Source organism: Phaseolus vulgaris, chromosome 10, assembly GCF_051622355.1.
Source record: "Phaseolus vulgaris cultivar YP4 chromosome 10, ASM5162235v1, whole genome shotgun sequence".
NCBI classification, from domain to species: Eukaryota; Viridiplantae; Streptophyta; class Magnoliopsida; order Fabales; family Fabaceae; genus Phaseolus; species Phaseolus vulgaris.
Window position 1 is genome coordinate 17,566,714 of NC_143507.1, and position 71,686 is coordinate 17,638,399.

At 45.6% G+C, this 71,686-nt stretch overlaps 1 protein-coding gene and 1 long non-coding RNA gene across 2 annotated transcripts; one reads left to right on the plus strand and one right to left on the minus strand.

The window, feature by feature from the left end:
* Positions 1-18,870: 18,870 nt before the first annotated feature.
* Positions 18,871-20,557, minus strand: LOC137819237 (PEBP (phosphatidylethanolamine-binding protein) family protein). Its single transcript, XM_068623024.2, has 2 exons — positions 19,870-20,557; positions 18,871-19,031 (listed from the first exon to the last, which is right to left on the minus strand). The coding sequence occupies exons 1-2, from the start codon at positions 20,296-20,298 to the stop codon at positions 18,954-18,956; spliced, it is 507 nt and encodes a 168-aa protein (XP_068479125.1). The 5' UTR covers positions 20,299-20,557; the 3' UTR covers positions 18,871-18,953.
* On the plus strand, positions 20,436-20,696 carry LOC150024669 (uncharacterized). Its single transcript, XR_016516439.1, has 2 exons — positions 20,436-20,573; positions 20,655-20,696. It is a non-coding gene; the product is annotated as an uncharacterized LOC150024669 (long non-coding RNA).
* The last annotated feature ends 50,990 nt before the right edge of the window (positions 20,697-71,686 follow it).

The window sequence follows — 71,686 nt, forward strand, 5'->3', positions numbered from 1 at the left end:
GTGAACATGACGCAGGTGTGTGCTATTCATGAGCCAGACACCTGGATAACACAGTACAAGCGACGCCTGGCAGATGGCCTTCTCCCACTGGATCCGACAGAGGCTAGGAAGGTAAAGAAAAATTCTAGCAAGTACACGTTGATTGATGGCGATCTGTACAGGTTTGGGTTCACTCACCCACTCCTGGAATGTGTACATGGCGAGAAGTGCACGAGAATCATGGCAGAGCTCCACGAAGGTATATGCGGAAGCCACGTCGAGGGTCGAGCTCTGGCCGCGAGGACTCTCCGTGCAGGTTACTACTGGCCATTGATGAGAGAAGACTGCAAGAAGTATGCCCAATGTTGCAAACAATGCCAACAGCACGCCGATTGGCACAAGGTGCCTCCCGAGGAGTTGAAGTCGATCTACAGCCCTTGGTCGTCTCATACCTGGGGAATCGACATCCTGGGGCCTTTCCCGCTGGCGATCAAGCAGATGAAGTACTTGGTGGTGGCGATTGAGTATTTCACCAAGTGGATCGAAGCAGAACCAGTGGCTCAGATCACCGCACACAAGATCGAAGGTTTCGTGTGGAAGAACATTGTGTGCCGGTTTGGTGTGCCTAAGCGCCTGGTGTCGGACAATGGGACTCAGTTTGCAAGCCACCTGTTGAAGAAGCTTTGCGAAGGGGTGGGAATTCAACAAGTGTTTGCATCCGTCGAGCACCCTCAGACAAATGGCCAGGTGGAGTCAGCTAATCGGGTGCTGCTAAGAGGTTTGAAGAGAAGGCTAGAAAAAGCCAAGGGAAGCTGGGCTGAGGAGGTGCCCCGTATAGTCTGGGCATACCACACCACCGAGCAGTCAGGAACCCATGAGACCCCGTTCAGCTTGGTCTATGGGTGTGATGCGATGATTCCAGTAGAGATCCAGGAGAGCTCGCCGAGATTCCAGAACTTTGTAGAGGAAGACTCGAATGAAGAGAGAAGGCTGAACCTGGATCTACTGGATAAGGTCAGGGAAGAGGCGAGATTGAAGGCTGAAGCGGTGAAGAGAAGGATTGAACGAAGATATAACTCGAAGGTGATGCCGAGACAGTTTGGAGAAGGCGACCTGGTGATGAGGAAAGCCCACCAATACGAGATGGAGAATAAACTGTCGCCCAAGTGGACTGGACCGTTCAGAATAACCGAGGCGCTCGGGAACGGCGCCTACCGCTTAGAGACATTGGAAGGAGGGGCGATTCCTCTCACCTGGAACGCCACGCACCTGAAGTTGTATTACAGTTGAGAACTTTGTAAGTAAGGATAAACACAAAGTTACATTACGATGTCTCTGTTAAAATAGTTTGAAGGGGGCACTCTTTTTTCCCTAAGGAGGGTTTTTAACGAGGCCACCCAATAAAATAAGAGTTTTCAAAGTACAAGTTGTTTTAGATTGCGTGCTTGTTGTTTTCAGAAGTTTTGAAGAAAGACCTTGTCACTTATATGTGACTTAAGGCAAGTTAAAGATATACTGCATGCTTTCTAAAAAGTTTTAAGTCCTCATCGTTTTTCGGCGATCGGAGGCATCAGTTAAAAGTTTTAAGTCCTCATCGTTTTTCGGCGGTCGGAGGCATCAGTTAAGAGTTTTAAGTCCTCATCGTTTTTCGGCGATTGGAGGCATCAGTTAAGAGTTTTAAGTCCTCATCGTTTTTCGGCGATCGGAGGCACCAGTTAAAAAACCTCAGCGCCCTCGCGCGTTCTGAGGCAAGATAAATACCTCCTCGCCGTCGAGCGAGCGCAGGCGAGGAAGAGTGAAAAGTCCTCAGTGTTTCTGGGGGCGAGAAGATGTAACCCCTGGGACAATGTGGAGGCAAGTAAAAGACCTTCTCGCCTATGAGCGAGTTCAGGCGAGTTAAAGACCTTCTCGCCTATGAGCGAGTTCAGGCAAGATAAAACCCTTCTCGTCTCGAACGAGTTCAGGTATGGTGTAAAGGGTGGAAGAAGTTTGGAAGGTGGCTAAGGTAGGTTCGAAGAGAGCGCCTAGCCACCCGGTCTCTTGTTCTGAAGTTCAGGAAGGTAAAGAAGGATCCGAAAGACGCCTCTACCCCCAGATAAAAAGAACAATGGCCAAGGCATGAAGCCAGAAAGAAGCTGATATCGCCAAGAGTCTTTGGCGACCAGGAAAAGGTAAGGTCAAACAGTGGCGAGAAAGCTAAAGACCCGTTTTGATGAAGCAGATCGGGTGAATCAATGTTTTAAGCCAAAAGTTGAGTTGAAGTTTGTTGCCTGAAGAGTAATTTTACGCTAAGGTTAATTGCCCTAAGATTACGAGTTGTTAAAGTGATTGATTGAAGTTAAAGTGGTTCGAAACAGTTAAGTGCAAGATCGTGCCTACGATTTCGCTAAGTCATTTCTTCGAAGTAAATCACGCAAGGAAAGTTAAAGCAGTTGAAGAAGTCATAAGAAGAAATACACAGACTTTGTCATTAACGGTAAATATCAGTTCAAAACATATGTACGAAAAGACATGAAGTTTGTTACAAGTTATACACAAAGGGAAAGTATAAAAGCAGTGGATGGAGTAAATTGGTTAGTCTTCGGCGGGCACCACTTTTCCATCCACCACCTCGTTGTTCAGAGACACCATGCTGAGATCCAGATCGGGGAACAAGCAGGCGAACTGTTCCCGCGCAGCCTCGAATCCAGCAGCCAGAATTTGGGCGGAACTCAGATTAAGATCTTCAATTTGCTTCTTAAGCTCTTCAATCTGTTTCTCGAGTTCTTCAGCTTGTTCTTTCAGCCCCTTATTCTGCTGCTCCAGCTCTTCAACTTGCTTCTTGAGTTGTTCGTTGGTTTCTTGAGCCTGGAGAAGGTCTTCAGCAACCTTCTTGGATTCTACTTGCACTTGGCCCAATTCAGCAGCGATCTTCCCCTTCTCTTTGTTGGCCTCGACAAGCTCAGCCATGGTCCCTCGCCTTTTCCACCTTTCCAAGGAGGGTCTCCCGGTCGGCTGACCTTTGCTCCAATTTCTTCACCTTGGCGGCGTCAGTTTTTATGAGAGCCTCCAGGTCAGCCACCTTGACGCGATAAGGCACAATCTTGCTCTCCAGTTCGATCTTTTCTTGAGCCAGTTGCTGTACCTTATGGCGGAGATCAGTGGCCTCCTTGCGCGCCAACCTGAGCTCGGTGCTCATCGCATCCTCTACTCGGGAGTGTTCAATCTCCGCGAGTGTCAGATTGGCAGACAACTTCTCCACCTCAACCCTGATGGTGCTGTTCTCAGTTCTAAGGTTGAAGAGGTCGTCTTGGAGCCTCCTGGTGGAGCTCTCCACAGCTCTGGTTATGATGGTGGGAATATCTTCTGCTATCGTCTTCAGCTTGGCAGATAGAGGCTCCCACATCCTCGTGACCTCGAGAGGGAGGTTTGCTGCTTGTAGAGGCACTGTGGGGGCCTGTTCTTGGTTTTCGTCGCCACCTTCTTTAGCAGGTTCTTCAGTAGGCGCTTCTGGGCGTGGTGACGACATCGGGGATTCGGTGATCAGAATTGGAGAGGTATGGGCAACCTCATCCCCGATTGGAGCAACATCTGTAGCTGAGGCATTTGAAGGAGGACCCCCTCCAGCTGATACATATGGCGTGGAGGCGCTCGGGGGGTCCTCCATGAAGTTTGGCTCAGGGGCCTCAACCGCAGGTGGCGCCGTTGCCAGTGGGATGGCTTGGACTGGTGAAACAGGGGCTTGGGGGGGTGGCGATGATGGAGGAGGAGCGGGCGTAGATGGCGGCGTTGATGTGGGAAGAGGGGGTGGTGCAGGTGGTGAAGAAGGTGCCACCCTCTTCCTCTTCGTGACAAGGCCATCTTCAGTGGCCTCGTCGTCCTCCTCTTCCTCCTCGTGGATCACCTGGGGAGCTTTCCTCTTGGGTCTTTTGAGGACAAGTTTTTTGCGATGGGCGGCGGGTTGGACATCGGTGGGAGCTGGGCCCTTAGGTGGCGATCGGCCCTGTGCGGCGGCGATCTCCACCACAGAGTTGGGCACTGTTTGAGAGCCCGTCGCCAACCCATGGGTTCGGGCGAGCGCCCTCAGTTCGGCGAGCTTGCCTTTGCCCAACATGTTATCTGCATAGAGCAAAAATGCATGGGTTAGTTCAGAGAGAAAATCAATGCATAAGGCAATGTGCAGCAAAGCAGATAAAGAGTGCAGAAAAATAAAACCAAAGTCTTGTGCACAACGCACAAGACGCCCAGAAACAGTTAACAGAAGCAGTATTAAAACAAGAACTTAGGCGTTCTAACCTATACGAATCTCGAGTTGGTCCTCGAAGAATTCGAAGCTGATGAGCGTGGTGGTGAGGAAGGTGATGTTGGCCTCCGCCACACTTTTCCAAAAGAGGCAGAGATCTCTGTCCAATGCACCCATGCTATCAGGACTTCTGGGTCTCCTGAAGCAGCTCTTGGACTCTTTCTTCCCCTTGTCCACCCAGTACAAGGGGAAACCGTCGAGTAGGGAAGTGTCCTTGTCGTTGGGGCGCACTTGGACGAACTTTCCCTTCCAGTCTTTATAGGATTGCTGGAAGATGGAGAAGATCGACCTCCCAGCGATCCCATTTAAGCTAACCCACAGGCGGTCTCCTGGGTGCTTGGCTTCAAAGAGAAACAAAAATACATCTACGGATGCGGGCAGCCCCAGATGGTCGCACATCACTTGGAATGCTCGCACAAACGCCCAGCTGTTGGGATGAAGCTGGGCGGCGGCGATGTTGAGCTCGATGAGGAGTTCCCTCTCGAAACGGGTAAAGGGAAACTTCAGTTTCACCTTCTTGAATAGCGTTGTGTAGACGAAGCAGAAGGGCCCGTCAGCGCTCGCCTTATCGTCGGCACAAACGGGCAGATCGGGGGGGCAAGGTAGCACTATCATCTTCTCATCGTGCTCCATATGAAATGTTTGGTGAGGCTCATCCCCCTTAGTCAATCGCAAAACTGCCCCAGCAGTGTTCACGGAAGATGTTTCTCTCAACAGGGTCGAGTTGGCCCAGGGGTAGAGTTTTTTGAAGTCTGGTGGGGGGACGGGGGCTCCTCCGGTGGTAGGTGGAGTTGCCTGGGCCAGGTTGGGGCGGGAAGGTGCAGGCCTCTCAGCCTGGGAAGATGAAGCACCGCGTGCTCGCGGTGGGATGAGTGCTTGAGAAGAGGGGTTTCGCGATGAAGGAGGAGGATTCGGGGTGATCTTTGAGCGAGTCATTCTCGAAGCTGCAAAGGAAGAAGAAAAGGAAAAATGATCAGGGATCGCAGAGGCTGACTCGATCATGGGAGAAGGGTGAAAAACGAACGAACGAAGGTTCGTTGCAACGATTGACGAAGCCCTAAGTTACGAGAAAGGAGAAATGGAAAAACAACCCACAACGTATGCACCAGACAGTTACAGGATGATGCGAATCGGTTAAAATGCAAGAAAAACCAGCAGAAGAAGGAAAGGAGGTACCTTTTGATGATCAGGAAGACGATGAAGAATGATGGTGATTCAGAATGTTGAAGAGCGCTGAGAGTTTTTTGCAGGAGGAAGTTAGAGCGTTTGAGAATACGAAGAAAAGTGATGGAACAGTGGAGTGAAAATGGGTTTAAGAGTTTTTTCGAAATGGGTTTGGGAAGCGCAAACGGTAATTGAAGGTAACCGTTGATGAAGCCACGTGTCGAGTGATGGGCGAGGGGTTTGGTGGAGCGTCAGAGAAGCAGAAGGTACAACCGCTTGGAATTCTGCATCAGTGCCACGTAGACCGGTGTTGACGTGACTCTTTCAGTCTTTTCGCTGGACAAGTCTTCGCTTAAGACTGGGGGGCTTGTGTACCGCCCTGGTAGTCGGAAGTGATGACGTGGCACCAAGCCACAGAGTAGGCGTGTGGACAAGGCGCTAGAGTTGCAGAAGGGAAGGAAGTCGGGCGGTTCGTGTAATCGCCAGTTATTAAGTTGGCGTGCTCCGATCTTCAGCATGCCAAGCGATCGCCCAGTTGAAGATGAAGTCGCCAGAGGGTAAACTCAGGCGACCAAGTGATTGGAGATCGCCAGAACAAAGCACATCGCCGAAGATGAAGGTGGTGCAGATTATGAAGGCGGCCGGCGAGGCCACAGGGAAGGTGTACGAGAGCACCCTAACTCGCCCGTTCCAGTAGAGATCGCACTCTCAAGTTAGCTATGCACTGGGCAGTACCATGCATAAGTAACTTAGCCAAAAAGAGAGTCAGAAGCAGCGCCCAAGTCAAGGAGGCTCCAGATGATGGCACGTGTACGACTGGATACGAGCCACGTGTCCAGGTCTGTAACTGCCAGGAGAGAGAAAGTGACCAGGTATATAAGAGTTCTCAACGAACTTTCTGAGGTACGCACGTTCAGATTATACACTTTACGCTTGCGAGTTCTAGAGCACACTGTGAGAGAGAACATTGCACGGTTCCTTGAGATTTCTTGAGTGTTCTTGCTCTTAGTATTTGGTGGTTCGGTCACTGACTTGGGTGTTGGAGTGCGATCGGCCGCCGCGGCGCCGCTCTGTTCTTTTGCAGGTTCTTGAGGTGGATCTTGAAGAAGGACGGACGTTTGAAGCGGTGCGCAAGTCGATCCTTTGACAAGGCAGTTTCCAACGTTCTGGTCAACAGGCAGGATCAATTACCAAATCAAAAGTGGTACATTATTATAAAAATAAGTGCAGAAAAGAGATCAATTTTCATAAACTCGAAACTCTACCTAAAAATATGCTTTATTCCAATTTGGTAAAAACGGGATGCTATATCATTATAAAAATATAAAAATTTGTTGTGGTACATCGTTACAAAAATGTATTGTCAATCAGTACATCCACACATATCACATAAACTCCATCACAATTTTTTTTATCTTTTAAAGACTTCTCGAACAATATATTTGCTAAAATGACAATTTAACCTTTTTTCAGGCTTAATCTCTTATTTTATTTATTAATAACTATTGAGGTATTTAAAGAAGTATATAATATAAATATTTATTTTGTTACTAGCAATATTAAACATTGTTCTTGTCGGTCGACTCGTTCCGTCGGTTGACTCTAACAACTGCTACGGTCCTTCGATTTTGCTTGAGAATCGTGCTTTCTTGTTCTAGAAACCTCTCACCTGCAAGAGACAAAGGGGCGTCCTAGCAGCCGTTTGCACTCCGACGCTCAAGCCAGTATTTGGGCAAAGAAACACCAAGTGTGTATATTAGCTTCAGTCTTAAAAACTGCATACAAGTGTGTATGATAGTGTTGTAATGAAAATTAAAAGACACTCAAATCACTCCAAGAAAGAATACTTCCCTCAACCAATCTGCTCTTGAGGTTTTGGTAACTCTCAAATGAAATATGTCAAAGCAAACCACTCTTTCTTAAAGCCAAGACACCACAAAACTCAAAGAACAATAAAAGACAATCAAGAAAAGGTGTAAACAAGAAAAGGCTATAGCAAAAGGAATACAAGATATATGACAAACTCAAAGAATAATGAAGAAACGACAATCAAGAAAAATAAGGTACTCAATTAAAGGATGACACACAAAAGAAACCTAAAAAAAGCACTACAATAGATGAAGAAAACAAAAACAGAACTACTGGAATTGTAAAAACTGGAATCTGTGCATAACTTCAAACATTTATCTGGAACGTTATAATGCAAACTGGAATCTCAAATTTAAACCACTAAAACTTCAAGATGTTATCTTACTTTGGGCACTAGAAACACACAAAAACAGTATACCAATTAATTGTGATAAATTTCTGAAAATCACTGCCGCATCACCGTTTTTCCAGAGTCAGAATTTTACACTCTGTTTGTATTTCATTTATCATTTTTTTTATTTGGAATTTTGATACACTTCTTTTTTCACTCTTTTCTAACACTTCAAACTACATAAATCCAGAGTTTCAGAATTTTTCTCCAACAATTGTAATTCGCATAAACGAAAACAGTCAGCACAGTTTCAGAAAAAACAGAGAAAACCTAATCTGGAATGAAAACACCGAATTGAGAAACTTCAAAAGACACAATAGAATTAATGTTTCAAAAACTTGTATAGATCTAAAATACAAGTAAGAACTCAAATCTAAAAAGAAAAAGAACCAAAGGATCAAGAAAACAAACACATAAAACTGTACTCAAAACAAAATCAAGAAACATAAATTATCAACAAAAGCACTACATAGAATTGATAACATTTTTGGAGAAACATGACTTTGACAAAACTTATAAGGATTCAAAAATCAAAATGACACAAACACAATGTAATAAGAACAAGAAAACAACAAGAAAACTCAAAAATTAAACCTAAAACAGAAAGGTAACAACAAGAATGTAAAGTTCTTGAATTAAAAGTGCCAAAACAAGTCAAACACACACAAGAACAAACCTAAGACTCATGATACCACATGATATGATTCCAATAACATGATGGAGATATGATATGAACATGTTATGGATTCAACAAGAGTTGGAATATGATTAGGCACTTTATAAGAATTGGATCAATGTTCTTAACATTCAAGAACTCACTAAAACACAAAAATCAAGCCAAACTCACATAGAAACCCATTTTGAACAACAAACCCATGGATAGAAACTCAAGAACACAACATATAGCATTTATACCCATGGAGGACGTGACCAAAATAGCAAGAACAACCAATTTGCACCGATTAAAATTGAATATAAGTGCAACAAATGAAAGAGGACATCATAAGGAAGAGATTGCTCCGATTGAAAGTGAAAACAAACAAGTAGAACAAAAATAGGTAATTTGGAATGAAGGGAAAATGGACTTATGTGGATGAAGATCTTGGAATGTGCACGCCACTTGAAGGATGGTTGACTTCAAGATGAGTGTTGTTGCCGCCACTTGAGAGCCCAAGAATTCACTCAAGATAAGACTAGAAGAGAAGAAGACACAAGTCTCTCTCACTCACTCACCAAATTGGTAGAGGTTCTTTACTCTCAAAAATCAATCTTATTATTTAAAAGACCTAAGCACCCCTTTTATAATAGAGAAGGCTGGTCACAAATGTACAAGAGAAGCTTGAAAGGTTTCCTTCTAACTCCTTCTATTCTAGCCTAAAGGAGTGTGAAGAGACACCTTTCTAGATTTTTCCTAAAAATACCGCCTAAAGTGCTATACAATGGAGGTGTCTTTAAGATTTCCCTCTTTAGCACATCCTAAAGCTATTCTATATTATTTACAAATTTATACAAAAGAAACTATAAAGAGAGATATTAATTGGAGCCCATTCTTGAATGCTTGTAGTCTTCTTGTTGGCTTTAGGCTTGGTCCTCTCTTTATTTAATTTTTCTTTAATTTTTTAGAAGACTAGAAGGAAGAACTTTAAATGCTTGGGTGGATGGCCTCTTCCTCCATTAGTGAAATCCTCTCTTACGTGATCTCCATCACCTTACTAGGGTTTTGGCACCCTTTGCGTTGTTACCCTCGACTAGGGTTCCTTGGAGAATGTTCTTGCGTCGCTATTCATAGAATCTTAGCGTATCTAGCACATGAACTTCCCTTAACTGGAGTGCAATGAATGACAGAGTGGTCGCCTGGGTACCAACTTGTGCACCTAATCTCTAGCGTCATCTGCTTCGTGGGTGCCCTAAGTATTCACGTGCCATGCATGCAGCTTTCCCTAGAGACCCTAACCCTAATAGGCCTTAACGCCTCCTAGGATTATCCACATGTGTTGCGCCTTCATGCGTCATACACATCACGTGCATAGGTCCCTCGTGACTTAGGCTTCCCACATATCTCTTGTCTTTAATTGTTATCTTCACCAAACTTTAGGGCCCACCTTACGTGGCCCTCTACCACGTTCTGACGACCTATGTCCGATCTTCTCCCTCTACTGGTGAGGTTCGATATCGATCTCCAACATCGGGTTTGGAATATCAGTCTTTGGGTCGATGACCGAGGACTGGTCGGGACACAAGCCCCCTAGTCTCGAACTGTAACTTGTTTCAGTGAAGAGACTAAATGATCACGCCGGGCGACCTACATGGCACTGGGTAACGGACGTGAATAGTACACCGACGCGACATCTCATCATTTTTCGTTAATCAATGTACGCATGTCAAGATCGATGGCTGGGACTTGTTGGCGCTCGAACTTCTTCGTGCACTGTTTAAACACTTTAACCCTTACACCCCCACCACTGTTTCATTACTTTCACTTACGCGAACCTCCACTTAGCATTTTTGCGGAAAAAAAAATGCTCTCTTCTCTTTTTTCCAAACTCAAACCCTCGAACCTCAATACTCGAAAGGTATGATTTTTATTCACCGACTACTTTGCAATTCATGATTTCGTTGCTCGTAACATGCTTTTAACTACCTGGGACTGCTTATATTTATGCATTTCTCTGCACATTCATTTCTACTGTTCATGCTTCGAGTCTCTATTTTCTGGGTTTCTCTAGTTCTGTCGAGTTAAGCCACTTTCCACCTCTAAAGTTTCTCTTTTTCATCTCCTTTTTAGCTTTCTTATCCAAGATGACAAAACAAGCCAAACGAGTTCCTGAACCGGATTCTCCTTCAAACTCTAATTCCACTTCGACTTCATCCTCTGTTCCAACCTCTTCACCGGTTTCCCCTCCTCCAGCCTCATTCTACAAGTCTCTGTATCGCTGGGCACCAGTGGACCTTCTAGAAGAAACATCCACCTTCACATCCCTTGAAGGCATAGCGACCTATAGGAAAAAGCAAAACTGCCACCCTTCGCGCGTTTTTGGAAAAGACCATGATAAGTTTGTGCGGATCGTGGCTTGTCGCGAGGGCAAATCGATATGTTCTGATGAAGCTTCTGATCCAGAGGGCCCCTTCTGCTTCATTTATTCCACCATTTTTCGAAGACTGGGGCTTCGTTTACCCCTTACTCCCTTTGAACGCACACTTCTGATAGAGGTGAACGTAGCCCCTGCCCAACTACATCTCAACAGTTGGGCATTCGTAAGGGCTTTCGCCTTCCTCTGCTACAGCCTCGACCTTACGCCGTCTATAGAAACTTTTCTTTTCTTCTTCGAAGTTAAGGACCCTGGGAAGAAATTGTGGGTCAGCTTCAATGGGGTGGTTGGGAGGGTGCTATTAACGCTCTTCCAACAATCATATAAGGGGTTTAAGAAGAACTTCTTCAAAATCAGGAGCAATCGGAGGGACCCCGCTCTCCTCGATGGTTTTTCCTTATATTGGACGGAGAAACCCATCCTTTAGAGACCCCGAAGTCTTGAGGACCTAGCCCCTCAAGAGCGGGGGGTATGCGAGTTCCTCTCTAGACTCCCAGCTCCCTTCAGCACTTTGGAGCTGCTCAAGCATGAGTTTAGCCCAAAAAGTCTTAAGACATATATTGGTATTTCCTGGTTCCCATACTTCTTCTTTCATCTTACTTTCGCTTACAGTCTCTCCTCGTCGTTTATTCCCTGTGTTAACTTGTTGTCTATGTGTAGATATGAGCTTTAACAACGACAAGAAGAAGAAATTGGCCGATCTACTGGCTAAGCGAAGGGCGGCTGCGGTCGGTGAGGGCACGTCAACTCCCGTAGCCCCCTCGACCTCGGCCACGTCTGCTCCCCAACCCATCAATCCAGCCCCTGCCGCTGTTGAGCGCAGAGGGGTGATGGTTGTTGAGTCTGATGACAAAGAAATGTGCACCGGTCTTGTCTTCAAACGACCAAGGGTGGGCAAGACCGCGACACCTTCGTAGACCATCCCCCAAGCGCCTCCTCCCCACTCCAAGTGGTTACTCATGAGGGTGGAGGAGAGAGTGCCCCCGAAGGCCAAGAGACGCCCTCCACCTCGCAGCTTCCCTTGCTGCTCCAACGACTTTTCAACCGCTTCCAAGACAAGGAGGTGGTGGACAGCTTGAGTGGCAACTTCACTCAGGATTGCGTGTTTGACGGCCTAGGGGACTTCATGGTCGCATCCAACCTTGCGCTGAATAGGGCCCAAGAGATCGAAGATCTCAAGGCTAGGATGGCGAAGCTTGAGAAAGAGATGTCCACCCAGGCCAAGACCTTTGCCAATCGCAAGACTGCAATGTATGTTGAGCTGGGAAGCCTTCGCCAAGCTGAGAAAGATGCCAAGAAAGATCTTCAAGATAAGAGTCAGGAGGCGGTCCAGCTAGAGGCGAAGATCTTGCCCCTTCGTACTAACGTGATTGAGCTAGAGGAGCTGGTGGCAGACATGAAGGGGAAGATGGCAAAGCTGGAGGAAAGGGGGACTCAGCGCGAGGTCTTGCTGGAACAAGTTGAGGGTGAGCTGGCTGAGAAAATCGAGTCCTTCAAAAAGACAAAGGAGGAGCTCACAAATGATGTCGCTGACGCTTATGGTGAGGGTTTTCCGGACGCCATTGCTCAGTTTGCCTGTGTGCATCTTGTGGTGGATCTTACCCCTTTCGATGAGTCCAAATGTGTCGTTGACGGGAAACTCGTGCTCAGAGTAACTATCTGTAATTGTCTTATTTGAAGAACAATCTGCCATTTCTAGTGCTTTGTACATATATCCTATAAGTATTTATCTTCTGTTTAATTGCCTGTTTCATTTGCTTTGATTTGCGTCCTTTTGCCCTTGCTTGCATTGACTTCAACTAACAACGTCTTCCGACCTAGGTTGCCCTTTAGATAGCACGCTTTGACTTTATACTTGTGTGCGCGGATCTCTTGACTGGCCTATCCTGGGTTCGAGGATAAATCCCTTTTTCTGTTCTTGATCTTTTTCTTGCGAAGTAGGGCAATTTGTTGATCTCATCCCTACATTCCTTGGATCGACGGGAATATCCCACTAGTAGCATGGGTGAACCACACCTGTTCTTGTCTTTGGTTTATGAATAGGGGAGAAGCGTATCCTCCCGACCTCGATCCTGCATCATGAAGGTAAGGGTGAACTTGACTGGTGAGCCATGCTGTTCGACCCTGGAGTTAATACGGAAGAGGGAGGTTCCCTATGGAATCACACTTCTCCCATCTTGGTGTCGCTTACTTGGGTGAACGGCTCTTACCGACCTCATCCTTGTTGTACAAAGTCAAGGGACAAGTTTCAACGTTTGAACCATGTTATTCCCAGCCTTGGTAATCTTGCGTAAGAGGGAGGTTCGTGATTGAACCATACTATTCCCATCCTAGACGCATTACTTCAAGGAGGAGGTTCATTTCACCGGTGAACCATATTGTTCTTCCCCTTGGTGAGCTTACACGAGAGAGGTTTATTGCGAGAACCAAACTACCTCTACTCTTCGCGTATCACTTCAAGGGAGAGGTTCATTTAACTGCCGAACCATACTATTCTCGCCCTTGGTGAACTCATCCAAGAGGGAGGTTCGCTGAGGAACCATACTACTTCCGCTCTTGGCTTAATCACTACAAAGGAGAGGTTCATTTAACTGCAATGCACATTTCTTAACTGAATAACTGGAATTTGATTCGGGTGACCTCGTTAAAAAACCCTTATGAGGGAAAAAGAATGCCCCCTTAAACATGTACAATGTTATAATTAACTAAAATAAAACTTCAGGTTGGTCGCGTTCCAGGTACGAGGGATTGCGCTACCCTCTAATGTTTCGAGCTTGTATGCTCCATTCCCAAGGGCCTCCGTTACTCTGAAAGGACCGGTCCACTTGGGAGATAGCTTGTTTTCTAACTGGTACGGGTGGGCCTTCCGCATTACCAGGTCAGCAACCTGGAACTGCTGAGGTTTCAGCTTGGAGTTGTACTTGTACTCCACCCTCCTTTTCAAGGCTTCAGCCTTAATCCTTGCTTCCTCCCTCGCTTCATCCAGTAGGTCCAGGTTCACCTTTCTCTCTTCGTTGGACTCTGACCACGAAATTCTGGAAACGCGGTGAGTTCTCCTGGATTTCCACTAGAATCATTGCGTCTGAACCATACACCAAGCTGAAGGGTGTTTCCCTGGTTGTGGATTGGGGAGTAGTGTGGTAGGCCCACACGATTCTAGGAACTTCTTCCGCCCAGGTCCCCTTGGCTTTGTCTAGCCTTCTCTTCAAACCTCTGAGCAGAACTCGGTTGGCCGACTTGACCTGTCTGTTCGTCTGGGGGTGTTCTACTGATGCGAACACCTGTTTCACTCCCAGCTCTATACATAGTTTGCCCAATTGCTGCCTTGCAAATTGGGTACCATTATCAGATACCAACCTCTTCGGGATTCCGAAGCGGCACACTATATTTTTCCACACGAAGTGCTGGATTTTATAGGCTGTGATCTATGCCACTGGCTCAGCCTCGATCCACTTCGTGAAATACTCTATGGCAACCACAAGGTACTTCATCTGTCGTACTGCCAAATGGAAAGGCCCCAGAATATCGATTCCCCAGGTATGAAATGGCCATGGGCTGTATATCGATCTCAACTCCTCTGGGGCGCCTTGTGCTTATCAACATGTTGTTGGCACTGCTTGCACCGCTGGGTGTATCTCGTGCAATCTTCCCTCATGGTTGTCCAGTAATACCCTGCACGAATGGCCTTTGACGAGAGAGATCGGCCACCGATGTGGCTACCGCATATCCCTTCATGTAGTTCTGCCATGATGCGCGTGCATTGTTCACCGTCTACGCATACCAATATAGAATGGGTGAATCCGTGCCTGAACAGTTTCCCATCGATCAGGGTGTACTTGCTCAAATTTTTCTTGATTTTTCGAGCTTCTACGAGTTCTAACGGGAGTACTTCATCGGCTAAGTAGCGCTGGTAGACCGTCATCCAGGTTTCTCCTGATTCAACCTGGTAAACTTGCGGCGCTATTTCCCCAGCAACTAGGTACTTGCTTATTCTGAGTGTTTTCACTGTCTCTTGCGTTAGCGACCGATGACTCCTCCTCGTCCCTTCCGATGTGATAACCTGTTGAATTTCTGCCACATTGTCCGTGGTAGTTCGGGGTGTCTTCAGGGTCTCCTGAATCATCGTCCTCTGCTTGCCTCCCTTGCCCGAACTGGCGAGCTTTGCAAGCAAGTCAGCTCAGGCATTCTGTTCTCTGGGCACGTGGACTAACTAAAACACTTCGAACGACTCCTTCAGGACCTGGACATATTCCAGGTATGTGGCCATCTGAGGGTCTTTAGCTTGGTATTCCCTCGTGACTTGGCCTGTAACTAACAAAGAGTCACTCTTTGCCAACAACCCCTTCGCTCCCATCTCCTTAGCCAACAACATTCTCGCGATCAGGGCCTCATACTCTACTTGGTTGTTGCTGGCCTTGAAAGCGAACCGCAGGGTCTGCTCAATCAGCAACCCATATGGTCCTTCCAAGATAACACCAGCTCCACTACCTTGTTGGTTTGAGGAACCATCTACAAAGAGCACCCACCTGAAACCTGACCCTTCTTGGTGTGTGGCTGCCGAGGAGAGTTCCACTACGAAGTCAGCATAGATATGGCCCTTGACGGGGCCTCTAGATTCGTAGTGTATGTCAAATTCAGACAGTTCCACCGCCGATCGTGCCATTCTGCCTGCTACATCTGGCTTTTGCAGGACCTTGCGGATTGGAAGGTCTGTCATTACTATCACAGTAAAGCTCTAGAAGTAGTGACAAAGTCTTCTCGCTGAGAATACCACTGCTAAGGCTACTTTCTCTAAGGCCTGGTATCTCACCTCTGGCCCCTGCAATACCTTGCTGATGAAATAGATTGGCCTTTGCACCTGGTCTTGCTCCTGCAATAGGACCGAACTAATCGCCTTCTCTATAACTGCGAAGTATAAGTGGAGTGGGGTACCTAGCTTTGACTTGCACAACACCAGTGGACTGGCCAAGTACTCCTTCAATTTTACAAATGCCTCCTCGCACTCACGGGTCCAAACGAACCTGTTGTTCCTCTTCAGGGACTGGAAATAGGGGTGTCCCTTGTTTCCCCCTGCCGATACGAATCTAAACAGAGCGGCCATGCGTCCTGCCAACTGCTGTACTTCTTTCACTGAGATTGGGCTTCTCATAGCTATTATGGCAGCGCACTTCTCGGGATTTGCCTCTATTCCTCGTTCAGTGAGTAGGAAACCCAAGAACTTACCTGCCTCCACCCCGAACACGCACTTCTCCAAGTTCAGCTTTAGCCTGTACTTCGCTATCGTGGTGAATAGCTCTTCCAAGTTAGCTACATGTTGCTCCTTCTGCTGGGAGGTGACCACCATGTCATCTACATATGCTTGGACATTCCGCCCTAACATGGGCGCTGACACTCTATCCATCAGTCGTTGGTAGGTGGCCGATGCGTTCTTTAGCCCAAAGGGCATGGCCTTATAGCAATAGCAAGACAGTTCCGTCATGAATGCGGTCTTGCATTCGTCCCTGGGGTGCATCATGATCTGGTTGTGACCAGAAAAGACTTTCAGGAAGTTGAGTAACCTGCATCCAGAGGCACTGTCCACCAAAGCATCAATACTAGGCAGCGGGTAAGAATCCTTTGGACAGGTCTTGTTGAGGTCCGTGAAATCAACACACATCCTCCATTTTCCGTTGGCCTTTTTTACTAGTACCACGTTGGCTAACCACTCGGGGTACTGGATTTTCCTGATGTGGCTAGCCTTCAGTAGCTTCTTCGTCTCTTCTCGTATGACCTAACGCTTTTCTTTGTTGAATTTTCGCCTTCTCTGGCGCACAGGTCGGACCTTGGGGTCCATGGTGAGACGATGCCACAGGAAATCAGGGTCTATACCGGACATGTCAGCGGCGGTCCACGCGAACGCGTCAAGGTGTCGTGTTATGACCTCGGCAACCTGATCCTGTGACTCCTTGCTCAAGGATCGCCCAAGCTTGAACGTCTTCCCACCGATCTCCCTCTCCACCACACCTCCTGCGGGCTCAGGTCGGTTTTCTCGGGTGACCTCTACGCAGGTCACTCCGTCTTCTCTTGGTGGTCTGGTAGTAATAGAAAACACCCCCTTGAGGCTGTTTTCATAGCACCTCTTCACCACCTTCTGGTCAGATTTGATGGTGATCATTGCCCCTTCCAGGGAAGACAATTTCATCTTCATATGCCTCGTGGAGGGAACTGCTCCCAACCTATTTAAAGCTGGTCTTCCTAATAGTATATTATAGGCCTATGGAGCATTAACAATGAGGTACCTGATGTTGGTAGTGCGCAAAGATGCGCCATCCGTGAACGTTGTCCTCAACTCAATGTGTCCACAAACCTCCACCTGGTCCCCTGCAAAATTATACAAACATCCGGTGTAGGGCCTTAACTGGTCCGTGGACAACTGTAAGTGGTTGAAGGTCGTCAAGAACTTCACGTCGGCTGAACTTCCTCGGTCTATGAGGACACAGTGCACCCTCCTTCTTGCTGTGACTAGCAAAATTACCACCGAGTCATTATCATGAGGCACGACATCCCGGAGATCGGCCTTTGTGAAGGCAAGGTCGACATCGGGGATTTGGTCCACCTGCTGTACCTCCACCGTCAGCACGTCTCGCACGTACTTCTTTCGTTGGGAGACAGTGCACCCTCCCCCTGAGAATTCCCCAAAGATAGTGTTCACCTCCCCGTGAATAGGCACCTCGTGCCCCTGATCTGCCCCTACAGTTACCAACGTCTGGTCATCCTGCGGTTCTTGGAGATAATCCTTCAAGAAACCTCTTTTCACCAACTCGTCCAGTTGGTGTGGTTGGTGTGCTAAGGCCAAACAATTGCGTATGTAGTGCCCATTTGCCTCTTTGTTGGCACCTTCAGCCTTGCCGCTATGTTTGGGATAACGATTAACTCCTTGAGCTCCACTCGAAAATTATGCTTTTGGGAGCAAATCTCTTCGTACGCGAGTCCCGGCCTGAGTTCGTTCGTAAGGTTTTCCCGCCCCCTTCTTTTTCATGGTCGAGTCTCAGAAACTGAGACCGTGCAACTGTTCGAGATCGGACAGGACCGACACCGCCCCCTTCTTTTTCATGGTCACCCAGGTCGTGCAACTGCTCGAGATCGAACAGGATCGACAAGACCTTACTTTTGCTCACCCGAACGTCTTGCAAAACTAATAAGAAACTAATATTTTGTAATCAATAAAATATTTGTCTTATTATAAAAAAATTAAATTTAAAATTATTCATATTTATAGTAAAAAAATTGTATATACTGATAAATTAACTAATTTAAAATTTATTTATTAATATAATACGTTGTTATAAGCTTTTTCATTTAGATTTTTATAAAATTATAAAAAAATTATTGATAAAAATTAACTAATTTAAAATTTATTTATTTATTTATTAATATAATAAAAAAAATTTCATATATTTTGTTATTACATTTTTTATAAATTATTTATGAATATATTAATATAATACGTTTTCATAAGCTTTTCATTTATTTCATTTAGGTTGTTATTAAAATTATTTATAAATATTAATGTTCTTTTAAAATATAAATTTTAATCTAATTTTCTATATTTCTTTTTTAATAATATTTTTTATTTTTTAATAAATTTTTTTATTTTTTTAATAATATTTTTTATTTTTTTAATAAATTTTTTTCACATAATGAAAAATAATTATTATTAATTAAGATATTAGTCTAAATGCATGATATCTAAATGTCGAGTTATTGTATAGTGATTCCTAATATCAGTAAAAGCTTTTATAAAAAAAAAAAAGTGTACAACAATCTAAACGACTGAAGGAACATACAAGAATTCGAAATTTAAATTTGAAACTAGCAAAGTTGTTAGAACATACACGTATTATGATTACCAGAGTTCATAGAATATACCCATTTTTTTCTTCTTCCCAATATTCATAACCTTTAAGAAGATCCTAAAAGTTCCATATTATTTGTTTGTTATATAAAAAGTTTCTAGCTTGTTTATTAATCTTAAGGAAACGAAAAAAGGGTCTAAAATTCTCAAGTTTAAAGAAAATAATTATCTTGAAACATAAGATGAGATGAAACTGAAAAAATTAGACACGGAAAACGAGCATATCTCACTGATGCAATATGTGAAAATGTTACATATATTAGTTAAAAACAATTCACCCACAAATTAGTTTATAGCCATCAAGGTTGCTTCTCCTAGAAGATGTCCTTCTATGGCAACTTCCAATAACTTTTCCTTAGTCACCTGCAAAATCAATACTCAATTATAAGAAAATCACCTTAAACTAACTAGTTTTGCTAAATCCTTTTATCCTATTAAAAAATAGGATCCAAAAATTATTAAGACGGTACAAACAAAACCAAACAAAAAAAAGAGTATACTTACAATTTATTTAAAATTCTTATCTCATCTAAAACTTATTAATTAAGAATGATTTTAGAAGTAGAAGTATCCCATATTATCATTAAAAGAGTAAATAAAATTAAGTTAACAAATGAAAATGATACTTATTTTAATATTTATCTCAAAGAGTAAAACTATTACGAAGGAAGGAGAATCAAAATGAACTACTTTAAACAAATCTGAGTGAATTCTAAAGTGAGCATAATTAAGCTCAACTTTTACGCGACTTCAATTATAAAATTGTAATTGCACATTTTATTTTCAGTTTCTAAAATAATAATAAAAACATTTAGTTCGCATATAGTTCAATATGTTGATAGAAAATAAAATTAGGATTAGAATAATATATTACACTAAATATTGGCTATGAACGTAATTAACATTTTATTTTAAAATTTTCAACATTTAAAAGTTTACAGATTAAATTGTTTAGTTCAGATATAATTCAGCATGTTAATAGAAATAAAATTATTGTTAAAATAATATTAATAATTCAATATGTTAGAGAATTATGTTTAGAGTAAAATATAGTACGTGTTAAAACTGGGCAAAGTCATTAAAGAAATTAGAGGACTAAATCTTAAAGAAAAAAAAAATTGCACGAAATCCAAATATTTAATGCAAAAAAACTTGTGAAATAAGTGTTTTTTTTTCTAGAATTCCTAAATTTGCATAGTACCTTGTTCCCAAGGTGAACTTCTTTATCCAAAGCATAAAGCTTAAACTGGATTCTGTGGCCATGCGTGGGCAACTTAGGGCAACACCAACCCGGCACCTTCAAGTCATTGTTCCCTTCCTTGATCCCGGCGTAATCCCCACCCATCTCCTTCCCGGAGAACCCCTCCGGAAGCCCCTTCACTGTCGCCGGAATGTTCACCACAACCCATTGCGTCCAAGGCACAATGGGTCCCGAGGGGTCAGGCGCGTCGATGTCCTCCACAACCAGCGCCAAGGTCTGCGTGCCCTGAGGCAGGTTGTACCACTCCAACGGTGGGGATATGTTCTTCTTCGCCCCATGCCCCTCCTCAGTGAAGTTCCGCGGTAGCTTCCCCTCGTTGCTGATCGCCGGTGACACTAGCCTGAACTCCTCGCTGCCGTCGCTAGCCATAGTTGTTATCTTGCACAATCTTAAAGAAAACAAATAGAAAGCTGTCTTGTTTTTTTCTTCTTGTGTGTTTTCTTGGTTGTTTACAGAGTATGTTAATTAAGTTATTTATAGATGGATGAGTTTCCGGAAGCGGTGGGTGTGTAAGACGAACGTGTTGTGACGTCGAGAGAAAGTGGAGAAGAATCGTTGGGAACGCGACGCGTGGTTGAATTCGTGGAAGCTGCTGGAGCGTTCTTCAAGGATCTAACTCGTCAAAGCAAAGATAGAATCCGAGAGTATGCTTTGTTTCGTCTTTATCTATTCTATGCCATTATTAAATTAATTGTCAATAATTGGAGATAAATATTTGTTTACAGACAAGTGTCAACATGAAAATAAAATCAGAGTACGCAAGAAAAGACAGGTACCGTCAATGTAGGCTATATGTACAAAAAATTAGCATCTTTGTAAGGGGTGTAAATTCATTACATAATGTACAACACCAAGACCATTTTCAAAAAGCATATTTTTTTTAATAAGCGAGTATAATTAGTGGGAAAGATACATTTTTTTCTTCAAAATGAACTATTTTAGATCTTATACTTTAAATATATAATTTATATAAATTTTATTGACTTAAAAAGTGGTGGAATTGTATATATGTAAAAAGTTTTATCTATGACATTGATGAGTGAATATCTATTTCTACTACTTTTTATTGAATTTGTTGAATAATTAGTAGAAACCATGACGGTCGAGTTAATTCGATCATAGGATTTGGTCAAGTCGGTCTATTGTAAAAGTTATGGTAGTCGAGTTCGTTCAATCTTAGGATTTGGTCAAGTCGGCCTATTGTAATAGTCATGGCAGTCGAGTTCGTTCAATCTTAGGATTCGGTCAAGTTAGTTTGTTTGTAGAAACTGTAACGATCGAGTTGGTCCAATCATATAATTCGTCTAAATCAGTCCGTTTGTAGAAGTTATGACAGGCGAGTTGGTCTGATCCTAGGATTTGGCCAAGTTGGTCCGTTTGGCCAAGTCGAGTCGATTTGTTTGTAGATGTTAGAATTAATGACCTAAACAAGAGGGGGGGGGTGGTGGTGAATTGTTTGACAAAAGATTTTCACAAAGATTGGATAAGAATGAAGTTTTATCAACACTCACAGAAAGAGTAATCAAGGAAGCCAAACAAACAAAGCAATTGAAACTATTTGCAGAAAAACAAACGGTTGAAACTTCGTTTTAACCGGTTGTTTATAGTAGCAGAAACAACACAATCAAATCAAACAGTTTATAATGAGTGAGAGAGAGAGAGATTACACCATTAATTTATACTGGTTCACTCAACCTCTAAACTACATCCAGTCCACAGAACAACCGCTGGGTTTTCCACTAGCAATCAATCAAAGATTACACACACTCAAAGCCACAAAGAGGTGATCTTGATAACTCGAACGTAGGGAATGTCTCTTTCAAGAGCATAACATATTGTAAATATGAGGCCATCTGCGGATCTTTGGCCTGGTACTCGCCCGTAACTTGTCCAGTCACCAGCAGTGAGTCACTCTTTACCAATAGACTTTGAGCGCCCATCTCTTTGGCCAGTAGCATTCCTACCAACAAGGCTTCGTACTCAACTTGGTTATTACTGGCTTTGAAAGCGAACCTCAGGGCCTGCTCGATTAGAAATCCGTTTGGTCCTTCCAGGATGATACCAGCTCCACTGCCTTGCTGGTTAGAGGACCCGTCCACGGAGAGGACCCATTAGAAGTCTCCACTGTCTAGCTGGGTGGTTGCCGAGGAGAGCTCTACTGCAAAATCAACGTAGACTGACCCTTAATAGGTCCTCTGGGCTCATACTGCACATAAAACTCGGACAGTTCGACCCCCCAGTGCACCATCCGACCTGCCACATTAGGTTTTTGCAAGACTTTATGGATGGGAAGGTCGGTCATCACAATCACTGTGAAGCTCTGGATGTAGTGGCAGAGCCTCCGAGCTGCAAATACCACTGCTAAGGTCGCCTTCTCAATGGCCTGATAGCGCACTTCGGGCCCCTGCAACACTTTGCTAACAAAATACACGGGCCTCTAGACGTAATCCTGCTCTTGTACTATGACCGAGCTGATCGCTCGATCTGTGACTGCGAAGTAAAGACGAAGGGCAACACCTAGCAACGGTTTGCACAGAACAGGCAGGCTGGCCAGGTACTCCTTTAGCTTGAGGAACGCCTCTTTGCACTCGTTGGTCCATACGAAAAGATTGTTCCTCTTTAAGCACTGAAAGTAAAGATGCCCCCGGTCCCCTCCAACTGATACAAACCGGGACAGGGCGACCATTCGTTCAATTAGCTGTTGTACCTCATTCACCGAGGTCAGGCTCCTCATTGTAATGATCACCGCACACTTCTCGGGGTTTGCTTCTATTCCCCACTCTGTGAGGAGAAACCCCAAGAATTTCCCTACTTCCACCCCGAACACGCACTTTTCAGGATTAAGCTTCAAATTGTACTTAGCTATTGTGGTGAATAGCTCTTCTAAATCAACAATGTGTTGGTCTTTCTCCTTGGAGGTGACGACCATGTCATCCACATACGCCTGCACATTCCGCCCGATCAAGGGGGCAAGGATCCTATCCATCAGCCTCTAGTATGTTGCGCCAACGTTCTTAAACCCGAAGAGCATCACCTTATAGCAGTAGTTAGAGAGTTTTGTCATGAATGTCGTATTGCATTCATCTCGGGGGTGCATACGGATTTGGTTAAACCCCGAGAAGACATCCAGAAAGCTGAGAAGTCGGCAGCCTAATGCGCTATCCACCAAGGCGTCGATGTTGGGCAGCGAATATGAATCCTTTGGACAAGCCTTGTTCAAATCCGTGAAATCAACGCCTGACCTTTGGATCCATCGTGAGTCGATGACACAGAAAGTCAGGGTCGATGTCGGGCATGTCTGAGGCAGACCAAACAAAGGCGTTCAGATGTCGTGCTATGACTTCGGCGATCTAGTTCTACATTTCTTGGCTTAGGGACTTGCCAAACTTGAACTTCTTTCCTCCGATCTCTTTTTCCTGAACCTCACCGGCAGGTTCAAGTCGTCTCTCTTTGGTGGTCTCCACGCAAGTGGCTTCTTCCACTTCTTGAGGCTGGGCAGTGATCACGCATACTCCTTTTTTCCTTTTTAGGCTATTCTCGTAGCATTTCTTCGCCGTCTTTTGGTCGAATTTGATGGTAATTATCCCTCCTCTGAGGGAGGGCAACTTCACCTTCATGTGCCTCGTCGAGGCCACTGCTCCTAACCTATTTAGGGCAGGTCTGCCCAAGAGAATGTTGTAAGCTGAAGGAGCGTTAACGACGAGGTACCTGATATTGATGGTACGAGATGAGGTGTCGTCTGTGAAAGTCGTCCTTAACTCCACATGCCCCCTTACCTCTACCTGGTCTCCAACGAAACCATAAAGACAGTCGTCGTATGGTCTTAGTTTCTCTGGCGACAACTGTAACTTGTTGAAGGTTGACCAAAACATCACATCGGTCGAGCTCCCTAGGTCGATGAGGATTCGGTGCACCTTTCTTCCTACTGTGACCACCGAGATCACTACTGGGTCATTATCGTGTGGGACCACATCTCGCAAATCAGCTTTAGTAAAGTAGAGGTCGGCTCGACCGACTGGTCAGGTTCTTGGGCTTCTACTGCCATCACTTCTCTAGCATACTTCTTTCGTTGGGAGGCGGTGCATCCCCCTCCTGAAAATCCCTTAAAGATTGTGTTGACTTCGTCGTGGACTGGCACCTCATGCTTCTAATCCTCTATTGGCGTCACCTCCTTTGAGCCTTCATGATCTCCCTCTAGATACTCCTTCAGGAAGTCGTCCCTCACCAGCTCAACCAACTGGTATCCAAGGGCTATGCAATTCTCCACACTATGCCCAAACGCCTTGTGGAACTCAAACCAGGTATCCTTAATTGGCCCCAAATTTCTGTTAGTCTTTGGGGGGAACTTTAACTTGTCACCCTCGCCTGGGATGGTGATCAACTCCTTGTAATTCATCTTGAACATGTTTCGATAGGGCAGGTCGCCCTTTGTTCTCGACCTAGTCTGGTGCTTTTTTGATTCATAGGGTGCACTCCGGGCCGATGATCTTTTCTCTATCGCGGCTTCATGTACTTTCATGGGTTGGGCACGACTGCCCTCACGAGACTTGGTCGGCCCATTGCTCCCACGTTTTACCGTCATTTCTTCCTCGGTATCGATGTGGGCAACAGCTCGTCGCCGAATTTCGCTAAACGTCTTTACCCGATTCCTTATCAAAGAATCACTGAACGACCCTGACAAAATTCCCCGTCCAAAGGCGTGGACCATTAGAGCCTCGTCGTTGGTGTGAAGCTTTATAATGTGAGTTGATTTTAGGATTATTCATTTGATTAGTGACACTTTACTTAGATTTAGATTTTTGAACAATTATAGGTGAGAAGCCTAAGAAAAATTCCCACTGGACATTAACTTAACAAGTGTTAAGTAGATGTGAAGGTTCATTTCCATAAGGCCAAAGGAAAAACACAATTAAAAGTGAATATGAATGAAAAACTAGGTGAGGAATTTCATCAAACACTAGGAGTGCAAGAACATGAACCGAAATGAAATTCAAGAATAAGAACAAGAACAAGACATATTTTGGAATTGAAAATAGGAATGTATATGAAATGGAAAAGATGAGTGAAAGGAAACTTAGGAGATGGTGGAGTTGTGAATGATCACGCCACTTGGATGGTGAATTGAATCCAAGATAAGTGTAGATGCCGCCACTTAAGAGCTCACAACACTCACAAGATAAGACCAATGGTTTAGAGAGACAATGCTCACAATTTGTGTATAGTAACTTTAATCTTCATTCAACATTTTCAATACATGAGGTAGGCCTCCCTATTTATATATTTAAGAGCCTTGGAAAAGAAGAAAAGAGGGTAGAATGGAAAAAGGGAAAAAAGTGAGCAGCCATAGGGTTTGACATAGTCAAACCCGTCTAGGATTATCCTTCTAGAAACTAGGTCAAAATGCCTTCAAATGGGCTAGAAACAAGCTAGAATGCTACCCACACCCCCTACTATGCTAAAGGCACTTTATTCTAGCTTATTTATACTATTTGGACCCCTCATTTGAGCCCAAATTATTTTCAACATTTTCTAAATATTTAAGAAGACTAGTAGGAAGAACTTTAGGTGTTCCGGTCCTTGTCCATTCCTCCTACTGATGAGGTCTTCCTTTGATTGTTGAGATGACCCTTCATAGTTGGCATTCTTGGTCATCTTCGTGTGGATTTAGGTCGTATCATGCCCCCCAAGTTGGAGAGAATTCGAGCTCGAATTTAGAACTCCTGCATGTAACAAAGTCAGTTTGCGAGTATATAAGAGAGTGCAAGAATAGAAAGACAAAGTTGACTTAGAATTTTTAAGCGTGGGGAGTTCACATGGGTGAATTCTAGATACAGGCCATGTTTGTAGAGAATGTTTAGGGAAGAGATGATGTACTTGTGAAAATCCTCTTAGAAAGGTAGAACCTTTGGGAGGTTGTTAAAAATCATCCCTAAACTTCTTTAGCAAAGATGTCAAGTATTTAGAATTATTTGGGAATGAAAAAGAAAAGGAAGAAAAACACCTTTGAGGTGAAGAGATGAGACCCATGGTAACATGTCCTTCTTTTTCTCTTTCATTTTCTCTTTTGGTTTTTGTTTGACGGTGGTCTTGATTTACCTATTTTAACATGATGGTTCTTTTATTTGGACAAGTTGCAGTGATGTGCCCAAAACTTAAACATTTAAAACATTTTGTTCTTGAAGTTTTGGTGGGTGACTTAGGTGTAGAGGTAGAAGGATTAATTTTAGAAACTGTGTTCTTGAAAAATTGGAAGGAGAAGTTTGTGTAGAAATTTTGTGTGCATCCTTCCCTGAAGATGTGTAGAAACCATCATTATGAGTATTTTGGAAAGTTGTTTTCTTCAAAAAATGTGATTCTACCTTGATGGCTAGGTGAACCACTTTCTTTAAAGAAGAATACTCATATAATTCTACAATATCTTTAATTTCTCTTCTTAAACCACTTACAAACCTAGCTATCTTTAACTCTTCATTATCATGCATATTCATTTTAGTCAAAGTGGTTTCTAAGTCTTGAAAATATTCATCTACCATCCTATGTCCTTGATGAAGCCGTTGGAACCTCACGCGCATGCATCCTTTTAAATTATACCAAGAGACCACAGTTGGCCTCTTGTTTAGCCCAATGTCCATTACAAGTTTGTGCCACCATTGGTTGACATAGTCTAAGAAAAATAAGGAAGCTAACCTAACCTTTTGGTCCTCGGTGACCTTATAAACATGAAAAAGATGTTCAACCTTAGCTTCCCAATCTAAATACAAAGAAAGGTCATTGGACCCACTAAAACTAGGTAACTTTACAAAAGCGAAAGAATGTGATGGTTGTGGTTGGTGTTGATGGTGCCTTTTGGCAAAAGTGTGCAATCTCCGTTCGTCCTCATCTTTTTTATTTTGCCTTACATGAGCTTCTTCTAGTCTTTGCAATCTTTTTGCAAATTGGCTAAGTTTTTCTTCTTTGTGGACAAGTTGCCTTTGGACCTCCACAATTTATCCCAAAAGGTGGGCTTTGTAATAGGATTACGGTTTCGAAGATGCACCACTTGAAATATGAGCCATCACAACTAGCAAACAAGAAACACAAGTAACAAACAAGTTAAGAAAAGAAGTTAGAAACAAGTAATGCTTGCGGCAAAAGAAAATAAAAACACTCAATCACTCAAAGAAAAGTTTCTTCCCTTAACCAAAGTCTTTCTTGTGGTATGAACAACTCTCAAGTGAAAAAGGACAAAGCATCCACACTTGGTCAAAGATAATTCACCACAAAACTTGAGGAAAGAAGAAAAGACAAACAAGAAAAGCTTAAAACAAGAAAGGCTAAACCAAATTTGAAGGAAAAGAATGTTACAAAACTTTAAATAGATGACAAACAAGAAAAGCACAAAACAAAGTGATGAGAATCAAGTAAAGGAGGCTTTTATTGATGAAGGAAGAGGTCATTCGCCTTCACATCTAAAGTTCTTCCTTCTAGTATTCTCAAAATTAAAAGAAGACATAACATAAAGATGAGGCCCAAGCCCAAAGCCCAAGCCCAAGCCCAAGAAGGCCAAAGCCCAAAGAGCCCAAGTCCATCCCATGAGGGGCAAGGCCAAGTTTTAAATAATAAAGAATATTGTTTAGAAAGGTGCTTAGAGGGAAACATAAGACACCTCTTTTGTAAAAGCATTTTTAGGTCTTTAGTTTAGGAAAATAATAGGAGGCTTAGGGGGTGTGAGCTTAGAGCTTAGTAGAGTGGTGTAGACATAATAGGGAGGTGCCAAAGTAAGAGAGGAAGTCACACCTTCCTCATGACTATAGTTGGCGCCACTTTCATTTGTATTTGGGGGGAATTTTGAATTTGATTAGCTTTGCTTTCAGCACCTCTAGGCTATAAATTAAGGTGCTCCCCTTGTATTGTTCAAATTTGAATTTTGATTAGAGAAACTATACTCAAATTTTGAGAGAGCATTGGAGAGTTTTGTGCCTTCCTCACTAGTCTTATCTTGAGAGTTCAATGGTTACCTCAAGTGGAGGCTTGCACACCATCTTGGATTTTCCAATTGTAAGGCTATCCATAGTTTTTACAAGGTAGTGAACCTTCTTTTCAAGAGATTCACAGTTTTCACAAAAACTTGAGTCACACATGCAAGCAAAATTTTTGTAAATCAAATCCAAATTTTCAAAATCAACTTTAGACTTTTCCAACTCTTCTTCCAGTGTTTTAACTCTGTTTTCAAGCCAGTTGTTCAATCCTTTCAATCGGTTGTTCAAGAGAGCCAATCTATTAGCTTCTTCATGTGTTTCATTGAATGCCTCAAGTAGTTGGTAGTAGTTGTTACCTTTGACTGATGAAGATAAGCTTACACTGCTTGATGTTGATGCCTTTAAGCATATATTTGCTTCTTCATCTTCTGAAGAGCTGGAGGAGGATACCTCCTTGTCATCCCAAGCTATGTATGCTTTCTTGGTTTTTCCTCCTTTCCCCTTTGAAATCAACCTTCTCATTGCTTTCATTGTTAGGGCACTCAGCCTTGATGTGTCCCTGTTCACCACAACCATAACAAGTATATTTGTTAGAATTAAAGTCATTCAAATTCTTAGAACTATACCTTTTTTAAGATTAGCCTTTGCTATTCTTTTTCAAGAATTTGCTGAACTTTCTTGATAGCAAACTCATTGTATCTTCATCACTATCACTGAAGTCTTGTTACCTTTTCTGATTAGCATCTTTTAGGGCAATTCCTTTGATGTGTTTGTCCTCACTTTGTTGGGCAACCATCCTATTCATCTCAAGCTCATGCTCCTTTAGCTTACCAAACAATGAAGTTGCTGTCATGGATGTTAGATCCTTTGATTCAGAGATGGCAGTGATCTTTGGCTGCCAAGACCTATCAAGACACTTCAAAGATCTTTATGTTCAGCTCCTCTTTGTCAAAGCTTTTTCAAAGACTCATTAAGTGGTTCACAATGTGGGAAAAACGTTTTTGCACATCAGAGATTGTCTCCCCTTTCTGCATTATGAATAATTCATATTCTTGGATGAGCATGCTTTCTTGGCCTCTTTAGATCATTAGTTACCTAATGTGTGACCTCAAGGATATCCCACATTTCTTTTGCTGAATTGCATTGTGATATCCCGAAAAACTCATCACAACTTAAAACAGAGGTTATAATATTTTTAGCAATTCAATCAAACTTTGCTTTCTTGCTATCAGCCTCAGTTCATTCAGATGGAGGCTTATACACAAATACATAATCTTTTTTAACTTGAGGAATAAAAGGACCATTTTCAATTGCTTCCCAAATTCCTTTATCTGTGAAGTGCATAAAAATCTTCATCTTAACTTTCCAAAACTGGTAATTCACACCACAAAACAGTGGTGGTATGTTTACAGAAGCACCTTCCCCAAAAGGTAGTTTATTAGCCATTAAATAATTTAAAAAAAAAAACAGAATTTGAATAACTTTCAAGAACCTAGCTCTGATACCAATTGTTAGAATTAATGGCCTAAACAAGAGGGAATGTGAATTTTTTGACAAAAGATTTTCGCAAAGATTGAATAAGAATGAAGTTTTATCAACACTCACAGAAAGAGTAATCAAGGAAGCCAAACAAACAAAGCAATTAAAACTGTTTGTAGAAAAACAATCGATTGAAACTTTGTTTTAACCAGTTGTTTATAGCAGTAGAAACAACAAAATCAAATCAAACAATTTTAATGAGTGAGAGAGAGATTACACCATCGATTTATACTAGTTCACTCAACCTCTGAGCTACATCCAGTCCCAGAACAACCACTAGGTTTTCCACTAGCAATCAATCAAAGATTACACACATTCAAAGCCACAAAGAGGTGATCTTGATAACCCAAGAACACTCACCCTCTTTGCCTATCACCCAACCACAGTCAGAACACCCTCTGACCTTACAGGTTTACACACTTTACAAGTATAGAAAAGTAACAATTACAAGAATAAAAAAGGAACATATTACACCATGTATTTTAGGAATCACAGAGTTTCTAAGATTCGTTATTGAACCAATGCACAACCTTTAGGCAATCTTGAAAAACTTTGAATCAAATCTCTACTAAAAAAATGTTTTCAATCTCACTTTTTGTGTCATTTTTTAATACAAACAGAAACCATATTTATAGCTCTTAAAACTAGCCGTTTTAGGTAGTTAATCATGAGCCAAATCAATTTTAATTCAACTGAAAACAGATTTAACAGGTTTTTGAAAAGTTATTAAGAAATGTGAAAATCAACTGGTTGAAATGTCGTTTTAACCGGTTGAATTGGTTTTGACAGTTAGTCAACCAAGTCAAAAACAGTTTTGAAAACCTTCAAATAAGTTAAGTGTAAAATAACCAATTATATCGTGAATTCAACCGGTTGTTTTTCTCTTTGTTTAGAAATACATTTTTCTCTTTCAAAACAGATTGATTCAGCTTGTGCATGGGATTAAGAATGATCTTTACAAGAATTATAAACACCCTAGAATTGATGAGAATCAAATAAAGGAGGCTTTTATTAATAGAGGAAAAGGACATCCACCCTTACATTTGAAGTTCTTCCTTCTAGTCTTCTCAAAATTAAAAGAAGACATAAAATAAAGATGAGGCCCAAGCCCAAAACCCAAAGCCCAAGCCCAAGAAGGCCAAAGCCCAAAGAGCCCAAGTCCATCCCATGAGGGGCAAGGCCAAGCTTTGAAATACTCTTGTATAGTTTTAGGAGGTGTGGTTATTAAATAAAGGAGTGTGAAAATGTAAAAATAAAGTCACATTGTACATGTGACTTAGGAGAGTGGTGTAGGTGTAGTTTTTAGGAGGTGTCATAGTAGAAAAAGGTCACACCTCCCATGTGACTTGTTTTTGGTGGGAATTTCAAATGAGTTTATTTGAATTTTCCCACCTATTTTTCAGCACCTCTAGGCTATAAATAAAGGTGCTTAGCTTGTACAATTCAGATTTGAATTTTAATTAGAGAAACTATACTCAAATTTTGAGAGAGCATTGGAGAGCTTTGTGCCTTCTTCTCTAGTCTTATCTTGATGGTTCCATGGTTACCTCAAGTGGCGGCTTGCACACTCATCTAGGAGTCTCCATCCTTCTAGTGGCGTGATCATCCAACCATACATCCATCTTCATGAGCTTTCTCCTCTCCTTCCTTCCTTCTCTTTTGTTATTCATGTTTGTAGCTTGTGTTCTTGTGTTTTGGTTCGGTTATTCTCTTTTTCCAGCAGCTGTTCTTATTCTTCTTTGTTTTTGGTTCGGTACCTTTTAATTTCCAGCACTTCTATTCAGTTTTCTTGTCTTTTAATTCATTTTGTTCGGTTCATTGTTGTTCCTTTTCATTTCTATTCGGCGCAATTGCTTTTCCTCTCTTTTTAATCGGTTCAATTTGACAATAATTGGAACTTCCATATGAGTTTGTGTTTTGGCACTAGTTTTGGTGAGTTCTTGTTCATAGAACCTTGATCCAATTCTATGATAAAGTGCCTATCTCTTAACCAACTCAAGATGATTCCTAAGAATGTCAAGAATCATTCTAATTGTGCTAGTGGAATCACATCATGTGGTATCAAGAGTTTAGGTGTGTTCTTGTTTACAATTTAACCTTATTATTTGGATTATATTTGACCAATTACAATTAAATATTTTTTACACCATCATAAATAATAATAATAATATGCATTACAAATAGGTATAACAAGATACTCAAAATCTTATCATGAATGTTGTTATCTTCATCAAGGAGAAGGCTCTTTCTTCTTATAAAGAGGTTGTATAATTTAAAAATAAATTTATTATCATGTTATAAATTTGAATTATTGTTACATGATTTATTTTCTAATAAACCAATAACAAAATTTTTATTTATTACGATATTATAAGTTTAAATTGTTGTTACATATTTTATTTTCTAATTAACTAATAAGAACTGTCCCGACTAGTCCTTGATTATCGACCCCAGTGACTGACCTCAGACATCGCACACCAGTGCTTGGTAATGGAAGGGGGCCACGTAAGGTGGGCCCCAAACGCACTTACCAGGGGATTGGTTAGTCTTCGAAAATTGGTATCGTAGACCCCGATGTTAAAGGTCGGACATCGGCGATCTGAACGTTGTAGTGGGCCACGTAAGGTGGGCCCTAGCATTATGCTAAGTTAAAAGTTAAAGCATTAGATATGTGGGAAGCCTAAGTCACAAAGGATCCATGCACATGGTGTGTATAGCGCATGCAGGCGCGACACGAGTAAATAATCCTAGGAGGCGCTAAGGCCTATTAGGGTTAGGGTTTCCAGGGAAAGCTACATGCATGGCACGTGAATACTTAGGGCACCCACAAAGCATATGGCGCTAGAGATTAGGTGCACAAGTTGGTAGCCAGGTGGCCACTCTGTTATTCGTTGCACTCTAGATAAGGGAAGTCCATGTGCCAGATACGCTAAGATTATGTAAATAAGCGGCGCAAGGACGTTCCCCAAGGAACCCTAAACAAGGGTAACAACACAAAGGTAAACTGTAGTTCAACCTATATAAAGGGTGCCAAGAACCCTAGCAAGGTACACATTTTCTAAGACTGAAGCTAATACACACTTTTGGTGTTTCTTTGCCTTTATACTGACTTGAGCGTCAGAGTGCAAACGATTCTCAGGCGAAGATAAAAGGGTCGAAGGTTGCCGTTAGAGTCAACTGACGAAGCCAGTCAACCGGTAAGAACATTTGGCGCCCACCGTGGGGCCCGTTAAAGCAAGATCCCACTCACAATCGTGTTAAGAGTTTTTACTAGTGATATGAGGAGCACGAGGCAAGGATCTATCGTAGACACAGGTGTTGTTCCCCTTGGGGGGACAACGTTACCACGCCACAAATCTTGGAGACTATGCGTGCCCTCCAAGCCGAGGTGGCAGTATCTAGAGTTGAAATTGCCGCATCATGAGCGAACAACGAAGAACTGTGTAGGGCCAATGAGGAAATGCACAGGGATTTGCAACAAGTAGGGGAGCGCGCGATGGACGAACGTGCCCCACCTGTACCACTCAGGGAATGTCCCATGTCGTTCTCACAGGCGATCATGGATACGGCGTTACCAACCACGTCGCTGGGCCCGAAGGTCACCTTCACAGGTGCGGAGGATCCAGAGGCCCATCTCACGGCGTTCCATACTCAGATGATGCTTACGGGAGGATCTGACACTGTGTACTGCAAGCTGCTCATGAGCACGTTGGCAGGCGCGACATTGAAGTGGTTCGTTAGCCTTCCCAACGGACACATCACCACCTTTGACCAGTTCGTGACGTTGTTCAGGGAACAATACCTTGTTAACAAGGCCCTCACCCGACTTTCTTATGATGTCTTTGACATTAAACAGTACCATGGGGAGTCCATGAAGGACTACTTGAACAAATTTGGGGTCCAGGTGGTGAGGTTGAAACCCACAGACGAGGCCATGACGGTGCATGCCTTCGTCAAAGGAATGTTGCCAGAACCTTTCAGCGAATCGCTGCTAAGGTTCTACCCGAAGACATTCATCGAGATCAGACGCCAGGCGTTGGCACACATCGCTGCAGATGATCGAGTAACGGAGAAACGTGGTCTTGTCGGTCTTATCCGACCTCGAGCAGCAGGTCGACCTCAACCCATGAGGGTACACGAGGTGACCACGGAGAAGAAGAGAGCGGAGAAACCCTACGAACAGTCCAAGCGGGGACGCGTACGCGGAGGGACCCACCCCTGAAGCATAACTTCCAGGTAGAGCTCAAGGAGTTAATTGCTATCCCAAACATAGCAGCGAGATTAAAGGTGCCCGCGAAGATCGATAGGAAGATGGGGCCTAAAAAGAACGCTTGATGTGAGTTTCACCAAGCACATGACCACTTTATACGCGATTGCTTGGCCCTAGTGCACCAACTGGATGTGCTCCCGAAGAGCGGTTTCTTGAAGGATTACCTTCACGAGCAGCAGAACAATCAAGCGTTGGTGACCGTAGGGGCAGATCAAGGGCACAAGGTGCCCATTCATGGGGAGATCAACACCATCTCTGGAGGGTTCTCAGGAGGAGGATGCACTGCCTCCCAGCGAAAGAAGTACGTGCGAGAGGTAATGGCGGTAGAGGTACATGAGGTAGATCAGACTCCCGATGTCGACCTCGTCTTCACCAAGGCCGACCTCCAGGATGTCATACCCCATGATAATGACCCGGTAGTAATTTTGCTAGTCACAGCAGGAAGGAGGGTGCATCGCGTCCTTGTAGACCAAGGAAGTTCGGTCGATGTGATGTTCTGGTCGACCTTCAGCAAGTTACAACTGTCCCCATACCAGTTGAGGCCCTATATCGGGTGCTTGTATGGTTTCGCTGGAGACCAGGTGGAGGTGCATGGACATATAAAGCTGAGGACGACCTTCACGGATGGCATAACTTCACGCACTGCCAACATCAGGTATCTCGTCGTTAATGCTCCATCAGCGTACAATATATTGCTAGGTAGACCTGGTTTGAACAGGATTGGAGCGATTGCCTCCACGACGCATATGAAGATGAAGTTGCCTTCCCTTGATGGTACGGTGATCACCGTCAAGTCTGACCAGAAGGAGGCTAAAAGGTGCTACGAGAATAGCCTCAAGACAAAGAGGGGGGTGTTCGCTGTTACTACCCAGTCTCCAAGAGAAGAAGGGGTCACTCGTGTAGAGATCGCTTGGGAAAAATAGCTCGAACCCGCTGAAGATGTTTTGGAACGAGAAATCGGTGGGAAGATGTTCAAACTTGGCAGGTCTTTTTTGCCAAGAGTCGCAGAATCAGATTGCCGAAGTCATAGTGCGACACCTCGACGCGTTCGCATGGTTTGCCTCCGACATGCCAGGCATTGACCCTGACTTCTTGTGTCATCGTCTCACCATGGACCCCCAGGTCCAACCTTTTCACCACAGAAGACGAAAGTTCAACAAGGAGAGGCATCAGGTCGTACACGAAGAGACGGAGAAGCTGTTAAAGGCTGGCCACATCAGGGAGATTCAATACCTCGAATGGCTGGCCAATGTGGTGCTGGTAAAGAAGGCCAGCGGGAAGTGGAGGATGTGTGTTGACTTCACAGACCTCAACAAGGCCTGTCCGAAGGACTCCTACCCACTGCCTAGTATTGATGCCTTGGTAGACAGCGCGTCTGGATGCAGATTACTCAGCTTCCTGGATGCCTTCTCTTGTTACAACCAGATCATGAGGCACCAGAGACAAGTGCAAGACAACATTCATTACAAAGCTGTCTTGTTATTGTTATAAGGTGATGCCCTTTGGACTGAAGAACGCAGGTGCCACCTGCCAGAGGTTGATGGACAGAGTACAAGCACCCATGCTAGGGCGAAATGTCCAAGCATACGTAGATGACATGGTGGTCACCTCCCAGTAGAAGGAGCAACACGTAGCAGACCTGGAAGAGCTATTCACCACGATAGCAAAGTACAGGCTGAAGCTGAACCCAGAGAAGTGCGTGTTCGGTGTTGAGGCAGACAAGTTCTTGGGTTTCCTACTCACTAAATGTTGGATAGAGGCAAATCCTGAGAAGTGTGCTGTGATAATAGCCGTGAGTAGCCCGATCTCGGTGAAGGAGGTGCAGTAGTTGACAGGGCGCATGGTCGCTCTGTCCAGATTCGTATCAGCAGGAGGAGACAAGGGGCATCCTTATTTCTAGTGCCTGAAAAGAAAAAACAAGTTTGTATGGACCCGAGAGTGTGAAGAGGCGTTTGTGAAGCTGAAGGAGTACTTGGCCAGTCCACCAGTGTTGTGCAAGCCAGAGTTAGGTACCCCACTCTGCCTATACTTCGCAGTTACAGAGGAGGCGATCAGTTCAGTTCTACTGCAAGAGCAAAACCAGGTGCAAAAGCCGATCTACTTCGTTAGCAAGGTGTTGCAAGGGCCAGAGCTGAGATACCGGGCCTTAGAGAAAGCAGCCCTGGCAGTAGTGTTCTCAATACGAAGACTTTGCAACTACTTCCAGAGCTTCACTGTGATAGTGATGACAGACGTTCCAATTCGCAAGGTCTTACAAAAGCCAGATGTGGAAGGCATAATGGTGCGATGGGCAGTAGAGCTATTTGAGTTTGATGTATAGTATGATCCTAAAGGCTCTATTAAGGGTCAAGTTTATGCTGACTTCGCAGTAGAGCTCTCCTCAACAGCCACACACCACGAAGGAGCAGGTTTCAGATGGGTGCTTTCTGTAGACGGTTCCTCAAACCAACAAGGTAGTGGGGTTGGCGTCATCTTGGAAGGACCAGATGGGTTGCTGATTGAGCAGGCCCTACGATTCACTTTCAAGGCCAGTAACAACCAAGCAGAATATGAGGCCCTGATTGCTGGAATGCTGCTGGCCAAGGAGATGGGAACAAAAGGTTTGTTGGCAAAGAGTGACTATTTGTTAGCCACAGGCCAGGTAATGGGGGAGTACCAAGCTAAGGACCCTTAGATAGCCGCATACCTAAAGTACGTCCAAGTTTTGAAAGAGTCGTTCGAGGTGTTCGAGTTAGTTCACGTGCCCAGAGAGCAGAATGCCCGAGCAGACTTGCTGGCAAAGCTCGCCAGTTCGGGTAAGGGGGGCAGGCAGAGGACAGTGATTCAGGAGACCTTGAAGACACCTCGAATGACCGCGGACAATAAGGCAGAAGAAGTTCAGCAGATTAGCACATCGAAAGAGGTGAGGAGGAGTCATCGGTCGTTAACACAGGAGATAGTGAAAACGCCCAGAATAAGCGTGTACCCAGTGGCTGACGAGATTTCGTTGCAAGTTTGCCAAGTTAAAACAGGAGAAACTTGGATGACATCCTACCAACGTTACTTGGTTGACGAAGTGCTCTCGTTAGAACCCACAGAAGCCAGGAAAATTAAGAAAAATTCGAACAAGTACACCTTGATCGATGGAAAATTATTCAGGAATGGATTCACCCATCCCATCCTGGTGTGTGTAAGTGACGAGCAATGCACGCGCATTATGGCAGAACAACATGAAAAAGGTTTGGCAATGCATGCTTTCTCTAGGGGTGAGTTGGCGGCGGAAAAAAGGTTTTTAGCCCAAAAGGAGGAAGAAATGAGGCAATTTGAGGAGAGACTCCAAAGGCTTGAAAACGCACAAGTAAGACAACCAAGGAGGTAAAAGCTTAAGAGAGCTTCAAGGAGCTATAATCAATACGATAGCCATGAGGAAGATGAAGATTGGAGAATGAATCAATTTGATGAAAGGCGCCAACATCAACATCATCTTTCTAAAATTGTTTTTCCCTATGTAAAATTGCCTAATTTTAGTAGGGAAAGGGACCCCAACATTTACTTAGCATGGGAGGCTAAGGTAGAGCAAATCTTTAATGTACATGAGGTCTAAGAGGACCTAAAGGTAAAATTAGCCTCCTAAGAATTCTTAAACTATGACATGCAGTGGTGGCATAAAACTGTAATGGACATTGGGCTAAACAAGAAGCCAACCGTGGCCTCTTTGGACGATTTAAAATTATGCATGCGCGCGCGGTTGGTTCCTCCTCACTATAGGAAGGAACTCTTGTTGCAGCTGCAATGACTTCAACAAGGAGCTAGTAGTGTAGATGAGTACTTTAAATAGCTTGAGAAACAATTTTAACTAAAATTGACATGCATGCAAAATGAGGAGTCCAAAATCGCTAGATTTGTAAGTGGATTGAGAAGGGAAATCCAACCGAGGACCTAGGAGCGTGATCTCTTCTGGATGGCGAGTTCGGGTGCCTTCGTACACACCTTCCCTGTGGTTTCGCCGGCCGCCTTCATGATCTGCCCTACCTGCTTCACCGTATATGTTCAAGTAAGCTGTCTCCCGACCTCATCCTCTAGCCAGCTGGGAAACGACTATCTGTCTTCATCTTCGGCGATGTCCTTGTTTCGGCGATCTCTAATTACTTGGTCGCCTGGGTTCACATCTCGCGACTTCATCTTTAACCCGGGGACCGCCGGTTTAGGCATGCTGGAGATCGGAGCACGCCAACTTAACAACTGGCGACTACACGAACCCCCCAACTTCCTTCCCTTCATCCAGCCAGGTGTCCCATCGAACACGCCTATATAATAGCTCGATGCCACGTCATCACTTCCGACTACCAGGGCGGTACATTTATGTTTTTAGGCTTATTTTGAGTTTTATTGCTGTTTTCTTAATTGTGCCTATCATGTGTTTGTGTCTTTTCCTTTTTGAATCCATACAAGTTTTGTCATAGTCATGTTTTTCCAAGAATGTCATCACTTCTTCTAGTACTTTTATTGAATTTTTTGTTTCTTGCTTTTGTGTAATACAGTTTCTGAGTTTAATTCTTGATCCTTTGTGCATTTTCTGTTTTAGTATTGAGTTCATACTTGTATTTTAGATCTATACAAGTTCCTATACATCATTTCCATTATGTCTTTGTTAGTTCTTAATTCTGTTTTTCATTCCTGTTAGGATTCCTCTGTTTTCTGAAAACGTGCTTAGTGTTTCGATTTATTGCAATTGATTTATTCACTAGAAATTTCTGAAATTCTGGATTTGTGTTCTTCAAAGTGTTATAAAAAAGTAGAAAAAAGAAGTACTTCAAAATTCAAAGTACAAAAAAAATGATAAATCAAAAACAAAAAGTGTGCAATTCTGCCGAAAAAAATACGGTAATCTGGTAGTGATTTTGAAAAATTTATCTCAATTAATTGGCTTACTGTTTTTGAGTAATTCCAGTTCCATTGTTGAGCTAAGATCTTGAACTTTTTGTGGTTAAAATTTCATAATCCAGTTCGCTTTATATCGTTCCAGTTAAATCAGTGAACATCAAGCTCAGTTTGCATAAAAAAAATATTTTACAGTAGCTTTGTTTTTTGTTTTCTTCATCTACTCTAGTGCTTTTCTTTAGGTATCTTTTGTGTGCCTTCTTTTTCATTGAGTACCTTATTTTCTTGCTTGTCTTTTATTCATTACTCTTTGAGAGAGTTTCCAGAAACCCAGATAAGTCAAGAGAGTTTCCAGAAACCCAGATAAATTAAGAGAGTTTCCAGAAAGCCAAGACCACAAGACCTGCACGCGCTAGGAGTGAAGAGATGACCATGCAACAACTCATGGGCATGATGCAAGGGCTGCAGGAAGCAATGGCAGCGTCGAAAGCATTGTAAGTAGCGATTAATTCGAACGGTTTAAAGCAGTTTCAGTTAAAACAGTTTTTCAAGGGGGTACTCTTTTTTCCCTAAGGAGGATTTTTAACGAGGCCACCATATAAAGAAGGTTTCGAAGTTTATCAAAGTTTCCAAGTTTATTAAGTTTGCATGCTCATCGTTTTTCAAGTTTTCGGAGAGAGACTTTATCGCCTTTGCGTAATTTAAAGCAATGGTGAATTCAGATCGCATGCATCCAGTACAAAGTTTTAAAGTATGAAGTTTTATGTCCTCATCGCCATCTGGCGATCGGAGGCACGAGTATAAAGTTTTTTAGTTCGAATTCGCCATCCGGCGAGAAAAGATTAAAAAGTCCCCCTCACCGTGAGCGAGTGTAGGCGAGAAGAGATTGAAAAGGACCTCCTAGCCGTGAGCGAGTGTAGGCGAGAAGAGATTAAAAAGTCCTCCTCGCCGTGAGCGAGTGTAGGCGAGAAGAGATTAAAAAGTCCTCCTCGCCGTGAGCGAGCGTTGGCGAGAAGAGATTGAAAGGACCTCCTCGCCGTGAGCGAGTGTAGGCGAGAAGAGATTAAAAAGTCCTCCTCGCCATGAGCGAGTGTAGGCGAGAAGAGATTAAAAGGTCCTCCTCGCCGTGAGCGAGTGTAGGCGAGAAAAGATTAAAAAAGTCCTCCTTGCCGTGAGCGAGCGTAGGCGAGAAGAGATTGAAAAGACCTCCTCGCCTTCAGCGAGTACAAGCAAGAACAAATTACAAGACCTCTTTGCGTAAGCAAATTGAGGCAAGTTTGAAAGCCCTCAGTGCCTCCAGGGGAGGAGGAGATGTAACCCCTGGGCAAGTTGAGGCATCAGGAAAAGCCCTTCTCACCCTCGAGTGAGTTCAGGCAAGATGAAACTGAAAAGTCAGGGGTGTTAATGATCTTAAGTATGGGAAAGGAAGGTTGATAGAAGACGCCTTTTCCCTTGAGTGAAACATCGATATTGACCTAGTAAGACCAGTTGAAAAAGAAGTTAAGGGATGGTTGGGGAAGGTTCGTAGAGGACACCTCACCATTTAAATCATTGTTCTAAGACTCAGGGAAGGTAGAGGGAGATCCAAAAGCCAACTCTCCTTCCAGTCAAGCAAAGATGTTTCAGTTAAAAGGAAAAAATGGCGTCGCCGAAAGCCTAGGGCTTTGAGATTGAAATAGAAAGAAGATTACACGGCGAGAACCAGGTCAGCAAAGTTTTAGGCGATAACCTAGAAATACACATGTCACTTGGCAGATCAGGCAAGCGAGATTTCAGATACTAAGAATGACCCACGCCTACTGCTCAGTAAGTGATTTCGTGTCAAATGTTATTGCTATAGACTAACCGTTTGTTCAAGTTAAGTTGATTTCCAGAGAATTAAGCGTCAGTTTGAGCTAAGTTAATTGGGTTGAGTGAAAACCAACCAAGTTATCAGGTGATCGCACAACATATAAGTTAAAGCCACGTAGGTCGCCGAAAATTCAACTTCTTAGTCTTTTCGCTGGACAAATCACAGCTTAAGACTGGGGGGCTTGTGTACCGATCAGGTCATCGGGTGTGATGACGTGGACAAGAGAAAACAGATATCAGTACAAGTTAAAATCCGGGAGCCTAGTCCTTGAGCAGGGGTTAAAGGATTCCTTCGGGACGCCCCCTCCTCAAGTATGAATAGCTAGCCCCGATACCAGATATCAGTACAAGTTAAAATCCGGGAGCCTAGTCCTTGAGCAGGGGTTAAAGGATTCCTTCGGGACGCCCCCTCCTCAAGTATGAACAGCTGGCCCCGGTACCAGATATCAGTACAAGTTAAAATCCGGGAGCCCAGTCCTTGATCAGTGGTTGAGAGATTCCTTCGGGACGCCCTCTCCTCAAGTATGAACAGTTGGCCCCGGTATCAGATGTTAAACATAAGTTAAAAACTCGGGCGCTTAGTCCTTGAGCAGGGGTTAAGGGATTCCTTCGGGACGCCCCTCCTCAAGTATGAATAGTTGGCCCCGGTATTGGACGATAGATATAAGCTAAAATCTGGGTGCCTAGTCCCTGAGCAGGGGTCGAAGGATCCCTTCGGGGCGCCCCCTCCTCAGGTAGGAACAGCTAGCCCTAGCGTCTGATGTTCAGAACATTTCGCCTTGGTGTTTTTAGACACCCTGAGGACGATACGGCGTTGCAGTAGCAGGCCTCCCCTCAGGCATGGGCACCAAGCGCAAAAAGATAAGGGCTAAGTTGTCCTGGTGTTTTAGACACTCCATGAACAATGCGGTACTATTGTTTAGACCTCCCCATGGGCGTGGGCACTAGAGTGCGACTTTTGTCCCAAAGTATTCTGGCTCCCTGAGGAAACCCAGAGCAGGTCCCTCCTTGAGTGTAGACACCCAGCACAGGTGAGATAAGCCCTCCTCGCCCTCGAGCGACGTTGAGGCACCAGAGACGAACAGGTATAGTCCTCCCTTGCCTTCGGGCAATGACAAGGCAAGCAACGCTTTCATGAGGAAGATTCCTCGCAGATACGAAGGCCAAGTAAGTTACTTGGTGGAAAGACCAAGGGAAGGGTACGCATCACGACTTAAACGGGAAGGGTAAGAGAGGAGATCACGTGCTACCCAAAGAGTTCAAGTCGAACACAATGACAAGGAGTATCGAAGGTAACGCACGAGATATAGCAAAGAAAGCAAAAGCAGACACAAGTATGCAAAGATAAAGCAAATAAACATTTAGGTAAGGATCAAGAGTTATAGTTATAGTTAAAGTCCATGACAGATGTAAATTAAGCAAAGGGCAATCACATCATATACACATCAAAATGCCACCTAAACGAAAGGGCGAGGCCTTAGTCTTTTTGCTGAAACAAGTTATTAGCTCAAGACTGGGGGGCTTGTGTACCGATCAGGTCATCGGGTGTGATGACGTGGACAAGAGAAAGGTGGGTGGTCAAGAAGTCAACATAGTCGCTGTTTATGGAAGTGGCATTCTGCGGTGTACATAGTCGTCGTTTATGGAAGTGGCGTTCTGCGGTGTACATAGTCTCCGTTTATGGAAGTGGCGTTCTACGGTGTACATAGTCGCCGTTTATGGAAGTGGCGTTCTGCGACATACATAATCGGTTGTCGCCGCTTTGTGTGTCACCGATGTGTTAGATAATGGAAGATCAGGTGGTCTGGCATCGCCCGAGAGAGGCATCGCCCAAGACAGGCATCGCCCAAGAGAGGCATCGCCCGAGAGAGGCATCGCCAAGCAAAGGCATCGCCAAGAGAAGACATAGCCAAGCGGAGATATCGATGGTGTTACCCCCCGATGCCCATGGGTAGGAAAGACCGTGGAGGGGGCGACACTGTGAAGAGGCCTTGGACCTTGATAGCTCAGAACAGTAACAAAGAAAGGTGGCTTCAAGGCCATAAGTTCTAGTACCAGTAGGGGTTAAACCTGACTCGTGAAGTATCCACGCCACTGCTGGGAGACCCTGGGACAGACACGACCCATGAGAGGGCCATGACCAGGGGAGAACCACGTGCATGATACGAGAGAAAGGTAGATACACCCCTAGGGCGAGTGACTAGCGATTGGGGCGCAGGAGTTGGCACCCAGAAAGTCACCCCACGCGCTAGAAGCACTTCGAGGAAAGAGGGCTCATACAGTGGAATAACCCTAAGTTGGGTTGCGGCGCTGTGGGACCCTTTGCGCAGAATAACGATCAAGTCAGAAGGGCACGTGACGATGCGCACGTGCTCATTAAAGGTTTCAGTGAAAGTTTGCCAAGGTACGCGTTAATTTAGTTAAGATTTGAACGTTTCAAGGAATATTTTTATACGCTTTCAATGCGCTTTAACGCACTTTAAACATGAGAGATGTATAAAAAGGGACCTTGGGGCATTTGAAGAGGGAGTTTTGACCTAATTCTCATAGTTACACAGAGCACAAACCCTAGTTGTTTTCGCTGCGGACCCACAGTGTGCACAAGGCAATTAGGGCAACACAGTTTTAGTCATTCATTTATTTCTGACCACCTTCAGAGCATTCGTTTACGGTGTTCCGATGCGGAGGTGCGTCACCTTTGATTTTTCTCGCTAGCTGACTTGATTGTCGGAGTGCAAACGGCCGCGAGGGCACCCCTTTGTTCACTTCTTTTCAGGTATTCACAGACGGAGTGGAACGAAGGTGCCATAGCTCGTGAGGACAAGCCACGTACGAAGACGACCCTGGTCAACCGACGGGAACAGTTTGTCATACATATAGTATTCCTTTTGTTATAGCCTTTTATTGCTTATACCTTTTCTTGCTTGTCTTTCATTATTCATTGGTTTTGTGGTGAAGTGCTTTGAAGATTGTGTGCTCTTGCTTTGACATATTTCATTTGAGGTTACTCAAGGCCTCAAGATCAGCTTGGTCAAGGGAGTATTCTTTCTTTGGAGTGATTTAAGTGGCACTTTACTTCGGTAGTTTGGTTCCAATTGCTTTTGGCTAACTTTGTTTTCTTAACTTTGTTTGCTGTTTTGTTGTTTGTTGTTTTCTTTTCCAAATGGCTGCATATTCCAGTGATGAGTGTTACAACCAGCATTCTCCTAGCAAAGCTTCTGTCCTTGGTGAATTAAAGGAGGCCAAGCGAGCCCTTACACAAAAAGATGAAGCTATTAGACGGTTGGAGGAAAGATTGCAAAGCCTTGAAATGAAGCAAGCTAGGTCCTCTCATTCTATTCATGGAGAGCATCATCATCATAGACCTTCATCAAGAGGCTTTTCCAATGATCATGGCCGTGAAGAAGAACATAGAAGAAGGAGGCCTCAACCCAACTTTCATGGATATAGACCACCTCATGCTCATGAAGATAAACGTGAAGATGGCTACTACCGTGATGCAAAGGCCAAGCTCCCTTCGGTCAAAATTCCTAGTTTCAATGGGGATAGTAATCCTAATGTGTATCTAGATTGGGAGGCTAAATGTGAACAGATTTTTGACCTCCATGAGATCCTAGATGAGCACAAATATAAGCTAGCCACCTTAGAATTTAGTGATTATGCCATGAAATGGTGGCATGGTGTTGTAAAGGACATTATCTATCACAAGGGTCCTCCCGTGGACTCTTGGAACTCTTTAAAGGATCAAATGCGCCGTAGGTTTGTGCCACCACACTTTAGGAAAGACCTCATGTTGAAACTCCAACGGTTTCAACAAGGCACGCTAAGTTGAGAGGCTTGAAGAGGAGGTTGGAGAAGGCAAAGGGATCTTGGGCGGAAGAGATTCCCCGTATAGTATGGGCATATCATACCACTGAGCAATCGGGAACCCATGAAACCCCGTTTAGCTTGGTGTATGGGTGCGATGCGATGATCCCAATCGAAATCCAGGAAAGCTCGCCGAGATTCCAGAACTTCTTGACGGAAGACTCTAACACAGAAAGGAGAATGAACCTGGATTTGATGGATGAGGTCAGGGAAGAAGCGAGGGTGAGGGCTGAAGCAGTAAAGAGAAGAGTTGAACGCAAGTACAACTCCATAATGAAACCAAGGCAATTCAGAGATGGTGACCTGGTGATGAGGAAGGCCCACCAGTACGAGATGTAGAACAAATTGTCGCCCAAGTGGACAGGACCATCTAGAATAACCGAAGCACTCGGGAACGGCGCCTACCGCCTGGAGACACTGGAAGGAGGGGCGATCCCTCGCACTTGGAACGCCACCCATCTCAAGTTTTATTACAGTTGAAAGCATTGTAAGTAACGAGTAACTTGTACAGTTTAAAGTAGTTTCAGTTAGAACGGTTTTTTCAAGGGGGCACTCTTTTTCCCTAAAGAGGGTTTTTTAACGAGGTCACCCAATAAAGAAGGTTTCTTTCTAAAGTTTCCAAGTTCATTAAGTTCACATGCTATTCGTTTTAAAGTTTTGGAAAGAGATTTCGTAGCCTTTGTGTAATTCAGATCGTACACATCCAGTACAAGTTTTAAAGAATAAAGTTTTAAGTCCTCGTCGCCGTATGGCGGTCTAAGGCACGAGTATAAAGTTCTAAGCCCTCATCGCCGACTAGCGATTGGAGGCACAAGTATAAAGTTTTTAGTTCTCATCACCGCCCGACGAGAAGAGAGTGCAAAGTCCTCAGTGCATCCAGGGGAGAGAGGAGATGTAACCCCTGGGCAAAGTAGAGGTACCAGAGAAAGACCTCCTCGCCTCGAGCGAGTTCAGGCAAGAACAGAGTGCAAAGTCCTCAGCGCACCCAGGGGAGAGAGGAGATGTAACTCCTGGGCAAAGTAGAGGCACCAGAGAAAGACCTTCTCGCCTCGAGCGAGTTCAGGCAAGAACAAAGTGCAAAGTCCTCAGTGCATCCAGGGGAGGGAGAATAGATGCAACCCCTGGGTAAAGGAGAGGCGCCAGAGAAAGTCCTCCTCGCCTTGAGCAAGTTCAGGCGCGAACAGTTCAGAAGTTCGAAGTTCAAGCAAAGGTATTTCGATTGAAAAGAAAACGGTGGCGCAGAAACGTGCAAAACACTTGGCGGTTCAGGCGAATGATATTTCAGATAACAAGATTGACCCTAGTCTACTGTCTCGTAAGTAATCTCACATTAAATGCTATGGCTACGAGCTAACGGTTGTTCAATTAAGTTGATTTTCACAAAATTAAGCACCGACTGGTGCTAAGTCCATCTCTTTAAGACAAAAAGATCAGATAACTATACAACAGATAAAGGCAAAGGCATGTGCATGTATCTGAGCAGTTCGGATGAGAAGAAAGTCATTGCAAACAAATTCATCGCACATAAATAGAAGTCAGTTATCAGAATGTTTCAAACAAAACAGCAAGTGGAAATGTTAATCTGAGGGTACAATTTTGCCATCTACCACTTCATGGCAAACCGAGAACTGAGAAAGGTCCAAGTCAGGGTAATCACAAGCAAACTGCTCCAAAGCCGCCCCAAACCCGAAAGCTAGAATGTTCGCAGCGCTGAGGTCGAGCTCTTCGATTTGTTTCTTCAGCTTTCGTTCTCCTCAAGCGCCTCGGCAAGCTTTGCTGCAGACTCATTCAACTCCCTGCCCTTCTCGCTCAGTTCCTTAGCTTTTTGATCCCTGTCGGCTTTAACTTTGCCCAGCAAGTCCTCCCTCTCGATTGACTTGGCCTCGAGCTTATCCACGTAGGCCTTGTTAACCTTGAGAGTTTCCTCCAGGTCAGCTATTTTCTCCCGCTGAGGCACGAGCCTGCTCTTGAGATCGACGACCTCTAAGAGTTTGTCATTGAGTTTTTTGCGCAGCTCAGTGCTATTTTTGCGTTCACTCTGCAGCTCCCCCCTCAGGGCATTCTCTAGCCGCGAAAACTCCAGTCCCTGCATAGTAATATCACACTTAAGTTTTTGGACTTGGGCCTTCGCAGCACCGGCTTCGAATTCATACTGGCTTAAGGAGTCCCTTAGAGCCTCGCCCATCATCTTGCGAAGACGTTTCTCTACGCACTCAGTAGTCATGGCGCTAAGGTGAGCAGCGTGGGCCTTCAAAACCTCCTCAACAGGAGCTGGAAAAACAGGGATTGGAGGAGGTGTTGAGGGTTGGTTCTCCCCACCACCCTCATGAGATTGGACGGCGAGGGAAGCATCAGGACATGGTGGTGGTACAGTTGACTCCACTGCAGGTTGGGGGGACAATTGAGCACCCACAACTTGCTCTTGAGCGCCCCCAGCAGCTGAGTTGTTCGATGGGAGAGCATCCCCTGCGCTCTCAAAAGGTGTGGAGGCGCTGGGGGGATTATCTACATAATTTGGGCCCATGACTTCAACCGCTGGTGGCTCAGTTGTGGTCACTCTATTCCTTTTGCAGACAAGCCCATCTTCAGTACTCTCGTCCTCCTCTTCATCCGACACCACTGTGGGAATCTTCCTCTTGGCCCTCTTTGGCGGCAGTTTTTTCCTCTCAGGGGCAGGAAGGGTAACGAGGGAAGGCGGGCCCACTGGAGGGAGCTCGCCCCGAGCAACAACGACCTCTGCAATAGAGTTCGGGATGGTTTGAGAGCCCGTTGCGAGTTTATGACGTTTGACTATGGAGCGCAGCCTGGCCATATGATCTTTCCCCAACATGGTATCTGCACAGAGAGATCAATGTTTGCAAACCACCCCAGTTCGGACAGTTAGTGACGCGAAGATCAAGCAGCCAAGAATAAATGCAGGACAGTGTAACGCAAATAAATCTGATAAAGAGCAAAGCAGACTTGGTGCAGGAAGGGAAATTAGGATAAAAAAAAGGAGGGCAGACCTATGTAAAAGTCTAGTTGACTCTCCTCAAATTCGAACTTGATGATTGAGGGGGAGGCCAGGGTAGTATTGGTAGAGGCAACTTCTACCCCATTTTCTTTGTCGAGCTCCCCCATTTTCTCTGGACTCCTGGCCTTCCGGAAATTGTCTTTGGAGTCTTGGTTTCCCATGTTAACCCAGTACAAGGGGAACCCATCAAGGAGGGTAGGATCCTGATCATTGCAGCAAACACGGACAAACTTGCTTTTCCAGTCCTTGTAAGATTGCTGGAAGATTGAAAGGATGGATCTCCCAGCAATCCCATTAAAACTCACCCACAGGCGATCCCCCGGGTTTTTGGCCTCAAACAGAAACAGGAACACATCTACGGAGGCTGGGTGGCCTAAGTGCGTGCAGATAATTTGGAATGCCCTAACAAACGCCCAGCCGTTGGGATGAAGCTGAGCAGGGGCAATATCAAGCTCGGTCAGGAGCTCCCTCTCAAAGCGAGTAAAAGGGAACCTGAGCTTAACCTTCTTAAATACGGTTGCATAGATGAAGCAGGAGGGGTGGCCGTTGTTGCCGTCATTATCAGTACAGACAGGTTCCCCAGGAAGACAAGGACGGATGGCCACTTTGTCATCATGCTCCTTATGAAAGGTAAGATGGGTCTTATCTCTGAAACGGAGAACATCGGCCTCAGTGTTGATCGAGGAAGTCTCATTCAGCAAGGTTGGAGGAGCCCATGGATAAAACAGTTTGTAGTCTGGAGCAGGGCGTGTGACGGCGCTGCTTTGTGGAGGGGTTGGTTGCAGTTGATCGAGTCGAGAGAGCGCAGGTCTCTGAGCCCGGTTTGAAGGGACGGTGGGGTCCCTAGGTAGGTTACGAGGTGTGGAGGGTTTTCCTGGTGGAGGTTGTTTGCGTGACTTTGGAGGAGGGTTTTGAGAGGGGGCAGGGAGTTTTGGTGTGGCCCCTGTACGAGCCATCAGGAAAACTGCAAAGAAGACGAAAAGAAGATGAAAGGGGGAAAAGCGGAGGGTTGATAAACAGAATGACTCAACTGAAAGACGGAAAAGGAAAACACCATCAACGAAGGGGGCTCACAGAAAGGAAAAGGAAAACCTAAAACGCAGAAAAAAGCAAAACAGAGAACAAGCAGCCCACAACGTATGCTCCAAGCAGTTAATGGATGATGTGAACCGATTGAAATGCGATAAGTACCAGCGGAAATGATAAAAAGCTTACCTTTTGATGATCGAAGAAGCGTGCAAAGCCACGTAGATCGCCGAAGTAGATCGAAGGAGCGTGCAAAGCCACGTAGATCTACGTGTCCACGTGTCAGTTAACGGGGGGGTTGGTGAAGTGTCAAATCAGCAACTGGCGTGGGCATTAGCGTGCAAAGCCACGTAGATCGCCGAAGTATTGATTTAATCTCCATGCTGGACAAATCACAGCCCACATACCGGTCGGGTCGTCAAGTGTGGCGACACGGACGAGAAGCGCACGTAATCACCATTTATGGAGGTGGCGTCCACCGACACACGCAAGCGGGTATCGCCAAGGCGTGTCGCCGCCAAGATAAGAAATCGGGTGATCTAACATTGCCGCGGAAAACAAATCGCCGTTTTCCTCAGAAAACCCAGAATTCAAACTATTAAAAGTTTGGGCGAGGAAGTTCGAACGGGTAAACACCCCTGGCAGGCACGAAGGCCAAGCAAGGCTATGAATGCAGAAGTAAGAGAGGGCACACCGCGACCCAAAAAGAAAGAGCAGAGTGCAAGGAAGGAGAACACGTGCTACCTAAAGAGTCAAGATCAAACACGATGGGGGGAAACATCAAAGGTAACGCGCTTAAAATGACGAGGAAAGCGAAGACCGACGCCAGCATTTAAAAATAAAATGGGCAGCACTTAAACATAAACCAAAGTGTAAAGCAAGAGTTACGGTTACAGCTAAAAGTCCATGATAACTGCAAGGGGCGATCATGTACACGCCCGATGCTCGTATGAAAAAAGAAATCAGGCCACCTTTCAGTGGCCTCCAGAGTCTAAGCGGGACGATGATGAAGCCCCATCTTCAGACCTCAACACCTGGGCTAGCAGCGACCTTTGTTGTCGGCTTATCTTCGAACCTGCACCAAAGAGAGAGGAGCATGGTGAAAAACGGGCACAAACTAAGGCACCACAAGATAAATCGTGCAAAGATCTCCCATACATATGTATTTCTCCAAGGCCTCAACATTGTACTCCAGACTTATCAAGGCGGCAGCGTCAAAACCTCCCGCGCCAGCCAAAATCCGACAAACTTCCTGGTCGTTCGAAGGCAACCTCTTGAGAGGTCTGGACTTCAGGGCTCTCGTCTCCTTCACCCAGTACAGTGGAAAGCCGTCAAGGGCGGAGGGCACGAGGTCGGAACAGCAAACCTTAAAGAACTTGCCCTTCCACCCTGTGAAGGAGTGCTGAAAGGGGTTTAGGAGAACCCTGCCGAGAACGTTGCTGAGGGTCATCCAAAGATTGTTCCTTTGCCTTTTCACCTCAAAGAACTGAAGAAAGATATCCACGGAAGGCGCGCGTCCCAGGAAACCAAATAGTATGTCGAAGGCTTTGACGAAAGCCCAGCTATTAGGGTACAGCTGGGCTGGGGCAGCATTGAGCTCCGTCAACAGTTCCCTCTCGAACCTGGAGAAAGGTAGGCGCACACCAACGCTCTTAAAGACCACCTGATAAAATTAGAAGAAGGGGACCCCATTGTTGGCCCATTCGTCCCCACACACCGGCTCTCCTAGGGTGCAAGGAAGCACGGCGATATCGTCATCGTGCCTCTTCGCGAAGGCACGATGGTCATAGGTGCTCGGGTCCCCCACGTGTTCCCTCCAGGCCCTGTTGGAGAGTAGACTTGAGCACTCGTCAAGGAGGTCGCGCGAAGCCCACGCGTAACGATCTTTGTGGTTGACTCTGGGGAAAGAAGGATTAGCAGACATTTTAGTACGTGCTATCTATGAAGAAGCTAAAGACCAAAGAAGAAGGGTTCAGCAGTAGAGTAGGAGGAAAGGGTTGGCAAAGAAAGAACGCTGCGGGAGTTCTTGAGAAGAAGATGAATAGTGCAAGAAAGATGCGAAAGAAGTAAAGTCAGTGAGTTAAGGTACGGGGTTCTCAAAGATTCAAGCCTTACAGTTGAAGCACTAAAGAACGTTAAAGCGAACGCCTCACGATTGGGCCACGTGTCACGAGATTAAGGTGCGAACTGAAGTGTCACCTTTCTCGCTCAGAGAATATCACATTGTCAGAGTCCTTGAGGGTACGCCGCACCGGCGGCGCAGAAAATGTCACGTCAACCGATCAGAACATTAACACGTCATCTAAACGCCGCGAGGGCAACAGGGGCGAGGCCTTAGTCTTTTCGCTGAAACAAGTGTCAACTCAAGACTGGGGGGCTTATGTACCGTCCCGTCCCCGGGCGTTGACCAGAAGTCAAGATTAAACACATGGTGGGATCCCTCAAGGGACCCAGGGAAGAAAAGTCAACAGGTCGAGGCATCACCCAAGAAGAGACATCGCCAAGAGAAAGACGTCGCCTAAGAGGGGCATTGCCCAAGCGAGGACATCGAGCCTCGACAGTTCAGAACAATAGCAAGAAGAAGAGAAAGGTGGCTTCAAGGCCATAGGTTCTAGTACCAGAAGGGGATAAACCTGACTCATGAAGTATCCACGCCACTGCTGGGAGACCCTGGGGTAGATACGACCCATGAGAGAGCCATGACCAGGGGAGAACCACGTGCATGATACGAGAGAAAGGTAGATACACCCCCAGGGCGAGTGACTAGTGATTAGGGCGCATGAGTCGGCACCCAAAAAGTCAACCCACGTGACAGAAGCGCTTCGCAGAGAAGAGGGCTCACACGATGGAAAAACCGTAAGCTGGGTGGCGGCGCTGTGGGACCCTCTGCACAGAATAACGATCAAGTTAGAGGGGCACGTGGCAATGCCCACGTGCTCATTAAATGTTTCAGGGTAAGTTTGCCAAGGTACGCTTTAAGTAAGTTAAGATTCGTATATTCCAAGGAATGTTTTTATACGCTTTCAATGCGCTTTAATGCGCCTTAATGATGAGAGATGTATAAAGAGGGACCTTGGGAGCACTTGAGAGGGATCCGAGTTTTGACCTAATTCTCGTAGTTACACAAAGCACAAACCCTAGTTGTTTTCACTACACACCCACTGTGAGCACAAGGCAATTAGGGCAACACAATTTTGGTCATTCAGTGTAGTTTTTGATGTTTCTCGCTAGCTAACTTGATCGTCGGAGTGCAAACGGCTGCGAGGGCGCCCCTTTGTTCACTTCTTTTCAAGTACTCACAGATAGAGCAAAACGAAGGTGCCCTAGTGATGGAAACCAAGTAGAGGATGCTCAAGCCCATGAAGCCCAAGCCCAACAAGGGGCCCAAGCCCAACGAATCACTAGGAGCATGGCAAGAGCTTTGGGACAAGAGTATCAAAAGATGGCTCTTCTTATTTCTTTTATAGAGTAGGGGTGCGGATGTAATAAATAGGTGTGAAAGTAGTAAGGGATGCTAGGGGGAGTGTAGATATGAGTTAGGAGGTGCCAAACTAGGAAGGAAAGTCACACTTCTTTCATGCACAAGTTGGCGCCGAATTTGAGTGTCATTAGGGGCACATTTGGCTTTGCATTTCAGCACCTTATAGGCTATAAATAAAGGTGCTGCCCTTGTACAAATCAGATTTGGAAATTAGAAGTAGAGAAACTATACTCAAGTTTAGAGAGAAATTGTGAGTCTTGTTGTCTTCTTCTTCCTTTGCCTTATCTTGTGTGCTAATGGTGAGCTTCAAGTGGCGGCAACCTTTCACTTATCTTGGAACAAGGCTCCAAGTGGCGTCAATGCATTTCCAAGTCTCAAATCCAGCAAGCTTCACTCCATAAGTGTTCTTTCTTTCATTCCTTTCAATTTCATTCGGTAGTTTCCAAATGTTTAGTGTTCTCCATTCGTTTTCACCGATTAAATTTGTGTTTCCTAGCTTAGCTTTCAAATTTTGTTCGGTACAGTAGTATTCTTTTCAATTTCTGTTCGGTTTCCATTTGTTGTTCTTCAATTCTTGTTGCTTGATTCCATTTTACAATATATGGACTTCCATATGAGCTTTGGTTTGGTGCAAAGTCTTGGTGAGTTCTTGAATTAGAACATTGATCCAATTCTAAGTAAAGTGCCAATTCATGACCAACTCAAGTTGCTCCTAAGAATTTCAATGAATCATGTATTCTTGTTATTGCATTCACATCACCTAGCCCGCGAGGACAAGCCACGTACGAAGATGATCTCGGTCAGCCGGCCGGAACAATAGTGGATGGGGTAGTTGTGCTAATGTGGCTAGTACAAGAGTAGTAGATAAACTTGGATTGCCTACTATCTCTCATACAAAGCCCTACAAATTGAAATGGCTTAGTGAAGTAGGCGAAATAGTTGTGAATAAACAAGTCCTCATCCATTTCTCAATTGGAAAATACAAAGATGAGGTATTATGTGATGTTGTGCCCATGGAAGCAACCCATGTTCTTTTGGTAAGGCCTTGGCAATATGATAGAAAAGTTTTTCATGATGGCTTTACCAAGAAACTTTCTTTTGATTTCCATGGTCACAAGGTTACTTTAAAATCTCTCTGTCCAAGGGAAGTCCATGAGGATCAAATTCTAATGAAGAAAAAGAGGGAGAGTGAAAAAGAAAAAAGTCCTAAGCCTACACTTCTTGTGTCTAGGCATGAGGTCCAAAGGGAAATAGTGGCTCACAATCCTATTCTCTTAGCTATCCCTAGACCTCTTAAGTTAGAATTGTTGGGTTTAATAGTGCCAAAGTTCAAGAGGGGGGGTGAATTGACCTTTTAAAACTTTCTCACAGAAACAGTGTTTAACACAGTTTTACAGAAAATAAATCGATTTATGTGAAAATGAACAGATTTATTTCAGCACTGTTTTTGTTTGAAAAGCTTTTAATACAGCAAGGTTAATCACAAGATTATGCAGATAGATTTTCCAGATGCACACACACAGATATCAGAATGAAAAACAGTGAAACACAAAACAGCAAACTTTAATTTCAAGCAAATGATTAAGGTTCAATTGATAGTATGCTAATTAATTGAGTGACCTTTGCAAACAACCTGTTCTAGTGGCTTTTAACAGATTATGAGTGTTCTTCTTGATGTCAAGCAATTTTCCAGAAATTAAGAACAATGAATCACAGAACAGCAAGCTTCAACTTTCAGCAATTGTTTAAGGTTCAATTAATTGCTTTAACAGTTTCTTGAGCAGCCTATTACAGTCAATGTGTTCCAATGGCTTTTAGCAGATTATATATGTTCTTATCAGATTCAAATAGCTTTTTCAGAAATCAAGAACAGTATGCACAGTGCCCAGAAAGAACAGATTTATTTTCAATTGAACAGATTTATTTCTTTGCTGTTTTACCAATTATGCAGAAACGAAATTGCAGAGAGTGAGAGAGAATGAACACAAGCAGTTATACTGGTTCACTCAACCTGAGCTACATCCAGTCTTCACCAACAACAGGTGGAAATCACTAAAACACAGTACAATCAAGTACACTTCCCACTGTTCTTGAAACCTACAAGAACTTAGGTACTCTTGCTGAAAAAACCTATTTCAGCACACACACACACACCCACTCTCCAAGAACACCTATCAAGAAGAGGGTTCAACCAAACTATTACAAGTAATAAGAAGTGAAACGACTACACCTGATTGAGGTAACAAAGATCAGCCTTAAACCAGTAGGCAAGATTGCTAGAACAGTAGCTCCACCTCGCACCAAGCTTTTGGAACCAAACCAAGAACAAGCACTTTGTGATTTTCGAAATCTTTGAAGAACAAATGCTAATCCTTTGTAAACCTTTGATTCTCTGCTGTAAAACTTGTTTTTGCAAATGTATGAACTGTTGAATTGATAATAAACTCAGAAAACAAGTTTGCATTTTATAGAGAACCAACTTATAACAGATATTTGAAAAACAGTTAAAGCTGTTATAAAATGAACAGATTGAAAATAAAATGAACAGATTTATTTTCAAAAAACAGTTAGAGAATCTGTTAAGTGAGGAGACTTAGTCCACCATTCTGGTGCAGAGATAAAACTGAAAACGTTTAAGCTTGTCATGGCACCAGAGAGAAAAAGAATCTATTCATTTACAGATGAACAGATTTATTTTTCAAAACGAAAACAGAGAAAGTTTAACTATTTAAAACTCAGTCGTTTTGAAAGGTAGAAGACTTAGTCAAAATACCTGATGCACAAAATCTAATTTTCACAAGACTTAGCCAAAGCATCAGTGTAAAAATGAATCTGTTTATTTAGAAAAGAACAGATTTATTTTTATGCAGTAAACGTGTTTTTTGTAAAACATGTGAAAAACAGTTTAAGAAAACTTATGCTGGTTCTTATCACATGGCCAGTGGTTATGAGGTGAGTTACTCAGCAAAAAGCCTACTCTTAGACAACCTCTAAGCACTAACTAAGACACACTTAAAGCAAAGCAAAATGTACATATAAGTCTTCATCAAACACTACATATGAGTCTTCATCAAACACAATCTTGAAGGGGCAGCAACCATCTTCAACAAGAACCACTTGTTGATAGTTATCATGCATTGGATAATTTGGTAAAGGAGTTTCAAGATGTGTTTCAAGATCCTCCAAAAGGCCTTCCACCTTTGAGAGGGATTGAGCACCAAATTGATTTGATTCCGGGATCTTCCTTACCAAATCGTCCGGCCTATAGAACCAATCCAAGTGAAAGCAAGGAAATTCGCCAACAAATAGAGGCTTTGATTGAAAAAGGTTGGGTCCAAGATAGCATGAGCCCTTGTGCTATACCTATTATCCTTGTCCCTAAGAAAGATGGCACATGGAGGATTTGTTCGGATTGTAGGGCTATCAATAACATTACAATTAAGTATAGGCATCCCATACCTAGGCTTGATGATTTGTTGGATGAATTGCATGGTTCAAAATTCTTTACAAAGATTGATCTTAAAAGCGGCTACAATCAAATCCGTATCAAACCGGGTGATGAATGGAAGACGGCTTTTAAGACCAACTTTGGCTTATATGAGTGGTTAGTTATGCCCTTTGGCTTAACTAATGCTCCAAGTACTTTCATGCGCCTCATGCATCATGTTTTGAGACCTTTCATTGGTAAGTTTGTAGTTGTTTATTTTGATGATATACTCATTTATAGCTTATCTTTGAAAGACCATAGGTTGCATGTTAGGCAAGTATTAGAAACCCTTAGGAAGGAACATTTGTATGCTAACCTTGCTAAATGTATGTTTGCACTTGATCATATAGAATTCCTAGGGTTTGTTGTGAGTAGCAAAAGGGTCCATGTGGATCAAGCTAAGGTGGTGGCCATTCAAAATTGGCCTACACCTAAATCCATGAATGAAGTCCGAAGTTTCCATGGACTTGCTTCTTTTTATAGAAGATTTGTACCTAACTTTGGTACAATAGCCGCGCCACTCAATGATATAGTAAAAAAGGATGTGGTTTTTCAATGGGGAGAAGCACAACAAAAAGCTTTTGATATTTTGAAGGGAAAATTGACTAATGCTCCCATCTTAGCCCTTCCTAATTTTGCTAAAACCTTTGAGATTGAGTGTGATGCTTCAAGTATAGGCATTGGGGCTGTTCTCCTTCAAAGAGGGCCACCCCATAGCTTATTTTAGTGAGAAATTGAAGGGAAGTCATCTCAACTATTCCACTTATGATAAAGAGTTATATGCACTTGTTAGGGCTTTGTTTACTTGGCAACATTATCTTTTTCCTAAAGAATTTGTGATTCATAGTGATCATGAATCTCTTAAATATTTGAAAAGCCAAAACAAACTTAACAAGAGGCATGCTAAGTGGATGGAATTCCTTGAGCAATTTCCTTATGTGATCAAACACAAGCAAGGCAAAATAAACATTGTGGCCGATGCACTTTCTAGAAGATATGCCTTGATTACTCTTTTGGGTTCTCAATATCTTGGTTTTTATCACATTAAGGATCTTTATCATGATGACCTTGATTTTTCTCTTATCTATAAAGAGTGTCTTAAAGGAGGACACAAAGATTTTTTTTATACAAGATGGCTTTCTTTTTAAAGGAAAACGTCTTTGTGTTCCCCAATGCTCAATTAGATTATCTCTTGTTAGAGAAGCACATGAGGGAGGATTAATGGGTCACTTTGGGGTTGCTAAAACTTTGGATGTGTTGCATGAACATTTCTATTGGCCTCATATGCATAAACATGTTCATAGTTTGTGTGAAAAATGCATAGCTTGCCGCAAGGCTAAATCTAGGATGCATCCCCATGGTCTATATACTCCTCTCCCTATCCCTTCAATGCCTTGGGTTGACATATCTATGGATTTCATCTTAGGATTACCCAAGACATCAAAGGGAAAGGATTCCATTTTTGTGGTAGTGGATCGTTTTTCAAAGATGGCTCACTTTATTCCTTGCCACAAAGTGGATGATGCATGTCATATTGCAAACCTCTTCTTTCAAGAAGTGGTTCTTTTGCATGGGATTCCTAGAACTATTGTGTCCGATAGAGATCCAAAGTTCTTGAGTCACTTTTGGAAGACCTTGTGGGGTAAGCTTGGTACTAAGCTTTTATTTTCTACCACTTGTCACCCACAAACCGATGGTCAAACTGAAGTGGTCAATAGAACTTCAGGACAACTATTGAGATGCTTCATTTCCGGGAATCCTAGAGTGTGGGAGAATTTACTACCCCATGTTGAGTTTGCATATAACCGTGTAGTAAATTCTACCACCTCACATTCTCCTTTTGAGGTTGTCTATGGGTTTAACCCCTTAACGCCTCTTGATCTTCTTCCTATTCCCATTCTTGGAGATGTCTTGTGCAAAGATGGGGATGAAAAGGCTTCTTTTGTGAAAACTTTGCATAAAGACATCAAGATGAGAATTGAGAAGAAGGTTGGCAAGTATGCTGAACTTGCCAATAAAAGGAGAAAAGCATTGTTGTTTGAGGAAGGTGATTGGGTTTGGCTTCATTTGAGGAAGGATCGCTTTCCTACTCAAAGGAAGTCCAAACTAATGCCTCGTGGTGATGGACCTTTCCAAGTCCTAAAGAGGATTGATCCTGCCTGTTGACCAGAACGCTGGAGCTTTGCCTCGTCAAACTTGGATCGACGTATGCGCCGCGTTTGCCTCCGTCCTTCGCCGCGATCCACCTCAAGAACCTGCAAAAGAACAGAACGGCGCCGCTGCGGCCGATCGCACTCCAACGCCCAAGTCAGTGACCGAACCACCAATTACTTCAAGAGTAAGACTCAAGAACTCTCAAGGAACCGTGAACCAGTTCTCTCTCAGTATACTCAAGAACTCGCAAGCGTAAAGAAGACAATCTGAACGTGCGTACCTCAGAAGTTCGTTGGGAAACTCTTATATACCTGGACACTTTCTCTCTCCTGGCAGTTACACACCTGGACACGTGGCTCGCATCCAGCTGTACACGTGCCATCATCTGGAGCCTCCTTGACTTGGGCGCTGCTTCTGACTCTCTTTTGGCTAAGTTACTTATGCGTGATACTACTCAGTGCATAGTTGCCTTGGAGCGCGATCTCTTCTGGATTGGCAAGTTCGGGTGCCTTCGTACACACCTTCCCTGTGGTCTCGCCGGCCGCCTTCATGATCTGCACCACCTGTTCCACCGTGTATGATCGAGCAAGCTGCCCCCCGACCTCACCCTCTGGCCAGCTGGGAAATGTCTATCTGCCTTCATCTCCGGCGATGTCCTTTCTTCGGCGATCTCTAATCACTTGGTCGCCTGGGTTTACATCTGGCGACTTCATCTTTAACCCGGTGACCGCCGGTTCTGGTGTGCTGGAGATCGGAGCACGCCAACTTAATAACTAGCGACTACACGAGCCCCCCGACTTCCTTCCCTTCTGCCAGCCAGGCGTCCCATCAACACGCCTATACAATAGCTTGATGCCACGTCATCACTTCCGACTATCGGGGCGGTACAAGGATTAATGACAATGCTTATGAGTTAGATATGCCTAATACATACCTTGGTAGTTATACATTTAATATTAGTCATCTAACTCCTTTTTCTGTAGGTCTCCAGAATTCGTGGTCGAATTCTCTCCAACTCGGGGAGTGTACCGCCCAGGTAGTCGGAGTTGATGACGTGGCAGTAAGCAATAGTATAGGCATGTTGAACGGGATACTTGGCTGGCAAAAGTGAAGGACGTCGGGGGGTTCGTGTGATCGCCAGTCATTAAGTTGGCGTGCCCCGATCTCTAGCATACCTAAACCGGCGGTCACCAGGTTTGTGTCGTAGTCGCCGGGTGTGAACCCAGGCGACAAGGCGATCGGAGATCGCCGAGAGGAGGACATCGCCAAAGGATCAGGAAAGCTTGTTCCAGGCTTTCAAAGCAAAGGATGAAATTGTCAGATGGTCATTCCCTAGCTGGCCAGAGGTTGAGGTCGGGGAACAGCTTACCCAAGCATGCATAGTGAGGTAAGAAAAGTAGAGTATAATGGTGGTCGGCGAGACCACAGGGAAGGTGTGTATGAAGACACCCGTACTCGCCACACATAAGAGATCGCGCTCCAAGGCAACTACACGCTGAGTTGCTTCCTGCATAAGTAACTTAGTCTAACAGCCTGAAGAGTAAGAGGTGACACTCAAGTCAAGAATGCTCCAGATGGTGACACGTGTACAGCTGGATGCGAGCCACGTGTCCAGATGTGTAACTGTTAGGAGAGAGAAAGCGCACAGGTATATAAGGGATCCTAACGAACTTCTGAGGTACGCGCGTTTTAGAATACTTCTTTTACGCTTGCAAGAACTTGAGTACGTTGAGAGAATATTGTACGGTTCCTGAAGTTCTTAGTTTTCTCTTAGTATTTTGGTGGTTTAGTCGCTGACTTGGGCTTCGGAGCGCGATAGGCCACAGCGGCGCCGTTCTGTCTTTTGCAGGTTGTTGAGGTGAATCAAGGCGAAGGACGGAAGCTAGCACGGTGCAAAGTCGATCCAGATTTGACGAGGCAAGGCTCTTGCGTTCTGGTCAACAGGCAGGATCATCAGGCGCCCACCGTGGGGCCGTGTAAAACCTGTCCCCATCCACAGCGTGAGTTCTTGGAGTTTCAGTAGTTTCTGTGCGGTTGTGTGCTGGTGCAACCATTTTCCACTGTTCGTTCAAGCTGTTGTTTGGTAAATTCGTGTTTTTCACCGTTCGTTTGAGTCTTGTTCGGTGAATTCGAGGTTTCTACCATTCGCTTGAGTTTTAATCGGCGGAGTGAGGTTTTCCACCGTTCGCTCAAGCTTTCGATCGGTTTTCTTGGAGTTTCTTGCCGTTCGCGCGGTTTTCAATCGGCCGTTCGGTGTGTTTCTGTTTGGTTGCGTTTGCGGAGGTTTTAGGGAGTCTGAGGATTTCTAACCGGTTGTCACCCGGTCGCTGAAGAGGTCGCGCCGTCGTCACCACCTCGCGTTTTCCCTATGCCATTTGCTCAGGCGATCACAGACACGCCTATCCCTGCGAGCGTGGTACCCATGAAGGCTACTTTCACCGGCGTGGAGGACCCTGAGGCACATCTCACCACGTTCCACACGCAGATGATGCTGTCAGGAGGCTCGGATGCTGTATATTGCAAAATGTTTGTGACCACGCTCCAGGGAACAACGCTGGAATGGTTTGTGAGCTTGCCTACAGGTTACATAACCAATTTCCAGCAGTTTTCGAAGATTTTCGTCGAGCGGTACATTGTGAACAAGGCGCCACCTAGGGTGTCTTACGACCTGTTCGACATAAGGCAATACCAGGGAGAGTCCCTCAGGGACTATCTGAATCGTTTTGGAGCACAGATGCTCCGCTCGCCTGCGAAAGACGAGGAGATGCTGGTATACGCCTTCAAAAAGGGCATGCTGCCGGGACCTTTCTGTGAGGCGCTGATCAGGGCTCACCCCGCCACGTTTGCTGAGGTTAGGCGACTTGCGGTGGCCCACATCGTCGACGAAAGTGAGGTCGCCGAGAAGAGAGGAAGCGTGGCCCCTGCTAGGCCACGCGCCCAGACCAGGATCCAGCCACAGAGGGTGTTGGAGACAGCAGCGGCCAAGAGGGATCAAAGGACTCGCCATCCTTATGATCCAAGGAAAAACAAGGGCAGGGGCCCAGGGCACCCCAGGGAGTACAACCGCCCGCCAAAGCATTAGTTTGTCATGGGGTTGGCGGATCTGATCGCCATCCCCAACATAGCAGCCAGGCTCAAGGCACCTGAGAAAGTGGGCGACAAGGTGTTAGGACCAAAACCAGACGCCTGGTGCGAATTCCACCAGAGTTTTGGTCACACCGTCGATTCGTGTTTGGCACTGGGATACCAGCTCGACGACCTGGTCAAGAGCGGTTTCCTGAATGATTACCTGCTGGATAGGAGGACGGGGGGCGCGCCGAGCTCCCAACCGGTGGGTGGTGAGGCTCAGCAGCATGAGATGCCCACTCATGGAGAGATCCACACCATTGCAGGAGGTTTCTCGGGTGGCGTATGCACCGCATCACAGAGGAAGAAGTATGCAAGGTCTGTGATGACGGTGGACATGTTCGAGGACCACTCGCCAGATGTGGATATTACGTTCACAAGAGAAGATCTCAGGGACGTTGTGCCTCATGACAACGATCCCATAGTTATCTCGCTTGTCACAGCGGGGAGGAAGGTCCACAGGGTACTGGTGGACCAAGGAAGCTCGGCAGATGTGATGTTCTGGCCGACTTTCACACAGCTGCAACTACCCCTTGACTAGCTGAGGCCCTATGGAGGGTGCTTATATGGGTTCGCTGGCGATCAGGTGGAGGTTAGGGGGTACATCGAGTTAAGAACTACATTCACGGATGAGGCGGGCTCGAGGACGGAGAAAATCAAGTTCCTCGTCGTGAATGCTCCCTCAGCATATAACATTCTGTTGGGAAGACCAACACTCAACAAAATAGGAGTTGTGTCCTCGACCAGGCACATGAAGGTGAAGTTGCCGTCTATGGAGGGGGTGGTGATCACCATCAAATCTGACCAGAAGGAAGCGAAGAAGTGCTATGAGAATAGCCTGAAGAATAAGAGGTCAGTAAGTTACATCACGACCACCCCGCCTCCCGGTGTGAAGCCCAGGTCGACATTGGTGGAGGCGACCGCCGGTAGCGATGTCGTCATGGTAGATGCTGAAGCGAGGGAGGAGAACGCCGATCGGGAAGAAGAGGCGAGGAACCGCCCAGAGGAAGCGAGGGAACTGGGAATCGCCAGGGCGGTGATTGCCAGGGAAACCCGGCCCAAACTCGTCGAGGAGTGGCTCGAAAGGGAGATCGGGGGAAAGATCTTCAAGCTGGGAAGATCTTTGGAGGCTGAACTCCAAGACCAGATCGCCAAGGTGATAGAGCGACATCTGGATGCATTTGCAGGGTCTGCTTCAGACATGCCGGGAATTGACCCCGAATTTTTGTGCCATCGCCTAGCAATGGACAACCAGGTCAGACCAGTGCGGCAGAGAAGAAGGAAGTTTAACGAGGAGAGGAGGCAGGCGATCAGGGATGAAACGCAGAAGCTCCTCGCCGCAGGCCATATCAGGGAAGTTCAGTACCCTGAGTGGTTGGCCAATGTCGTGCTGGTGAAGAAAAGCAATGGGAAGTGGCGCATGTGCGTCGACTTCACTGACCTGAACAAGGCTTGCCCAAAGGACTCGTATCCTTTGCCAAGCATAGATGCCCTGGTCGACAGTGCTGCAGGGTGTAAGTTGTTGAGTTTCTTGGACGCCTTCTCGAGGTACAACCAGATAAAAATGCATCCTATGGATGAAGAGAAGACCGCCTTCATGACCGAGAGATCGTGCTACTACTACAAGGTGATGCCCTTTGGGCTGAAGAACGCGGGGGCCACGTACCAAAGATTGATGGATAGGGTACTTGCACCGATGCTGGGAAGGAATGTGCAAGCGTATGTGGATGATATGGTCGTGACCTCCCCGGAAACGAGCAAGCACGTTGCGGACCTGGAGGAGTTGTTCACCACAATCGCCAAGTTCAGGTTGAAGCTGAACCCCGAGAAGTGCATTTTTGGCGTGGAGGCAGGGAAGTTCTTGGGATTCCTCTTAACTGAAAGAGGAATAGAGGCAAATCCTGATAAGTGTGCTGCCATCTTGGCGATGAGGAGCCCGGCTACCATGAAGGAGGTGCAGCAGCTTACAGGTCGGATGGCCGCCCTGTCTCGTTTCGTGTCGGCTAGCGGAGAGAAAGGCCATCCGTACTTCCAGTGTTTAAGGCGAAACAATAAGTTTTCTTGGACGAAGGAGTGTGAAGAGGCCTTCGTCAAGCTTAAAGAGTACTTGGTGAGCCCGCCGGTTTTGTGCAAACCACTGGTGGGAACCCCTCTCAGGTTGTATTTTGCTGTGACTGAAAGGGCGGTGAGTGCGGTGCTCGCCCAAGACGAAGACCAGGCTCAGAAGCGTATTTATTTCGTCAGCAAGGTGTTGCAGGGCCCGGAGGTGAGGTATCAGGCCTTGGAAAAAGCTGCACTGGCTGTGGTATTTTCGGCGAGGAGGTTGCGCCACTATTTTCACAGTTTTACAATACTGGTGATGACCGACTTGCCCATCCAGAAGGTCCTGAAGAAGCCTGATGTAGTTGGAAGGATGGTGAAATGGGCGGTGGAGCTGTCGGAGTTCGACATCAAGTATGAGCCCCGAGGACCGATCAAGGGGCAAGTTTTCGCCGACTTCGTGGTCGAGCTCTCGTCAGAGGCAGCACGAGTTGAAGGGGATGGTTTTCGTTGGGTGCTCTCGGTGGACGGATCATCAAACCAGCAGGGTAGCGGTGCTGGAGTCATCCTGGAAGGGCCCAACGGCATGCTGATAGAACAGTACCTGAGGTTCGCCTTCAAAGCCAGCAACAATCAAGCAGAGTATAAGGCGTTGATCGCCGGAATCTTGCTGGCCAAGGAGATGGGAGCTAGGGTGCTGATGGCAAAGAGTGACTCGTTGTTGGTCACGGGACAAGTAACAGGCGAGTTCCAGGCCAAGGATCCACAAATGGCGGCTTACTTAGAATACGTGCAGGAATTGAAGGGTTCTTTTGTCTCGTTTGAAGTAGTGCATGTGCCCAGAGAGCAGAATGCCCGAGCAGACTAGCTAGCTAAGCTCGCCAGTTCGGGCAAGGGGGGTAGGCAGAGGACGGTGATCCAAGAAACCCTGAAGACGCCTAGGGCATTTGTGGCAGATCACTTAGTTCTTCAAATAGGCAAGTCAACAGAGAAAACGGCGAGGTGTCATAGGTCTTTGACTCAGGAGACCTTGAGATCGCCAAGAATAAGAGCATGTCGGGGGGAGAGGGTGAACATGACGCAGGTCTGTGCCACGCTTGAGCCAGACACATGGATAACCCAATACCAGCGCTGCCTGGCAGATGGCCTTCTCCCGCTGGATACGATGGAGGCTAGGAAGATAAAGAAGAACTCCAGCAAGTTCACAATGATTGATGGCGAGTTGTATAGGTTTGGGTTCACACACCCACTCCTGGAATGTGTGCACTGAGAGAAATGTACAAGAATCATGGCCGAGCTCCATGAAGGGATATGTGGAAGCCACGTCGGGGGTCGAGCTCTGGCCGCAAGAACCCTCCGTGTAGGTTACTACTGGCCAACAATGAGGGAGGACTGCAAGAAGTATGCACAGTGTTGCAAGCAATGTCAGCAGCACGCCGATTGGCACAGGGCGCCTCCAGAAGAGTTAAAGTCGATTTACAGCCCTTGGGCGTTCCATACGTGGGGAATTGATATCCTGGGACCTTTCCCATTGGCGATCAGACAGATGAAATACTTGGTGGTAGCAATTGAGTATTTCACCAAGTGGATCGAAGCAGAACCAGTAGCCCAGATCACCGCACACAAGATCAAGAGCTTTGTATGGAAGAACATCGTGTGCCGGTTTGGTGTGCCTAAGCGCCTGGTGTCCGACAACGGGACTCAGTTCGCAAGTCATCTGCTGAAGAAGCTGTGCGAAGAGGTGGGAATTCAGCAGGTGTTTGCATCCGTCGAGCACCCTCAGACAAACGGCCAAGTAGAGTTCGCCAATCGAGTGTTGCTAAGAGGCTTGAAGAGAACGCTGGAGAAAGCCAAGGGATCGTGGGCTGAGGAGGTACCCCGTATAGTCTGGGCGTACCACACCACCGAACAGTCAGGAACCCATGAGACCCCGTTCAGCCTGGTCTATGGATGCGACGCAATGATCCCAGTGGAAATCCAGGAGAGCTTGCCGAGATTCCAGCACTTTGTAGCTGAACACTCGAATGAAGAAAGAAGGTTGAATCTGGATTTGCTGGATGAGGTCAGGGAGGAGGCGAGAGTAAAAGCTGAGGCGGTGAAAAGGAGGATCGAACGAAGGTACAACTCGAAGGTGATGCCAAGGCAGTTTAAAGAGGGCGACCTGGTGATGAGGAAGGCCCACCAATGCGAGATGGAAAACAAGTTGTCGCCTAAGTGGACAGGACTGTTCAGAATAACTGAGGCGCTCGGGAACGGCGCCTACCGCCTAGAGACATTGGAAGGAGGGGCGATTCCTCGCACTTGGAACGCCACACACCTCAAGTTATATCACAGTTAAAGCTTTGTAAGTAGAAACGAACATGAAAAGGTTTACAAGCTTTCTGTTAAAACAGTTTGAAGGGGGCGCTCTTTTTTCCCTGAGGAGGGTTTTTAATGAGGCCACCCAATAAAAGAAGAGTTTTCAAGCTTAAAGCTTTTTGAGTTTGCATGCATGTTTGTGTTGAAAGTTTGTAGAAAAAGCGCATGCTCTCAGTTAAAGTTTTAAAGTCCCCATCGCTTTTCGGCGATCGGCGGCACAGCTAAAGTTTTAAAGTCCCCATCGCTTTTCGGCGATCGGCGGCACAGCTAAAGTTTTAAAGTCCTCATCGTCTTTCGGCGATCGGAGGCACCAGCGACGATTAAAAGACCTCAACGCCCTCGCGCGTCCTGAGGCGAGAAAGATATTAAAGTCCTCCTCGACTTTGTACGAGTGCAGGCGAGAACAAGTTAAAAGTCCTCAGTGCATCCAGGGAAGAGGAGATGTAATCCCTGGGCAAAGTAGAGGCACCAGATAAAGACCTTCTCGCCGTCGAGCGAGTTCAGGGAAGATAAAGACCTTCTCGCCGTCGAGCGAGTTCGGGCAAGATAAAGACCTTCTCACCGTCGAGCGATTTCAGGCAAGATAAAGACCTTCTCGCCGTCGAGCGAGTTCAGGCAAGATAAAGACCTTCTCGCCGTCGAGCGAGTTCAGGCAAGATAAAATCCTTCTCGTCTCGAACGAGTTCAGGTATGGTGTAAAGGGTGGAAGAAGTTTAAAGGATGGCTAAGGTAGGTTCAAAGAGAACGCCTAGCCATCCGGCTTATTTTTCTGAAACACAGGGAGGTAGAGAAGGATCCGAAAGGCGCCTCGACCCCCAGATGAGGGAACAATAGCCAAGTTATGGAGGCAAAAGGAAGCTTACATCGCCAGGACCCTATGGCGATCAGAAGAAGTCCAGGCGATGGCAAGAGTAAGGGCCCATTTCGATGGAGCAGATCAGGTGAACTATATCTTAAACTATCAGTTGGTTTGAAACTTGCTGTTTAGTAAGTAGTTTCACACTGAAGTTCGTTGCCTTAAGTTCACAAGTTATTAAAATTCCATCGTTTGAGAGTTGATAGTTTGGTCGAGTTTGAAGCATTAAGTAAACGATTGGGCTCGCAGAATCGCTAAGTTAATTTGTTTAAAGCGGTTTCTATAAGGAAAAGCAAAGTAAACAGAGAGACCAGGTACGAAAGCGGAGGAAGTTGTGATAGAAGCGATATCAGTTCAAATACAAAGGAAAGAAAATTACATGTAAAAGATTGTGCAAAAAGAAACAAGCGCTAATTCTCAGGAGATAAGCGATGGAGGGAGACGGTTAATCTTCAGAAGGCACGATCTTCCCATCCACCACTTCATTGCATATCGACACCATGGAGAGGTCGAGCTCAGGGTACTGACAAGCGACTTGCTCCAGGGCGGCGTTGAATCCGGCGGCAAGGACTTGGGCGGAGCTTAATTGGAGCTCTTCGGTTTGTTGTTTGAGCCCCTCGGTTTGCTGTTTCAGCTCGTCAGCTCGTTTCTTCAGCTCTTCTTTTTCCTCATGAGCCTGAGCGAGGTCTTCAGCAACCTTCCTGTCTTCGTCCCGCGCCTGGGCCAGCTCTGCAGCGATTTTCTTGCTTTCCTCTCCAGCCCTGGCGAGCTCGTCCACGGCGTCGTCCCTCTCCTTCTCGACCTTTCCAAGGAGAACCTCCCGATCAGCCGACCTCTTTTCAAGGTTCTCTACCTTGGCTGCATCCGCTTTCATCGATGCCTCCAAGTTGGCCACCTTAAGCCTGTAGGGAACCAGCTTGCTCTCCAGCTCGATTTTCTCTCGAGTTAGGAGGTGCAGCTTCTGGTGCAGGTCGGAGGCCTCCTTGCGCGCAACACTGAGCTCGGCACTCATGGCATCCTCCACCCTTGAGTGATTGATCTCTGCCATCATCAGGTTGCAAGACAACTTTTCCGCCTCGATCCTTATCAGGCGATTCTCCTCCTGGAGTGTTGAGATCTCGTCCTGAAGCTTTCTGTTGGAGCTCTTCACAGCCTTTGTTATGATTGAGGGGAGGTCCTCTGCCATCATCTTTAGCTTAGCCTTGAAGGGCCCCCAGACTTCTTTGACCAAGGGGGCAGGGCTTACAGCTGGTGGTGGTGGAGGTGCTGAAGGAGCCTGGTGCTGACTTTCACCACCACCCTCTTGAGTTGGTTGAGCAAGGGGGGCTTCCTGGCGTGGTGGTGAAGTGGGGAACTCAGTTATGAGTATCGACGAGTTGTGGGCACCTTCATCCCCACCTGGTGCGGCTTCAGCAATTGAGGCAGTTGAAGGAGGACCCTCTCCAGCAGATACGAACGGCGTGGAGGCGCTAGGGGGGTTCTCCATGAAGTTGGGCTCGCTGCCTTCAACCACAGGAAGCGCGACCGACAAGGGTGTTGCTTGGACCGGCAGTGTTGGAGCTGGGGGAGAGGGCAGTGTTGGAGCTGGGGGAGAGGGCGGTGTTTGTGTTGGGAGAGCGGGTGGTGAAGAAGGTGCCACCCTTTTCCTTTTGGTGACAAGGTCGTCCTCAGTCGCCTCATCATCCTTATCCTCATCTTCTTGAACCACTTGAGGGGTTTTCCTCTTTGGTTTCCTCAAGATGAGCTTTTTTCATTGAGGGGCGGGCAGTGTCTCTGGAGGAGCTGGGCCTTGAGGAGGCGATCTGCCCTGGGCAGCGGCGATCTCCACCACCGAGTTGGGCACGGTTTGGGAACCCGTCGCCAACTTATAAGTTCGGGCGAGCGCCCTCAGTTCAGCTAATTTACCTTTGCCCAACATGAAGTCTGCACAGGGTAAAAGTAGACAAATAAGCAGAAGCAAAGGCAAGATATACGAGTATATGTGCAAATGATGCAAACAGGTAGCACATGAACTTAAAGCCAAGACCAGTACGCAACAAGCAGGACGCCCAATGGCGGATAACAGAGACGTAAAATCAGTCCCAACGTAGAACAAAACCTAAGTAGTGAGGTAAAAGCTAACCTATATGGGCTTCAAGTTGGCCTTCGAGGTACTCGAAGGAGATTATTGAGGAAGTGGGAAACGTAATGCTGGCGGCTGCTACTCTCTTCCAGAAGAGGTATAGATCTCTGTCTAGCTCGCCCATGGAGTCAGGACTTCTGGGCCTCCTAAAGCTCTCTTTGGCGTCTTTGCTCCCCTTGTGTACCCAGTACAAGGGGAAGCCATCGAGCAGGGAAGGATCTTGGTCGTTGGCGCACACCTTCACGAATTTTCCTTTCCAATCTTTGTAAGATTGCTGGATGATGGAGAGGATTGACCTCCCAGCAATACCGTTCAGGCTAATCCAGAGGTGGTCTCCTGGATTCTTAGCCTCGAAAAGGAAGAGGAAAACGTCGACTGAGGCTAGCAATCTCAGGTGTGCGCACATGATCTGAAACGCCCTTACGAACGCCCAGCTATTGGGATGAAGCTGGGCGGGGGCGATGTCGAGCTCAGTTAATAATTCCCTCTCAAAGCGAGTGAAGGGAAGTCGGAGCTTCACCTTCTTGAAGAATGTCGCGTAGAAGAAGCAGAACAACTCGCCGTTGTTTTCTTTATCGTCAGCACAGATTGGTTCATCCGGGCGGCAGGGCAGCACGACCATTTTGCTGTCGTGCTCCTTATGGAATGAAAGCTCAGATTGGTCCCCTTTCCTTAGTCGGTGCACGCCTAACTCTGTGTTTATGGAAGAGGTTTCTTTCAACAGAGCTGAGGTGGCCCACGGGTAAAGCTTCTTGTAGTCTTGTGTGGCAACAGAGGCTCCTCCGGCGACTGGTGGAGTTGCCTGAGCGAGATTGCAGTGAGAGGTTGCAGGCCTCTCAGCCTGGGTAGAAGGAGCACCAGATGCTCGTGGTAAGTTATGCGCTTGGGGTGGAGGGTTTCGAGATGAAGGAGGAGGGTTCACGGTGGTTTTCGTACGAGCCATCGCGGGAACTGCAAAGGAAAAAGGAAAAAGGATGAACAAAGGTTACAAAGAACGACTCGATTGTGGACGAAGAATGGAGAACGAACGGGAGTTCGTTGTGACGAATGTAATGGAAGACGAAGCCCTAACTTACGAGAAGGAAGAAGAAGAGGAAACAACCCACAGCGTATGCACCAGACAGATAATGGATGATGCGAATCGGTTAAAATGCAGCAAATATCAACAGAGGAAGTAAAAGAGGTACCTTTCGATGATCAGATGAGCGTTGAAGGGAGTTGGAGATTGAGAGAGTTGAGGAGCGTCGTGGGTTTGCAGAGAAAACTCAAAGCGTTTTGAGAATGCAGAGAGATGATGAAACAGTGGAAATGAAGGGGTTTAAGGGTTTTTCAAACGTTTTTGGAAGCGCAAACGACAGCTTAAGATGACCTTTGATGAAGCCACGTGTCGAACGATTGGAAATAGGGGTTTGGTGGAGCGTCAGAAAAGTAGAGGGTACGAACGACTGGAATTCCGTGCCAGCGCCACGTAGATCGGCAGTGACGTGACCTCTTAGTCTTTTCGCTGGACAAGTCTTCGCTTAAGACTAGGGGGCTTGTGTACCGCCCAGGTAGTCGGAGTTGATGACGTGGCAGCAAGCAATAGTATAGGCGTGTTGAACGGGATACCTGGCTGGCAGAAGTGAAGGACGTCGGGGGGTTCGTGTGATCGCCAGTTGTACCGCCCTGGTGGTCGGGAGTGATGACGTGGCACCCTGCTTCAGTATAGGCGTGTTGGCAAGGCGCCAGGTTGGCAAGGGGGAAGGAAGTCGGGGGGCTCGTGTAGTCGCCAGTTGTTATATTGGCATGTTCCGATTTCCAGCTTACCAGAATCGGCGATCACCATGTTAAAGATGAAGTCGCAGTTGGAGATCGCCGGAGAAAGCACATCGTCGAAGATGAAGGAGAAGCAGATTATGAAGGCGGCCGGCGAGACCACAGGGAAGGTGTATGAGGACACCCTAACTCGCCAGTTCCAGTAGAGATCGCACTCCCAAGTTAGCTATGCACTGGGCAGTACCATGCATAAGTAACTTAGCCAAAATGAGAGTAGAAGCAGCGCCAAGTCAAGGAGGCTCCAGATGATGGCACGTGTACGACTGGATGCGAGCCACGTGTCCAGGTCTGTAACTGCCAGGAGAGAGAAAACAACCAGGTATATAAGAGTTCTCAACAAACTTTCTGAGGTACGCACGTTCAGTTCATACTCTTTACGCTTGCGAGTTCTAGAGCTGACTGTGAGAGAGGATTTGCACGATTCTTGTTCTCTTAGTATTTGGTGATACCGTCACTGACTTGAGCGTTGGAGTGCGATCGGCCGCAGCGGCGTCACTCTGTTTCTTTGCAGGTTCTTGAGGTAGATCCCGAAGAGGAGCGGAGGTGAGAAACGGTGCGCACGTCGATCCTTTGATGAGGCAGTTTCCAGCGTTCCGGTCAACAGGCAGGATCATCAGGCGCCCACCGTGGGACCGTGTAAAACTTGCTCCCATCCACAGCGTGAGTTCTTGGAAGTTTTCGAAGTTTTCTGCGTGGTTGTGTGCTGGTGCAACCATCGTTCGCTGTTTGTTTGAGTTTCGATCGGTGAATTTGCGTTTTGTACCGTTCGTTTGGCTTTTCGATCGGTGGAGTGAGGTTTCCTGCTGTTTACACGTAATTCGTTTGGTGGAAGTTCGAGTTCTTTCGCTCGTTTGGTTGTCCGCGGGGAAGCGGTGGTTTCTGGTGAAGTTGTGGTTTTCTGTGAAGGTTTACGGTGTTCTTGAGTTTTCTTGCGCTGTTTTCTCCGATTGATCGCTGATTTGATCGTGTTTGAAGTGTTGTCCGCTGCATCCTATGATTCGCTGAAGTTCATGAGAAAAATGAGAAGCAATCGTTCAAGCCCCGTGGCGCCTGTCGCTGCTGAAGGCGACGCCGCCATGACCATGGCGCAGATGGCAGAGATGATGCGCTCGTTGCAGGCAACTGTGGAAGCCTCACGCGTAGAGCAGGCGAGAATACATGAGGACCTGGTCGCCTCTCGCGCCAGGAACGAGGAGCTTAGCAAGGTGACTGAGGAGCTGCGTCAAGCTCTTCGGGAGCAGCAAGGACGTTCTTCTGCTGAAGAGGTGGCACCGTCGACGCCACCTCGTGTTTTCCCAATGCCTTTTGTTCAGGCGATTACTGACACGCCTATTCCCACGAGCGTGGTTCCGGTTAAGGCTGTCTTTACCGGCGTGGAGGATCCAGAGGCTCATCTGACCACGTTCCATACGCAGATGATGCTGTCGGGAGGGTCAGACGCCGTCTACTGCAAGATGTTCGTGAGTACGCTCCAGGGAACGGCGATGGAGTGGTTTGTGAGCCTGCCTAACGGCCACATAACCAATTTTCAACAGTTCTCGAAGATTTTTATCGAGCAGTACATCGTGAACAAGGCACCGCCCAGGGTGTCTTATGATCTGTTTGATATAAGGCAGTACCATGGGGAGTCCCTCAGAGATTACCTGAATCGCTTTGGAGCGCAGATGGTCAGATCGCCGACCAAGGATGAAGAAATGCTGGTCTATGCCTTCAAGAAGGGCGTGCAGCCAGGACCATTCTGCGAGGCCTTGATCAGGGCTCACCCAGCGACGTTTGCTGAAGTCAGGCGACTTGCAGTGGCTCACATCGCCGACGAGAGTGAAGTCGCCGAGAAGAGAGGCAGCGTGGCTCCCGCCAGGCCACGCGCCCAGACCAGGATCCAGCCGCAGAGGGTGCTGGAAACAGCGGCGGCGGCCAGGAAGGACCAGAGGACT

Excerpts from the sequence above, each read along its gene's own strand:
- LOC137819237 (XM_068623024.2), bottom strand. The coding sequence starts at position 20,298 with ATGGCTAGCGACGGCAGCGAGGAGTTCAGGCTAGTGTCACCGGCGATC. Across the intron at positions 19,032-19,869 it reads AAGTTCACCTTGGGAACAAG|GTGACTAAGGAAAAGTTATT; the intron begins GTACTATGCAAA and ends TTGATTTTGCAG.